The 72089-nt window shown below is 43.5% G+C and overlaps 3 protein-coding genes across 6 annotated transcripts; all 3 read left to right on the top strand.

Moving 5' to 3' along the window:
- Nucleotides 1–1017: 1017 nt before the first annotated feature.
- LOC120042690 (protein transport protein Sec16A-like) lies at nt 1018–6324 on the top strand. Of its 3 annotated transcripts, XR_005476219.1 has the most exons (6): nt 1018–1557; nt 2635–2691; nt 2792–2891; nt 2992–3165; nt 5669–5806; nt 5973–6324. XR_005476219.1 is itself a non-coding variant. In XM_038987487.1 (5 exons), the coding sequence occupies exons 1-4, from the start codon at nt 2343–2345 to the stop codon at nt 3162–3164; spliced, it is 516 nt and encodes a 171-aa protein (XP_038843415.1). In that variant the 5' UTR covers nt 2267–2342; the 3' UTR covers nt 3165; nt 3286–3351. The 3 variants fall into 3 exon arrangements, 1 of the variants encoding a protein (XP_038843415.1); XR_005476218.1 differs by lacking the exons at nt 5669–5806; nt 5973–6324 and adding an exon at nt 3286–3351 and having other exon boundaries at nt 1030–1557; XM_038987487.1 differs by lacking the exons at nt 1018–1557; nt 5669–5806; nt 5973–6324 and adding exons at nt 2267–2528; nt 3286–3351.
- Nucleotides 6325–21326: 15002 nt separating this feature from the next.
- On the top strand, nt 21327–22242 carry LOC120042687 (protein transport protein Sec16A-like). Its single transcript, XM_038987485.1, has 4 exons — nt 21327–21606; nt 21713–21769; nt 21870–21969; nt 22070–22242. Exons 1-4 carry the CDS (start codon nt 21421–21423, stop codon nt 22240–22242), a joined length of 516 nt encoding a protein of 171 aa, XP_038843413.1. The 5' UTR covers nt 21327–21420.
- Nucleotides 22243–39251: 17009 nt separating this feature from the next.
- On the top strand, nt 39252–55723 carry LOC120042688 (protein transport protein Sec16A-like). Of its 2 annotated transcripts, XR_005476217.1 has the most exons (6): nt 39252–39791; nt 40869–40925; nt 41026–41125; nt 41226–41399; nt 55085–55222; nt 55400–55723. XR_005476217.1 is itself a non-coding variant. In XM_038987486.1 (5 exons), the coding sequence occupies exons 1-4, from the start codon at nt 40577–40579 to the stop codon at nt 41396–41398; spliced, it is 516 nt and encodes a 171-aa protein (XP_038843414.1). In that variant the 5' UTR covers nt 40484–40576; the 3' UTR covers nt 41399; nt 41520–41550. The 2 variants fall into 2 exon arrangements, 1 of the variants encoding a protein (XP_038843414.1); XM_038987486.1 differs by lacking the exons at nt 39252–39791; nt 55085–55222; nt 55400–55723 and adding exons at nt 40484–40762; nt 41520–41550.
- Nucleotides 55724–72089: the final 16366 nt, after the last annotated feature.

Raw genomic sequence — 72089 nt, 5'->3', positions numbered from 1 at the left:
ATGCTCTATATTATACCTGCAGATCATCATAGCAGCCGAAGTTGCTGTGCAGAGGGAGGAGATCGTCCGAGCATCAGGCCTCATCCCGTCACATAGTGAGGGTATCCTTCAAACAGCCAGTGTCCCTGCACAGAGGGAGGGGATTCTCTCAGCAGCTAGCATCAATGCACAGAGGGAGGAGATCCTCATTTCGTCAGGCCTCATCACTGCACAGAGGGAGGGGATCCTCCAAACAGCCAGTGTCCCTGCACAGAGGGAGGGGATCCTCCAAACAGCCAGTGTCCCTGCACAGAGTGAGGAGATCCTCCAAATAGCCAGTGTCCCTGCACAGAGTGAGGGGATCCTCCAAACAGCCAGTGTCCCTGCACAGTGAGGGGAACCTCCAAACAGCCAGTGTCCCTGCACAGAGGGAGGGGATCCTCCAAACAGCCACTGTCCCTGCACATAGTGAGGGGATCCTCCAAACAGCCAGTGTCCCTGCACATAGTGAGGGGATCCTCCAAACAGCCAGTGTCCCTGCACAGAGTGAGGAGATCCTCCAAACAGCCAGTGTCCCTGCACAGAGTGAGGGGATCCTCCAAACAGCCAGTGTCCCTGCACAGAGGGAGGGGATTCTCTCAGCAGCCAGCTTCAATGCACAGAGGGAGGAGATCCTCATTTCGTCAGGCCTCATCACTGCACAGAGGGATTGGATCCTCCAAACAGCCAGTGTCCCTGCACAGAGGGAGGGGATTCTCTCAGCAGCTAGCATCACTGCACAGAGGGAGGAGATACTCCGATCATCAGGCCTCATCCCTGCACGGAGGGAGGGGATCCTCCAAACAGCCAGTGTCACTGCGCAGAGGGAGGGAATCGTCCCAATGGCCAGCGTCCCTGCGCACAGGGAGGGGATTGTCCCAAAGGCTAGTGTTCCTGCTGAGAGGGAGGAGATCCTCCGATCATCAGGCCTCATCCCTGCACAGAGGAAGGGGATCCTCCAAACAGCCAGTGTCCCTGCACAGAGGGAGGGGATTCTCCAAACATCAAGTGTCCCTGCACCGAGGGAGGAGATTCACCAGTCAGCCATTGTCCCTGCACAGAGGGAGGGGGTTCTCCGAGCAGCTAGCATCACTGCGCAGAGGGAGGAGATCCTCAGAGCATCAGGCCTTATCCCTGCACATAGGAAGGGGCTCCTCCGAGCATCAGGCCTCATCCCTGCACAGAGGGAGGGGATTCTTCCAGCAGCTTCTTCCATCAGCTACTATCAGAATAATAAGCTCCTCAGAGCATCACAACTCACCCCTGCACAAAGGAAGTTGAGATTCCTGATAGCCAGTGTCACTGCGCAGAGGAAGGGAATCTTCCCAAAGGCCAGCGTCCCTGCGCACAGGGAGTGGATCGTCCCAAAGGCTAGTGTCCCTGCAGAGAGGGAGGAGATCCTCCTCACAGCCAGTGTCCCTGTGAAGAATGAAAACAATCATCCACAACCACCTCCCATCATCCCCATGGTGGCACCACTGTGGAAATGGGATGGTGGAGCGTGTCCTCCACCTGTGGATTTCTATTCCAAGAGAAGAGGTCACTTAACCTTACCTAATTAGTAAAGAAATTACCATTGTGATAGCTTGATAATAAGTTGTGATAGGTTAAATGTATGGCTCATGTGAGTGTATATCTGTAATACTTTCATGCATTTTCTACATAACACAGGTTTAGCTACATTTTACTTTTACATTTTAGTCATTTAGCAGACGCTCTTATCCAGAGCTACTTACAGTAGTGAGTGTATACATTTTCATACTTCCTTGAATCTCTCCAGGATTTCGCATGGATTTTTAAAATATTAAATATGCTAGATTTTGCAGCGACAATTACGACATTTTGCATAGTAATATGCAATTGTTTTGTCCAATTTGTTGCAAAAATGCGCTGACAAGGGAAAAAACTGTGTTGACATGTGGCTTGATTGAACCATATTATGCAGTAAATGTGCGGTGATTGGTTGAAATTGCGAGCCCTCTTTTTGTACTGTGGTAATGGGTCAGTTCTATGCGATAATATTGTGATGATGTGACTATTTTATGCAGAAATAGTTTGGTGATTGGTCAAATTTGTAAGCCCTCACATAATATGCAGGGAATTGTTGATTTTGCAACCAAAACAATGCGATTGCAGAGTCCTGGAGTAACCTCCCAGTAATCCCTGTGACTGCGTGTAGGTTAAGATTGGGTTGTAACAGAGTATCAGAGCCAGACGTTCCTACCTGTCAGCCAGTAATTGTTCTGTATGGTGACATGAGCAGAGTGGCCTGACTTCTCCCACTTATTACAGATGTCCGACTTAGATATGTTGAGCATCCTGCTATGATGTCCATCACCAAGCCGGAACACTCCGATGCCAACCCTCAGTTCCAGACTGGCAGCCGGCCGGTGGCTGAGCCCGAGACCCCTGCTGTTCACAATAACAGTGGAGGCTGGCTCAGCTGGGTCTTTGGGAGTGGAAGAGCTAATAAGAAGGAGGTTCATCTACCTGAGGACAAAGACAGATCTGTAAGGAACTGGTTCTTAACACTATATTCTATATAGAGACAATTGAGTGGATTTTGTTTTATTTTTTTTGTGGCTTGCTTCACATTGCTAATATCTTCTTCCTCAGATTGTCTGGGATCCAACTCTGCACAGATGGGTTAACAAAACTGAGCCCAAGGCTGAGGTACTTAAATTCAATTCAATTAAAAACAGTGAACAACCATTGTATTTCAACTGTGATAATATTACTAACAATTTGGAAAATGTGTTGATGTGTTTTACAGAACAAGTGTGTACCACCACCTCCACCGATGGGGACATATGGATATCAGGGGAACACTGGCAGTGTCCCCAAAGGAGTGAATCCTTACTCTATGAAAGCAGGTGAATATTGCTTTAGAATACATGTGGTTTAACCAAGACTGTGTCAGCCAATCATAGATGTCCCTGGTGATCTCCTGCTAACACCTTCCAAAACTACCAGCAGGTCTATGGGGCAGCAGATACCCTACAATGAATTACAATGATAGGACCAACTCAAAGCCTCCAAGCCATGGGCCTGGACTGCTTCCTAGACAGCTCTCTGGCTTGCTCCCTCCTTCACACTTTGACCTCATGGCACCAATGGTTGTGCCACCTGACACTCTACCCTACTGAGGTATGACTCTGAAAAATCCTTCCAAATTTTATTCATTCATCATTAACTGAGATTTTACTTTAACATAGCAAATGGCTGAAGTAGCAAGAATGTTAACTATTTTTTATTTTTGACCAACAGGCCATTTGCCCAGAGTGGATTTGCCATACATAGATTTTTTCAGCATTAAAAAACTTCAGCATTAAAAATCTATTAAAAGATGATCTTTTAATTAAATCTCTCCTTTGTGTCCTCATGTTCACATTAATTTGATGTGTTCTATCATCGTTTACAATGCTTATTGCTTCTGCTTTGTTTTACTTACTGATAAGTATATATTATACACATATATTTTATTTTAGACATTACAAAAACATATTTTTGTGCATTTTGGATTTCCTGCATTTACTTACTGTACAGACAAGTATATTTTATACACATATAAAAAAAATGTACATGTTTTTTTAATGTATTCCATAGACAGAACAAAATATATTTAGATGCATTTTGAATTCCTAAATGTCAATATTTTTATTTTCTATGTCATGTGTTTATTCCCATTTATGTACATCCTGTTTACACCTCACACACATGGTCAGTGGCTTAAATAAGAAGACAACAGTAACATGTCAGATATAGTTTAAATGTATTCATTGTTGAGTTTGCACCCCAATATGACACTTTAAATATTTCACAGAAGACTGAAATGTAACAAAACACCTATTGTGTTTATTGAGATGTACACTGAGATGCTCAGTTGGTCAATATTCCCCTCCAGTGATTCCCCAACATCTTGTCAACATGGGCCTCAATGATCTCAAATATATTGTCCATGTAAAAAACATGTCTGATTATAATTAATAATGTCCGACAATACCTTTTAATTCTATGCGCTATACATTTTGCTAGCATTTTTGCATCACAACACTGAAGTGTAAGGTGCCTCCAATTTTTTTATGGACTGGATCTTTATATTTACCACTTTGAATCCTGTTTCAGTAATAATGAAGGAGTGGTTAAAACATGCTAATAACGGTCCTCTGAGTATATCAAAAAAGGTTTATCAGAGTTATTGACCTCACAAGAAGTCAGATTCGAGTAACTTACATTGTGGTGCTGAAACTTGAAGCAGCAGCCACGGCACAATCAATCGGAAATGGACAGCTCATGGTGCTGAAAGTAAGCAAATTTGAGTAAACATTATTCATTTTAAACGTCTTCATTTTAATTAGGGATATGTGTTGCAGCCTATTTCTTCCTATTTAAGAAATAAGAGGTAGGTCTACCTGTTTGACAGATGAAAAGAGGCTATAGGCTGCTATATCCATAGATATGTTAGTCAATTCCTCCACCCGCCATGCACTCTTTAAATAGCCCACCTCTTTATCTGTTAAGACTTACAGCTATTATTGTCACGTTCCTGACCTTATTTCCCTTGTTTTGTCTTTATTTAGTATGGTCAGGGCGTGAGTTGGGGTGGGCTGTCTATGTGTGTTTTTCTATGTTGGGGTTTTGTGTTCGGCCTGGTATGATTCTCAATCAGAGGCAGCTGTCAATCGTTGTCCCTGATTGAGAATCATACTTAGGCAGCCTGGGTTTCACTTTTGGTTTGTGGGTGATTGTTGCCGTGTCTGTGTTTGTTTCGCCACACGGTACTGTTTTCGTTCGTTTGTTCACGTCGTTTATTTGTTTTGTATTTTGTCCCGTGTTTTTCGTCTTCGTTTAAATTTATTAAAAGCATGTATTCAAACCACGCTGCGCTTTGGTCCGATGCTTGCTCCTCTTCAGACGAGGAGGAAGACGAGCGTTACAATTATGTATGAGAGGGTATGCCATAGGCCTACCTTTTCTTAAAGAAAAGGGCAAAAAGTACACTGTTTAAGATTTTGAAGAAAATTAAACGGATGTGATTATATACAGTTATCTATAACAGCGCTTTGGTCCGCGATACTTAATGCTAGAAACAAGCTGTAAAATAGGAATACCCGGTAAAGACGTGACTGCATATTGGGATTGTTGTTTAATTTGGAAATAATCTAATTCTGTCACTATCAATTGATTAAGCTATTCACGTTCTGAACAATAAAATCAATTTAAACAAAGACAGCTTTTTGGAAAACACTTTTGACCTCTCGTTGGGTTAAGCCAAGGAAGAAGATTAGCCAGCAGTTAAAGCTTACATTTTTCTGCGTCAGTAGGCCTACTCGGTCTGGGGTGGAAAGGTAGGCCTAACTTGAAAGTACCATGCTCAGATCCCTATTGACGTCTCAGAGTTAATTATTTGCAAACGGGTTCAGTTTCGTTGCAAATAATACACACTTTTGACATTGTAGAAATATAATAATATGAGGACTATCTGTCTATACTGTAATTTCAGTCATTTGTGATTTATTAAAAAAGTTTCTACTAATACTGTATGGTAACTCTATTGAAGTCCACTCTTGTACAGCACACTAAAGGTGAATCTCTTTCTCTACAATTTAGGAGATTTTAAGATATTTTGTTGTTTGTGATGGTACTCTAGGTGCGAGGGCCATCCTGTGCCACCAGTCAATTGATGGTGGATGACCTTCTGACCCCGTGCTCGCCAGGTGACCCGGCTGCCATAGAATTGACCTGGATGGATGTGCCTAGCGACAAGCTGCTGTAGCCCATCTGCATGGTGAGAAACGCACAGACATACTCACATTCACTGTTCACAAACATACTGGAACATGCTGTTTCAACATACACATCCAGGCATTGCAAACTGACTCTCACATTTGTGTAATTGCTGAACCATGCTCATGATTTTGTTTCTCTTCTGTGTGTGTCCCTCTGCCCTCCAGTCCGACATGCTGCCCTCACTATATACCACGCAACCCACAGTCAACATGGAGGTCTTGTTCAAGGTCAGGAAGTTCACAGAGGACTTAGAACAGGAGGGTTGAGAGCTCCTGGTTGGCAGCCTTTCGGTAACTGGCCCAATGATCTAACCTTGAGGCTACGTGCCGCCCCTTAGAATGTAGGGTGACTCCCCTAGTGGGTCCTGAACCCAGGTCAGCAGCACTACATTGCTGTGTGTCTGTATTGTTGAGGGTATATTGGTTTAGTAATACTCATTCCAGTTCTGGTCCCAGAGGGGATCTCAATACTGTTACACGTAGCCATGATCACCAAGCTACCCTTACTTAATTAAACCTGAATTCAAAAAGAACAAGATTTGCTTGTCATTATTTTATTTTAACTTGTATTATAGTATACCCACATTTCTGTCCACAACTTTTGAATCAGGTACCATTTAAATGTAAGGTGCTTAATACAGTTCCAGCCACTAGGGGGTACTCTGGTGAAGCCCATGGGAAATAAAATAAATATAGTTTAAGTGAATTGGGAAGAGTAAGAATGAAAACTAAAGAAAGACTGTAAACGGTTGTTACCTGTGCTGACATGATAAAAAGTGGAGTACACAGTACTTTTCGCGTTGTAGTTTATATGATAAGCTCATTGGAAGGGTAACAAATTTGGAGGCACCGCTGAGATGTATTTTCATGTGAGCACCGGCCCATATTCCTGGAACGGACAACGAGTGAGAGACATTGGGAGAGTAGCTAGCTAACGTTAGCAGGCTAACCACCTAACGGAGTGTAGCTATCTTGCCATTGCCTGCATTGTCGCCACGTGAGTAGGACAATATGAGTCGAGAGAGGGAAATGTTGTTGGATGAAATCGAACAGAGTTTATGGACTTTAACTGAGGACAATTTACGGCACTTGTGTGTAGTTGTGGAATAGGAGGTGTAGATGACTGAAGTAAAAGGAAAGAGCCATCGCGCTTTGCGGCGCAAATTGATGGAAGATTACTGTGAGAAGGAAGCTTTAATGGAATCAGAGGATGAGGGAATGTCTTACCTGCTTCAACTGAAAGACGAAATCAAAGGTATATCGGACTCTGAGGATACTGTGAAAGTCTGCCTTACAAATCCCAGCCAGTCGGCGCCAACGAGGCAAGTGGACAGCAATATGGAACGCCGTTTGGGTCTTTGCGTGTCAAAAAGATGCACGTCAAATAAGCTTCTTTAGCAATCAGGACCTGAATATGACTCCAGGTCACACAATAATTTAACACGTTCATTCATTCTGTACGTAGTTATTGCACATTGATTACACTCTCACTCGTATTTCATATGCCACAAAGATTCACCGATACATATGCTACGAGTCAAAGATTTCGTCACTGATGATCACATTTGCTTTAAGGTCGTTTGGACTCCGCCCAAGTCTCAGGTAGTGATGATAGACGTTCACTCAACTTCTGTTCTTCCGAGGTAAAATTAGGTAGCTAGTTAACAATAGCAGCCCAATTTCTCAAAAATTGTAAATCTACCATCTCTGATTGCACACCAGACTGCTGCTCACGGACAGAAGAGATGGACTTCAACCATCAATAGCCAGGTAACGTTAACTTAATGTTAGCTAACGTTAGCTATCTAACGTAGGTGTTGAGAGAGTGAGTGGTGTAACGGCTGCAAAAAAAGTAACTCAATAATATAACACTAACGTTACCGAACTACCAACGGCGTTAGCTAGCTAACGTTAAATACGTTAAATCTGCCTGCCATTGATATTTAACTACTCAAGATAGCTAGCTAAAGTTAATTGTTCATAATCTAACGTTAATTATGGAATCTATAAAACGTTAACTAATTACTGCTGCACAGTAACGTTAGCTAGCTAGCGATGTTGAATGAAGATACTTTTTTTGAGCTAGTTTGTAACTAAAGTACGTTAGTTAAAACTGCATCGCCTGTCAATGCACGGTTGTCTTCATAGGTCGGAGGCTCAGAGTTGGCACAGTTTAGACAAGAGAACACTTTAGGGGAACTACATGCAGATAAAATGTCACTGGACCCGTCGGGTCTGCGGTCTATTTTTCAGACTAGAGACCATGTTGCGGAGCCTTCGGTGGGCAAGTGGTCATTTGATTGATGAAGAGATGGCCAGCAATCTAATTGCTGTTGCAGAGGAGTTCCTACAAGAGGCAAATGACATCCAACAACGGGAACCTTACGAAAATGCCAAGTTGTTATATTTATATCATTTTTTTTTGGTATGGCATGTGTGGCAAAGGCTGAGATTGTATCATTTTACTTGTCCTGTGTTAAGTCTCCTGTGTCAAGTCAATCAATGAAAAAACATTTGGTTGGCCTATAATGTTGTTCCTATATTCTATATGGTGATCTTATAGTTTTTTAACCTAAAGTTTTTAGGAGTGTATTTTGTAATTATTTATTGTATTTTTTTATTTCATTGTCCTGTCAAGCGCCTTTGGAGGGGAGGCGGTATCACATCACCAAGGAGCAGCTTGAGTTCCTCATAGATTGTCATATGACCATCAGACAAATGGCAGATGTTCTCAATGTGTCGCACTCTGTGGTCAAGTTGCGCATGAGGTAAGTTACTGTAATCTAATAAAGCAATTGTAACACAAGAGGGAGATCTCTACATCCCCTCTAGATTTGATCACATTCCTGATTGATGTATCTTGTTGTGTTATTTTTGTATTTAGTCATTTTCAGCTTTTCAGGTCCTACTCACTGTTGTCAGATGCTCAGCTGGATGAGAGGATCAAAGAGCTGATATCAATAAAAACAGAATGGCGTCACTATAAGAGAAAAAATGGTTTTGTAAAACAAATGCATCTTGTTTTTTAGGTGTAGGATTGTTATCCATGGTGCTGTGGAGGGTTACAGCAGACTTGTTGTGTTTCTGAAGGCCTCTGACAACAACAGGACCGCCACAGTCATGGAGTCATTCGAAGCAGCCATCACCAGCTACGGAACACCATCCCAGGTGAGATGTGACCGGGTGGTGAAAACAACCGCATCTGTGCCTTCATGGAGCAGTTCAGGGGTGGTGAGAGGGGAAGTGCCCTCAGAGGAAGGAGCACTCACAACCAGAGGATAGAGCGGCTGTGGGGGGACGTCTGGCATGGAGTCTCCAACGTTTACCATGACCTGTTCACCTTCTTGGAGACGGAGCAGATCATCGATATCAACAATGAGGTGCACCTGTGGGCACTGCACTTTGTGTTCCTGTCACGGGTGAACAGAGATCTTGCTGTGTTTGCCAGTCAGTGGAACCACCATGGGCTGAGAACTGTTGTTCGTCTCGGGTTCCCTGGCAATGCAGAGGGCCAATCTGACAGCAGTAAGGGATTTGTTCGCCCCAAATTCAGCCACCATCAGCTCTCAAGCCACCACCTCAGTTCCTCCAACCACCACCTCAGCTCCTCCAACCACCACCTCAGCTCCTCCAACCACCACCTCAGCTCCTCCAACCACCACCTCAGCTCCCCCAACCACCACCTCAGTTCCTCCAACCACCACCTCAGTTCCTCCAACCACCACCTCAGTTCCTCCAACCACCACCTCAGTTCCTCCAACCACCACCTCAGCTCCCCCAACCACCACCTCAGCTCCCCCAACCACCACCTCAGCTCCCCCAACCACCACCTCAGTTCCTCCAACCACCACCTCAGTTCCTCCAACCACCACCTCAGTTCCTCCAACCACCACCTCAGTTCCTCCAACCACCACCTCAGTTCCTCCAACCACCACCTCAGTTCCTCCAACCACCACCTCAGCTCCCCCAACCACCACCTCAGCTCCCCCAACCACCACCTCAGCTCCTCCAACCACCACCTCAGTTCCTCCAACCACTGGCGCCGCAGCTCTTTATTGGTCGTAATGGGTGATTGTGCCACAAATCCAGTTCACCATCATCACACACAGATGGAACTGTTGCGGACAATAATTCCATTGGAAGGCCCCAGAGGCAGCCTGGGAGTTGACAATCTACAGAGGGTTATGGCAGTTATATCTTCAGCGCCACTCGTTCCTACTTCAACCTGACTTACTACATACACCCCTGATACTCCCCTACTGGGATGAGGGATTGGACGCTATATCTTCAGCGCCGCTCATTCCTTTTAATCAGTTCATTTTTATAATACTATTATACATTTTATAATACTAACATTCCCCCTCTTTCACACACTGTATGATTTGGTCTGTAGAAACGTACGATAGACATCTTCAACTCTAAACGGATGGGGACCAGAGTTTAGACACAGGTGGCCTTAACAAAAGTTAAGTACTTCCCCATTCCAGTACGATTCTGTCTGGTTATATTTGGAGAGAGTCAGATACTGTTAAGATATACGGCCGATGGTTATTGTATTTTGCTCTATTGCGCTTTAGCACAGCATTCCATCTGCTGAGACAATATTTGTCTTCCACTCAGTACAACACGACCCAGGAGAGGCCTACTGCAAGCACTGGTTTGGAACCTTCAGAGCGTGCCTGCTGTGGGAGGACAACAGAACATTCCGAATGGACATTATTAAAACAGAACTTACATTTTTGTAATGCCCAATCGGGACTTTTATAACTTGTTAAAATAAATAATTGTGTGGAGAACGCCCTATAGTTAAAAAAATAAACTATGAAGATAGTGGTTTGAACTCGTTACATTTTATATAATTGTGATTAACAGCAACCTATTACAGTTAGTAACATAACATTGTTGACACATTGTGACAGCTCAAATGATGTGGTTGAAGATGGACTAGTGCAGGGCTCCTAACCTTGTTCCTGGAGAGCTATTGTCTTGTTGGTTCACTTTGACCCTAATCTAGTGCACCTGATTTGAATAATTACCTGCTTAATAAGTTAATGAGGTTTGTTAAAACTGAGGTTGGATTGAAAACCTACAGGAGGGTAGCTCTCCAGGAACAGGGTTGGAGAGCCTTGGACTAATGAATCTAGTTCTTAGATCAATGCATTTGAAATTCGATAAGTCACTACGAAGGTGCAGTTCCCAGAAGTGGAGATGTCACTTAATGCAGTGGATGGGAAGCCTTATTTCATGTAGTTCTAATTAAATGGTAATGGTTGAACATCATTTGTTCTTAATGTAGGACATCAAATTATCAGATTTGTATGAGTTGGCTGCAATATGGCAGCAGTACTTCAGTCAATATCAGTAAAGGATATTGGTTATTAGTGAAGTGTCAGTAAAGTGTTTCTAAAAGAATGAAACCTTAAAAACACCAAAACCAACAATATGGAGTGTATAATTTAATATTAATGATCATTAAGTGAACAATAACAGCCAATATGGACTGTATAATGTAATGTTAATGACCAGCTCTGACACCAGATTGCATAGCGGAGAAGGTATGGTGGGATTCGAAATGGTCGGTAATCTGTTTGTTGACTTGGCTTTCAAAGACCTTAGAAAGGCAGGGTAGGATAGATATAGGTCTGTAGCAGTTTGGGTCAAGAGTGTGTCCCCCCCCCTTTGAAAAGGGGGATGACCGCAGCTGCTTTCCAATCTTTGGGAATCTCAGACAACACGAAAGAGAGGTTGAACAGGCTAGTAATAGGGGTGGCAACAATTTCAGCAGATCATTTTAGAAAGAAAGGGTCCAGATTATCTAGCCTGGCTGATTTGTAGGGGTCCAGATTTTGCAGCTCTTTCAGAACATCAGCTGGCTGGATTTGGGAGAAGGTGAAATATGGAAGGCTTGGGCGAGTAGCTGTGGGGGGTGCAGTGCTGTTGACCGGGGTAGGGGTAGCCAGGTGGAAAGCATGGCCAGCCGTAGAAAAATGCTTATTGAAATTCTCAATTATAGTGGATTTATCGGTGGTGACAGTGTTTCCTATCTTCAGTGCAGTGGGCAGCTGGGAGGAGGTGTTCTTATTCTCCATGGACTTTACAGTGTCCCAGAACTTTTTTGAGTTTGTGTTGCAGGAAGCAAATTTCTGCTTGAAAAAGCTAGCCTTGGCTTTTCTAACTGCCTGTGTATATTGGTTTCTTCCCTGAAAAGTTGCAAATCACGGGGGCTGTTCGATGCTAATGCAGAACGCCATAGGATGTTTTTCTGTTGGTTAAGGGCAGTCAGGTCTGGAGAGAACCAAGGGCTATATCTGTTCCTGGTTCTACATTTCTTGAATGGGGCATGCTTATTTAAGATGGTGAGGAAGGAATTTAAAAAAAAATAACCAGGCATCCTCTAATGACGGGATGAGATCAATATCCTTCCAGGATACCCCGGCCAGGTCGATTAGAAAGGCCTGCTCGCTGAAGTGTTTCAGGGAGCGTTTGACAGTGATGAGTGGAGGTCGTTTGACCGCTGACCCATTACAGATGCAGGCAATGAGGCAGTGATCGCTGAGATCTTGGTTGAAAACAGCAGAGGTGTATTTAGAGGGCAAGTTGGTTAGGATGATATCTATGAGGGTGCCCGTGTTTACGGCTTTGGGGTGGTACCTGGTAGGTTCATTGATAATTTGTGTGAGATTGAGGGCATCAAGCTTAGATTGTAGGATGGCCGGGGTGTTAAGCATGTTCCAGTTTAGGTCGCCTAGCAGCACGAGCTCTGAAGATAGATGGGGGGCAATCAGTTCACATATGGTGTCCAGAGCACAGCTGGGGGCAGAGGGTGGTCTATAGCAGGCGGCAACGGTGAGAGACTTGTTTTTAGAGAGGTGGATTTTTAAAAGTAGAAGTTCAAATTGTTTGGGTACAGACCTGGATAGTAGGACAGAACTCTGCAGGCTATCTATCTTGTCTGAAAATGTTGTAGTTAGGGATGAAAATGTCAGAATTTTTGGTGGTCTTCCTAAGCCAGGATTCAGACACGGCTAGAACATCCGGGTTGGCAGAGTGTGCTAAAGCAGTGAATATAACAAACTTAGGGAGGAGGCTTCTAATGTTAACATGCATGAAACCAAGGCTATTACGGTTACAGAAGTCATCAAAATAGAGCGCCTGGGGAATAGGAGTGGAGCTAGGCACTGCAGGGCCTGGATTCACCTCTACATCACCAGAGGAACAGAGGAGGAGTAGGATAAGGGTACGGCTAAAAGCTATGAGAATTGGTCGTCTAGAACGTCTGGAACAGAGTAAAAGGAGGTTTCTGGGGGCGATAAAATAGATTCAAGGTATAATGTAAAGACAAAGGTATGGTAGGATGTGAATACAGTGGAGGTAAACCTAGGTATTGAGTGATGATGAGAGAGATATTGTCTCTAGAAACATCATTGAAACCAGGTGATGTCATCGCATGTGTGGGTGGTGGAACTGAAAGGTTGGATAAGGTATAGGGAGCGGGGCTGGAGGCACTACAGTGAAATAAGCCAATAAACACTAACTAGAACAGCAATGGACAAGGCATATTGACATTAAGGAGAGGCATGCTTAGTCGAGTGATCATAAGGGTCCAGTGAGTAGAGGTTGGTTGGGGTCACGGCGATTCAGACAGCTAGCCGGGCCATCGGTAGCAAGCTAGCATAGGATGGAGGTCTGTTTTTAGCCACCTCGTGGCTAAACAGAGTTTGAGAATCAGTTATTCAGAGCCTTGCAGAACTGTACGGGAATAGCCAATTCCAGAACCTCCCCATATCATCCACAGGGGAATCCGGTGGAGAGATTTAACCGTACACTGTTGTCAATGTTGCGCACACTAGATGAAGAGGAAAAAGGCCAACTGGGGTGATTATCTGAACAAGGTCATTCATGCATATAATTGTACCACCAGTGATGCTACTGGGTTCTCACTGTATTTCCTGCTATTTGGAAGGGCTCCACTGCTACCTGTTGACCTTGTCTTTTGGTTACAGATAAAGGAACAGGAGAAATCATACCAGGATTATGCTAAGAAGTGGCAGCAACAGATGGCTGAAGCCTATGACATCGCCAGTAGAAACATGGAGAAATCAACAGCAAAGGGAAAAGCCTACTACGATCGGAAGAAAATGAGTTCGGTTCTGGTCTCAGGGGATCGTGAACTGGTGAGGAACATGTCAGAACGTGGGGGGCCGGGAAAGCTAAGATCACACTGGGAGGACCAAATACATGTGGTGGTAACCAGGAAAGGTGATGACAGCCCTGTCTATGAGGTCAAACCCGAGAGCGGTACAGGCAGGGTCCGGGTTCTGCACCGCAATATGCTCATGTCATGTAATTCCCTACCATTTGAGGAACCTATTGAAACTCCCAGTAGAGGTCTGTGGAGAAGGGATCCACCCCAGCAAAATCAGCAAAATGGGGAGAGCGCTGAGTCTGAGATCTCAGATGAGGATTCTTATCCAGTATTCATCAATAGGCCACGTAGGGATAAAGAGAGCAGACAGAGTAGCACACAACTAGTATCAGATAATAGTGAGGAACGGGGTCAGACTGATACAAACTTCACTGTGAAGGAGTGCCAGCCAGTCCTCAGAGAGAGCCCGGAAGGACAGGGGTAAATATGGAAACAGCTGAGGGCTCAGAGACTCAATCATCTCATGATGAAGTGGACACTGATTCATTGGGGTCACCCATGATCTTTCCCCGCCGTTCAGCCCGGCAGAGGAGGCCCAGAGACATTCGAACCTATAACACTTTAGGGCTGCCAAGCTCTTATCAGGATACCAACTAGAGATGTTCTGATGTGTATATATTTTCTTGTTTACCTTTACTAATCACAGTGTGATAATATTTAGTGGGGGTTGCGTCTGCCCATAAAGGCAGACTGGACATGTCTAGATAGTTATATGGCTGTTAGGCCAGTTTTTTCTGTTGTTCTCATGACCAGTACTTACATCTTCTGTTTGTTTTGAGGCTGGTGAAATGTTTGGGACAACATTTCGTTTTTGCAGGGGGGTGTTGTAAGGGGTCTTAGTACAGTTGTATTCCAGCCACTAGGGGGTACTCTGGTGAAGCCCATGGGAAATAAAGAAATATAGTTTAAGTGAATTGGGAAAAGTAAGAATGAAAAACTAAAGAAAGTCTGTAAACGGCTGTTACCTGTGCTGACATGATTAAAGGTGAATTAAACTGTACTTTTCGCATTGTAGTTTATATGATAAGCTCATTGGAAGGGTAACATAAACAGATACATGTGCTGCCTTTCCAACTGATGTGAAGTTGGAAATATTCATATTTCCAACAAATATTCATTTGAAAAAGCAATAGACTTTCACATTGTAGGCCTGTTGTATAAATAATGTAATCATAATATATGCCATTTAGCAGATGCTTTCATCCAAAGCGATTTACAGTCATTTGCACATACATTTTACGTATGGGTTGCCCCGGGAATCGAACCCACAACCCTGGTGGTGGGATCGGCATTCTCTACACAGGATCATCATTTATAATGTAATATGTGTTTATAACAGTGAATGACATTGATAATAAAAGTCTATAGCAGTGTAATAAGTGTTTATAACAATGTACAGCACATCTACCAACGCACCGATGCGTTTCAAGAGCCTAGACTATTTTGTTTCAGAATCCTCAGACCCCTGACAGGGAGTAGCATAGGGGATAGTGCCATCTAGTGGAATGGAAATTAAACTATTATTCCAGATATTATTTAATAAAGAATATTGAAAACCTAAATTACTTTTCAGAGATCAGAGAAACGAAACAGAACGCATCTTGAAACAGGGAAATATACTACAATTTGTGATGTGTTCAAGTAAACGATGGACTTATAATTTGAAGCTTTTTGCTCGATTTGGAATGTCGCTGATTTCATGTAGCTCTCCTGCGCATCATTTACTAAACAAAATCCCGCAAACGTAAAAGCGCCAGAATTAAACATCGCGAGATTGTAACTATGTGTGAGAGTCAGAGATTTGAAAGCTTTCATCCAAAACGCTTTCATCCAAAACGATTTACAGTAATGCGTACATACATTTTACGTATGGGCGGCCCAGGGAAATTAGACTTTTTCTAAAGTTTTTCGAAGCAATTTCTTTACCTCTTTCTTTGTAATACTGTATGTATTCAATCATTTCGAATTGATCTCTTCCCAATGGGCACATACATCAATTACATTTTTATTCCATGTTAGTTCAACGTAATTTCATCGAAATTACATGGAAAAAACATTGATGCAAAGTGGGTTTATTGTGTCACAGTGAATTTTATAATCTGCAATCAATTTCATTATGTTTTCATGTGCCATGATTCTGACATTTGACATATGATCCTCATAGGATTAGGCTAAATAGTTTCAGTGGTGCAGTAAATGTAATCTCAATTCAATACGATGTGCATATACTGTACATATAGCCAATATAGCTATTAAACCCATGTTCAGTGACTGTAATCTGTGACGCAAGTGGCCGAATATGTTTGTGACGTTCCATGGAAACCACGGTATTGTTTAAAACTCGATTCTGATTGGCTTGCAGGTCATTCTACACCGTAAATTATAAATGAAAACGTGCTTTTATATCAGTGTGACAGATTCACAATACCGAGCGTGTCTCAAACCGTACCGCGCTTTTATCTGCCTAAAGGTATCTTCACCCACGACTGGATAGGCTTTTTAGATACGCTTGTCCCAGGTAAGGATATGAGTCAAACTATAGCCTACTTTTAATCTTTTAGTTCCGAACTCAAGTTACTCCAGTCAAGTGATTAATCGTAAAAGTTAGTTGTTTTGACTGAGCAGTCCAATGGCCAATGCTGTTTTTGGACTATGACACCCTCTGCTATATACTATGATGAGCCAATAACATGCATAGATTATACATTAGGCATTGCACAAATCAGGTCAGAATATAAAGTTGCTATTTCCGTCAACTCAAGTTACTCAAGTCAAGTTACTCAAGTCAAGTGATTAATCTTAAGAGTTAGTTGTTTTGACTGTCAAAACAAATAACTGATGGATTATTCCAAATTAAATTGGCAATTATGCATCACAAATTCACAATATTACTTGTATTTCAATTATTCATCCAGGCCCAAGACATAAAGTCGCCTGAAAGCTGTGTAGCAATAATTCCAGCTCCTGATCCATAGGATGGTAATCACATACATGATTGGCTTAATCAAGAATCATGGATACCTTTCATGTGAGTACTCACACGCCACATTTTTTTACATACCTCAGAAGGAAGATACCTCCATATCTGGAAGCACTGTCTCATGTACAATTGTTAATGCTATCTCTGAAATGTCTAACAAAATGTTGACTTGATCGTTTCATCAAGACCTTCTCATCACAAGTTGGAACTAGTTGTCAACATTGGGACAGTGCTGCCCAAAATAACAGGGGCCAATATTTTCATGGAGGTAAGCACTACATTTCTGATGGGTTTAAAGACTGTATTACATTATCTAAATTTGAGAAAGTAAACCCCAGCTGTTGTTATTCTTTTCACAGTGCCATGAATGTTCTTTTCACAGTGCTCATTATGCCATGAATGTTTCATTGCTGAACAACCATAGATATTTTTCCTCTAATTTGGCTCCCGTTCCTCCAACAGTGAGCAAGACCTGCCAGCAGAGCTCACTGGAGCAGGGAGACAACCCGTCATCCTTTTGGCGCCTGACAAAGTACACTTTTTTTCTTCTAAATAACACTATAGTAATATCATATGCACAAAGTTACATTCCTAATAAGATTGGTGTTAAGTGAGAAAGAATCCTAAAGATGGTCCAATGGGCATGGTCTGAAGCCTCATTATCTCAGTATGTTGAACCACCTGATTTCTTGCAGGCTTGAGATTCAGATCCTGCTGAACGATGTTAAGCAGTCGATTAACCACATGCAGGGGACGCTGAACACCATGCAGGGGCAGTGTATTGAGTTGCAGACTGCCATATCTAAGGTAGTGTCAGATGAGTCTCAGATACAGAAGAATAGGTCTATGATGGTATGGTGATATGGATTGAGATGGTGATTATAATAATGATGACTAGCGGTACCCCACCCTACTGGCGGTAAATCATTGGATCTGATTAATTCAATTCAATGCAATTCAATCTTTGAGGACTGCAACCATAGAAATACAATTTCTTTACACTAATAATAAGCTATTGTCAACTTCCCGTCTATGGTTATCTTGCTCATTGCTCACTGTTACCCTATGTGTGCAACTATTATTGATTTATCACAGAAAAATAATTTGGTTGCAAATGTACCTGGTACCATGTAAATAATTGTTAGGCTACTCATTTTGAATCCACCGGTGGCAACTTGTGTGACCATAAAAGTCTGTGTGCGACCTGGCACAGTTAAATAATTTGGTTACTGACCTGCCCTACATCATAGAAGGCCCTTCAAGTCGGAACTAGGAAATTCTGACATTTCTGACTCTCTAACTCGTTATGGAATGATGATTTCAAGTTTCCCACTTGTGAAGTATCAGAATCAACCAGTAGGAAGATCTACGCTAATAACTTACATTCATTTAACTCTGAGGTTCCAAGTTTCCGATGGCATGTGAATGCGTCAATAATTGCCATGGTAATTTTGAATGTTCAGTCAGTGAGCATTATGGGTAATTGTCCTACATACTTACATCAAATGCTGTAGTAACAGTGTCATTCCAAACACAATAAATGTGAAAATTAACAAAGATACAAAATATTGCTAAAGTGAAGAAAATCAACTCAAAATTGTAGGAGGAAATGCCCCTGCAGCAGGGAGGCTTACGGTATTATAATATATTGTAGATAACATTAATATAATTTGTGTATTTACAGTATCAGCACACATACAAATGAAAGTATATGCTATGGATTGATCTACACTGAGTGAACAAAACATTAAGAACACCTTCCTATTGAGTTGCCCCCCCTTGGTGGTGGACCATTCTTGATACTCAGGGAAAACTGTTGATCGTGAAAAACACAACAGCATTGCAGTTCTTGACACAAACCGGTGCACCGGGCACCTACTACCATACTCTATTAAAAGGGACTTAAATCTTTTGTCTTGCTTATTCACCCTCTGAATGACACTCATACACAATTCATGTCTCAATTGTCTAAAAATCATTCTTTAACCTGTCTCCTCCCATTCATCTACACTGAGAAGAAGATTTAACAATTGATATCAATAAGGGATTATAGCTTTTACCTGATTAGTCTATGTCACAGAAAGAGAAGGTGTTCTTAATGTTTAACACACTCAGTGTATGTGTAATTTTTTTTACCTTTATTTACTTAGGCAAGTCAGTAAAGAACAAAAAAAACATTTCAATGAAGGTCTAGGAACTGCCTTGTTAAGGGGCAGAACGAAAGATTTGTATCTTGTCAGCTCAGGGATTTGATTTTGCAACCTTTCGGTTATTAGTCCAACGCTCTAACCACTAGGCTACGCTGCCGACCCAATGACGTTATAGATTCCAAGTGGTTGATTTTTTAGGGAATGACTATATGCTCTATATTATACCTGCAGATCATCATAGCAGCCGAAGTTGCTGTGCAGAGGGAGGAGATCGTCCGAGCATCAGGCCTCATCCCGTCACATAGTGAGGGTATCCTTCAAACAGCCAGTGTCCCTGCACAGAGGGAGGGGATTCTCTCAGCAGCCAGCTTCAATGCACAGAGGGAGGAGATCCTGATTTCGTCAGGCCTCATCACTGCACAGAGGGATTGGATCCTCCAAACAGCCAGTGTCCCTGCACAGAGGGAGGGGATCCTCCAAACAGCCACTGTCCCTGCACATAGTGAGGGGATCCTCCAAACAGCCAGTGTCCCTGCACATAGTGAGGGGATCCTCCAAACAGCCAGTGTCCCTGCACAGAGTGAGGAGATCCTCCAAACAGCCAGTGTCCCTGCACAGAGTGAGGGGATCCTCCAAACAGCCAGTGTCCCTGCACAGAGTGAGGGGAACCTCCAAACAGCCAGTGTCCCTGCACAGAGGGAGGGGATTCTCTCAGCAGCCAGCTTCAATGCACAGAGGGAGGAGATCCTCATTTCGTCAGGCCTCATCACTGCACAGAGGGATTGGATCCTCCAAACAGCCAGTGTCCCTGCACAGAGGGAGGGGATTCTCTCAGCAGCTAGCATCACTGCACAGAGGGAGGAGATACTCCGATCATCAGGCCTCATCCCTGCACAGAGGAAGGGGATCCTCCAAACAGCCAGTGTCCCTGCACAGAGGGAGGGGATTCTCCAAACATCAAGTGTCCCTGCACCGAGGGAGGAGATTCACCAGTCAGCCATTGTCCCTGCACAGAGGGAGGGGGTTCTCCGAGCAGCTAGCATCACTGCGCAGAGGGAGGAGATCCTCAGAGCATCAGGCCTTATCCCTGCACATAGGAAGGGGCTCCTCCGAGCATCAGGCCTCATCCCTGCACAGAGGGAGGGGATTCTTCCAGCAGCTTCTTCCATCAGCTACTATCAGAATAATAAGCTCCTCAGAGCATCACAACTCACCCCTGCACAAAGGAAGTTGAGATTCCTGATAGCCAGTGTCACTGCGCAGAGGAAGGGAATCTTCCCAAAGGCCAGCGTCCCTGCGCACAGGGAGTGGATCGTCCCAAAGGCTAGTGTCCCTGCAGAGAGGGAGGAGATCCTCCTCACAGCCAGTGTCCCTGTGAAGAATGAAAACAATCATCCACAACCACCTCCCATCATCCCCATGGTGGCACCACTGTGGAAATGGGATGGTGGAGCGTGTCCTCCACCTGTGGATTTCTATTCCAAGAGAAGAGGTCACTTAACCTTACCTAATTAGTAAAGAAATTACCATTGTGATAGCTTGATAATAAGTTGTGATAGGTTAAATGTATGGCTCATGTGAGTGTATATCTGTAATACTTTCATGCATTTTCTACATAACACAGGTTTAGCTACATTTTACTTTTACATTTTAGTCATTTAGCAGACGCTCTTATCCAGAGCTACTTACAGTAGTGAGTGTATACATTTTCATACTTCCTTGAATCTCTCCAGGATTTCGCATGGATTTTTAAAATATGAAATATGCTAGATTTTGCAGCGACAATTACGACATTTTGCATAGTAATATGCAATTGTTTTGTCCAATTTGTTGCAAAAATGCGCTGACAAGGGAAAAAACTGTGTTGACATGTGGCTTGATTGAACCATATTATGCAGTAAATGTGCGGTGATTGGTTGAAATTGCGAGCCCTCTTTTTGTACTGTGGTAATGGGTCAGTTCTATGCGATAATATTGTGATGATGTGACTATTTTATGCAGAAATAGTTTGGTGATTGGTCAAATTTGTAAGCCCTCACATAATATGCAGGGAATTGTTGATTTTGCAACCAAAACAATGCGATTGCAGAGTCCTGGAGTAACCTCCCAGTAATCCCTGTGACTGCGTGTAGGTTAAGATTGGGTTGTAACAGAGTATCAGAGCGAGACGTTCCTACCTGTCAGCCAGTAATTGTTCTGTATGGTGACATGAGCAGAGTGGCCTGACTTCTCCCACTTATTACAGATGTCCGACTTAGATATGTTGAGCATCCTGCTATGATGTCCATCACCAAGCCGGAACACTCCGATGCCAACCCTCAGTTCCAGACTGGCAGCCGGCCGGTGGCTGAGCCCGAGACCCCTGCTGTTCACAATAACAGTGGAGGCTGGCTCAGCTGGGTCTTTGGGAGTGGAAGAGCTAATAAGAAGGAGGTTCATCTACCTGAGGACAAAGACAGATCTGTAAGGAACTGGTTCTTAACACTATATTCTATATAGAGACAATTGAGTGGATTTTGTTTTATTTTTTTTGTGGCTTGCTTCACATTGCTAATATCTTCTTCCTCAGATTGTCTGGGATCCAACTCTGCACAGATGGGTTAACAAAACTGAGCCCAAGGCTGAGGTACTTAAATTCAATTCAATTAAAAACAGTGAACAACCATTGTATTTCAACTGTGATAATATTACTAACAATTTGGAAAATGTGTTGATGTGTTTTACAGAACAAGTGTGTACCACCACCTCCACCGATGGGGACATATGGATATCAGGGGAACACTGGCAGTGTCCCCAAAGGAGTGAATCCTTACTCTATGAAAGCAGGTGAATATTGCTTTAGAATACATGTGGTTTAACCAAGACTGTGTCAGCCAATCATAGATGTCCCTGGTGATCTCCTGCTAACACCTTCCAAAACTACCAGCAGGTCTATGGGGCAGCAGATACCCTACAATGAATTACAATGATAGGACCAACTCAAAGCCTCCAAGCCATGGGCCTGGACTGCTTCCTAGACAGCTCTCTGGCTTGCTCCCTCCTTCACACTTTGACCTCATGGCACCAATGGTTGTGCCACCTGACACTCTACCCTACTGAGGAATGACTCTGAAAAATCCTTCCAAATTTTATTCATTCATCATTAACTGAGATTTTACTTTAACATAGCAAATGGCTGAAGTAGCAAGAATGTTAACTATTTTTTATGTTTGACCAACAGGCCATTTGCCCAGAGTGGATTTGCCATACATAGATTTTTTCAGCATTAAAAAACTTCAGCATTAAAAATCTATTAAAAGATGATCTTTTAATTAAATCTCTCCTTTGTGTCCTCATGTTCACATTAATTTGATGTGTTCTATCATCGTTTACAATGCTTATTGCTTCTGCATTGTTTTACTTACTGACAAGTATATATTATACACATATATTTTATTTTAGACATTACAAAAACATATTTTTGTGCATTTTGGATTTCCTGCATTTACTTACTGTACAGACAAGTATATTTTATACACATATAAAAAAATGTACATGTTTTTTTAATGTATTCCATAGACAGAACAAAATATATTTAGATGCATTTTGAATTCCTAAATGTCAATATTTTTATTTTCTATGTCATGTGTTTATTCCCATTTATGTACATCCTGTTTACACCTCACACACATGGTCAGTGGCTTAAATAAGAAGACAACAGTAACATGTCAGATATAGTTTAAATGTATTCATTGTTGAGTTTGCACCCCAATATGACACTTTAAATATTTCACAGAAGACTGAAATGTAACAAAACACCTATTGTGTTTATTGAGATGTACACTGAGATGCTCAGTTGGTCAATATTCCCCTCCAGTGATTCCCCAACATCTTGTCAACATGGGCCTCAATGATCTCAAATATATTGTCCATGTAAAAAACATGTCTGATTATAATTAATAATGTCCGACAATACCTTTTAATTCTATGCGCTATACATTTTGCTAGCATTTTTGCATCACAACACTGAAGTGTAAGGGGCCTCCAATTTTTTTATGGACTGGATCTTTATATCTACCACTTTGAATCCTGTTTCAGTAATAATGAAGGAGTGGTTAAAACATGCTAATAACGGTCCTCTGAGTATATCAAAAAAGGTTTATCAGAGTTATTGACCTCACAAGAAGTCAGATTCGAGTAACTTACATTGTGGTGCTGAAACTTGAAGCAGCAGCCACGGCACAATCAATCGGAAATGGACAGCTCATGGTGCTGAAAGTATGCACATTTGAGTAAACATTATTCATTTTAAACGTCTTCATTTTAATTAGGGATATGTGTTGCAGCCTATTTCTTCCTATTTAAGAAATAAGAGGTAGGTCTACCTGTTTGACAGATGAAAAGAGGCTATAGGCTGCTATATCCATAGATATGTTAGTCAATTCCTCCACCCGCCATGCACTCTTTAAATAGCCCACCTCTTTATCTGTTAAGACTTACAGCTATTATTGTCACGTTCCTGACCTTATTTCCCTTGTTTTGTCTTTATTTAGTATGGTCAGGGCGTGAGTTGGGGTGGGCTGTCTATGTGTGTTTTTCTATGTTGGGGGTTTGTGTTCGGCCTGGTATGATTCTCAATCAGAGGCAGCTGTCAATCGTTGTCCCTGATTGAGAATCATACTTAGGCAGCCTGGGTTTCACTTTTGGTTTGTGGGTGATTGTTGCCTTGTCTGTGTTTGTTTCGCCACACGGTACTGTTTTCGTTCGTTTGTTCACGTCGTTTATTTGTTTTGTATTTTGTCCAGTGTTTTTCGTCTTCGTTTAAATTTATTAAAAGCATGTATTCAAACCACGCTGCGCTTTGGTCCGATCCTTGCTCCTCTTCAGACGAGGAGGAAGACGAGCGTTACAATTATGTATGAGAGGGTATGCCATAGGCCTACCTTTTCTTAAAGAAAAGTTTAAGATTTTGAAGAAAATTAAACGGATGTGATTATATACAGTTATCTATAACAGCGCTTTGGTCCGCGATACTTAATGCTAGAAACAAGCTGTAAAATAGGAATACCCGGGAAAGACGTGACTCTGCATATTGGGATTGTTTAATTTGGAAATAATCTAATTCTGTCACTATCAATTGATTAAGCTATTCACGTTCTGAACAATAAAATACATTTAAACAAAGACAGCTTTTTGGAAAACACTTTTGACCTCTCGTTGGGTTAAGCCAAGGAAGAAGATTAGCCAGCAGTTAAAGCTTACATTTTTCTGCGTCAGTAGGCCTACTCGGTCTGGGGGGGGAAAGGTAGGCCTAACTTGAAAGTACCATGCTCAGATCCCTATTGACGTCTCAGAGTTAATTATTTGCAAACGTGTTCAGTTTCGTTGCAAATAATACACACTTTTGACATTGTAGATATATAATAATATGAACTATCTGTCTATACTATAATTTCAGTCATTTGTGATTTATTAAAAAAGTTTCTACTAATACTGTATGGTAACTCTATTGAAGTCCACTCTTGTACAGCACACTAAAGGTGAATCTCTTTCTCTACAATTTAGGAGATTTTAAGATATTTTGTTGTTTGTGATGGTACTCTAGGTGCGAGGGCCATCCTGTGCCACCAGTCAATTGATGGTGGATGACCTTCTGACCCCGTGCTCGCCAGGTGACCCGGCTGCCATAGAATTGACCTGGATGGATGTGCCTAGCGACAAGCTGCTGTAGCCCATCTGCATGGTGAGAAACACACATTCACAGCACAGACATACTCACATTCACTGTTCACAAACATACTGGAACATGCTGTTTCAACATACACATCCAGGCATTGCAAACTGACTCTCACATTTGTGTAATTGCTGAACCATGCTCATGATTTTGTTTCTCTTCTGTGTGTGTTCCTCTGCCCTCCAGTCCGACATGCTGCCCTCACTATATACCACGCAACCCACAGTCAACATGGAGGTCTTGTTCAAGGTCAGGAAGTTCACAGAGGACTTAGAACAGGAGGGTTGAGAGCTCCTGGTTGGCAGGGGCTTTACTACTTCTTACTCAGTCTCTCCTATCAAGACCCAACTCCAGTCAAAGAGTAGCTACAGTATTACAACAGTATTACAACACTTCGAACCTGCATTAGCAAGAATGATGGAGCATTTTAATTTACACACAATTGTGCAATGGAAAAAAATGTTTTTTTGCATATCCCAACTCCCCCTGAGACACCCACAAGTGCCTTGCTCAAGGGCACAGCGACATCATTATTTATTTTCCCACTTTGTCAGCTCTGGAATTTGAGCCAGCAACCTTTCGGTAACTGGCCCAATGATCTAACCTTGAGGCTACGTGCTGCCCCTTAGAATGTAGGGTGACTCCCCTAGTGGGTCCTGAACCCAGGTCAGCAGCACTACATTGCTGTATGTCTGTATAGTTGAGGGTATATTGGTTTAGTAATACTCATTCCAGTTCTGGTCCCAGAGGGGATCTCAATACTGTTACACGTAGCTATGATCACCAAGCTACCCTTACTTAATAAAACCTGAATTCAAAAAGAACAAGATGTGCTTGTCATTATTTTATTTTAACTTGTATTATAGTATACCCACATTTCTGTCCACAACTTTTGAATCAGGTACCATTTAAATGTAAGGTGCTTAATACAGTTCCAGCCGCTAGGGGGTACTCTGGTGAAGCCCATGGGAAATAAAATAAATATAGTTTAAGTGAATTGGGAAGAGTAAGAATGAAAACTAAAGAAAGACTGTCAACGGTTGTTACCTGTGCTGACATGATAAAAAGTGGAGTAAACCGTACTTTTCGCGTTGTAGTTTATATGATAAGCTCATTGGAAGGGTAACAAATTTGGAGGCACCGCTGAGATGTATTTTCATGTGAGCACCGGCCCATATTCCTGGAACGGACAACGAGTGAGAGACATTGGGAGAGTAGCTAGCTAGCTAACGTTAGCAGGCTAACCACCTAACGGAGTGTAGCTATCTTGCCATTGCCTGCATTGTCGTTGTTGCCACGTGAGTAGGACAATATGAGTCGAGAGGGAAATGTTGTTGGATGAAATCGAACAGAGTTTATGGACTTTAACTGAGGACAATTTACGGCACCTGTGTGTAGTTGTGGAATAGGAGGTGTAGATGACTGAAGTAAAAGGAAAGAGCCATCGCTCTTTGCGGCGAAAATTGATGGAAGATTACTGTGAGAAGGAAGCTTTAATGGAATCAGAGGATGAGGGAATGTCTTGCCTGCTTCAACTGAAAGACGAAATCAAAGGAATATTGGACTCTGAGGATACTGTGAAAGTCTGCTTTACAAATCCCAGCCAGTCGGCGCCAACGAGGCAAGTGGACAGCAATATGGAACGCCGTTTGGGTCTTTGCGTGTCAAAAAGATACACGTCAAATAACACTATTTGACACGTGTTGATAATGAAGTTACTGGAGATCTGAGACCAAGTAGAGACTTTTCGGACAAGGTGGATAAGGTATGGAAAAAGGCAGTTTATTCAGAGTAAAGATATCTGGTTTAAGCGTGCACGGACTCGTTCATTCAGCTCATAGAGAACCTGCAGACAGAGCCCCGAAACATTGTGTGCAGACATTATATACAGTGAATAATGTAGGTTGAGTCTAGTAGATCTGGGCTTCTGATTGGTCCTGTTGAGCTGTGCGTCGTTCTTCTGGGCCTGGTAGCAGAGTTCTGTGTTTCGAAATGTTCAGCTAAAACAGGAGATTTGGTGTGTGCGTCTGTGTGTTCCTGTTTTGACATATCTGTGTGTCTCTGTAAAATGTTCAGCCTAAAGAGGAGATTGTGTGTGTGCGTAGATGTTCCTGTTTTTTGGCATGTCTGTGTGTCTCTGTAGTCATGAGATGTTGTTGTCGAAACTATCAGTGAGCGCCCTGTTGGTCAAGGCCTTTCCTGTTTTATCAGTGTTTATGAAAGGTTTGCGTCAGCCTTCTGTCTCTGGATGTGTGTGTGGTCAGCATCTTGTGCATCTTGTGAAATGCAGAACATGTTTGCTGCGAAATATGTGCCTTTGAGTTCTTGACAAACTTGTCTTGAAAAGGAGTTAGTTATAGCAATGTAATAGCAATATGCTGTTTATAAAAATAATATTTATTACAGTGTATTTTGTAATTATCTATTGTGTTTTTTATTTCAGTGTCCTGTCAAGCGCCTTTGGAGGGGAGGCGGTATCACATCACCAAGGAGCAGCTTGAGTTCCTCATAGATTGTCTTATGACCATCAGACAAATGGCAGATGTTCTCAATGTGTCGCACTCTGTGGTCAAGTTGCGCATGAGGTAAGTTACTGTAATCTAATAAAGCAATTGTAACACAAGAGGGAGATCTCTACATCCCCTCTAGATTTGATCACATTCCTGATTGATGTATCTTTTTGTGTTATTTTTGTATTTAGTCATTTTCAGCTTTTCAGGTCCTACTCACTGTTGTCAGACGCTCAGCTGGATGAGAGGATCAAAGAGCTGATATCAATAAAAACAGAATGGCGTCACTATAAGAGAAAAAATGGTTTTGTAAAACAAATGCATCTTGTTTTTTAGGTGTAGGATTGTTATCCATGGTGCTGTGGATGGTTACAGCAGACTTGTTGTGTTTCTGAAGGCCTCTGACAACAACAGGACCGCCACAGTCATGGAGTCATTCGAAGCAGCCATCACCAGCTACGGAGTACCATCCCAGGTGAGATGTGACCGGGTGGTGAAAACAACCGCATCTGTGCCTTCATGGAGCAGTTCAGGGGTGGTGAGAGGGGAAGTGCCCTCAGAGGAAGGAGCACTCACAACCAGAGGATAGAGCGGCTGTGGGGGGACGTCTGGCATGGAGTCTCCAACGTTTACCATGACCTGTTCACCTTCTTGGAGACGGAGCAGATCATCGACATCAACAATGAGGTGCACCTGTGGGCACTGCACTTTGTGTTCCTGCCACGGGTGAACAGAGATCTTGCTGTGTTTGCCAGTCAGTGGAACCACCATGGGCTGAGGTCTCGGGTTCCCTGGCAATGCAGAGGGCCAATCTGACAGCAGTAAGGGATTTGTTTGCCCCAAATTCAGCCACCATCAGCTCCTCCAACCACCACCTCAGCTCCTCCAACCACCACCTCAGCTCCTCCAACCACTGGCGCCACAGCTCTTTATTGGTCGTAATGGGTGATTGTGCCACAAATCCAGTTCACCATCATCACACACAGATGGAACTGTTGCGGACAATAATTCCATTGGAAGGCCCCAGAGGCAGCCTGGGAGTGTCACAATTCCAATGGTGAAATGAAGGAGTCAGGTGCAGAGAGCAGGGTAGTTCCGAGCAAGTGGAATTTATTATTTCAACCAGAAATAATCTATGAGACGGCTACGCCACACAACAAAGGGCGCGAAATACAGTCCAACATAAATTAGGACAGAATCCACTATATAAATCACCACCACAAAAAACAGAATAACAAGCCCGCACAAAAGTCGGCGGGCCAACTGGGTTTAAATAACACCCTAACCCTAAACACAAAACAGGTGTAACCAATTAGACAAACCTAAATGAAAACAGAAAAGGGGATCGGTGGCAGCTAGTAGGCCGGAGACGACGACCGCCGAGCGCCGCCCGAACGGGAAGAGGCACCATCCTCGGCGGGATTCGTAACAGGGAGTTGACAATCTACAGAGGGTTATGGCAGTTATATCTTCAGCGCCACTCGTTCCTACTTCAACCTGACTTACTACATACACCCCTGATACTCCCCTACTGGGATGAGGGATTGGACGCTATATCTTCAGCGCCACTCATTCCTTTTAATCAGTTCATTTTTATAATACTATTATACATTTTATAATACTAACATTCCCCCTCTTTCACACACTGTATGATTTGGTCTGTAGAAACGTACGATAGACATCTTCAACTCTAAACGGATGGGGACCAGAGTTTAGACACAGGTGGCCTTAACAAAAGTTAAGTACTTCCCCATTCCAGTACGATTCTGTTTGGTTATATTTGGAGAGAGTCAGATACTGTTAAGATATACGGCCGATGGTTATTGTATTTTGCTCTATTGCGCTTTAGCACAGCATTCCATCTGCTGACACATTATTTGTCTTCCACTCAGTACAACACGACCCAGGAGAGGCCTACTGCAAGCACTGGTTTGGAACCTTCAGAGCGTGCCTGCTGTGGGAGGACAACAGAACATTCCGAATGGACATTATTAAAACAGAACTTACATTTTTGTAATGCCCAATCGGGACTTTTATAACTTGTTAAAATAAATAATTGTGTGGAGAACGCCCTATAGTTAAAAAAAATAAACTATGAAGATAGTGGTTTGAACTCGTTACATTTTATATAATTGTGATTAACAGCAACCTATTACAGTTAGTAACATAACATTGTTGACACATTGTGACAGCTCAAATGATGTGGTTGAAGATGGACTAGTGCAGGGCTCCTAACCTTGTTCCTGGAGAGCTACTGTCTTGTTGGTTCACTTTGACCCTAATCTAGTGCACCTGATTTGAATAATTACCTGCTTAATAAGTTAATGAGGTTTGTTAAAACTGAGGTTGGATTGAAAACCTACAGGAGGGTAGCTCTCCAGGAACAGGGTTGGAGAGCCTTGGACTAATGAATCTAGTTCTTAGATCAATGCATTTGAAATTTGATAAGTCACTACGAAGGTGCAGTTCCCAGAAGTGGAGATGTCACTTAATGCAGTGGATGGGAAGCCTTATTTCATGTAGTTCTAATTAAATGATAATGGTTGAACTTCATTTGTTCTTAATGTAGGACATCAAATTATCAGATTTGTATGAGTTGGCTGCAATATGGCAGCAGTACTTCAGTCAATATCAGTAAAGGATATTGGTTATTAGTGAAGTGTCAGTAAAGTGTTTCTAAAAGAATGAAACCTTAAAAACACCAAAACCAACAATATGGAGTGTATAATTTAATATTAATGATCATTAAGTGAACAATAACAGCCAATATGGACTGTATAATGTAATGTTAATGACCAGCTCTGACACCAGATTGCATAGCGGAGAAGGTATGGTGGGATTCGAAATGGTCGGTAATCTGTTTGTTGACTTGGCTTTCGAAGACCTTAGAAAGGCAGGGTAGGATAGATATAGGTCTGTAGCAGTTTGGGTCAAGAGTGTCCCCCCCCCCTTTGAAGAGGGGGATGACCGCAGCTGCTTTCCAATCTTTGGGAATCTCAGACAACACGAAAGAGAGGTTGAACAGGCTAGTAATAGGGGTGGCAACAATTTCAGCAGATCATTTTAGAAAGAAAGGGTCCAGATTATCTAGCCCGGCTGATTTGTAGGGGTCCAGATTTTGCAGCTCTTTCAGAACATCAGCTGGCTGGATTTGGGAGAAGGTGAAATATGGAAGGCTTGGGCGAGTAGCTGTGGGGGGTGCAGTGCTGTTGACCAGGGTAGGGGTAGCCAGGTGGAAAGCATGGCCAGCCGTAGAAAAATGCTTATTGAAATTCTCAATTATAGTGGATTTATCGGTGGTGACAGTGTTTCCTATCTTCAGTGCAGTGGGCAGCTGGGAGGAGGTGTTCTTATTCTCCATGGACTTTACAGTGTCCCAGAACTTTTTTGAGTTTGTGTTGCAGGAAGCAAATTTCTGCTTGAAAAAGCTAGCCTTGGCTTTTCTAACTGCCTGTGTATATTGGTTTCTAGCTTCCCTGAAAAGTTGCAAATCACGGGGGCTGTTCGATGCTAATGCAGAACGCCATAGGATGTTTTTCTGTTGGTTAAGGGCAGTCAGGTCTGGAGAGAACCAAGGGCTATATCTGTTCCTGGTTCTACATTTCTTGAATGGGGCATGCTTATTTAAGATGGTGAGGAAGGAATTTAAAAAAAAAAATAACCAGGCATCCTCTAATGACGGGATGAGATCAATATCCTTCCAGGATACCCCGGCCAGGTCGATTAGAAAGGCCTGCTCGCTGAAGTGTTTCAGGGAGCGTTTGACAGTGATGAGTGGAGGTTGTTTGACCGCTGACCCATTACAGATGCAGGCAATGAGGCAGTGATCGCTGAGATCTTGGTTGAAAACAGCAGAGGTGTATTTAGAGGGCAAGTTGGTTAGGATGATATCTATGAGGGTGCCCGTGTTTACAGCTTTGGGGTGGTACCTGGTAGGTTCATTGATAATTTGTGTGAGATTGAGGGCATCAAGCTTAGATTGTAGGATGGCCGGGGTGTTAAGCATGTTCCAGTTTAGGTCGCCTAGCAGCACGAGCTCTGAAGATAGATGGGGGGCAATCAGTTCACATATGGTGTCCAGAGCACAGCTGGGGGCAGAGGGTGGTCTATAGCAGGCGGCAACGGTGAGAGACTTGTTTTTAGAGAGGTGGATTTTTAAAAGTAGAAGTTCAAATTGTTTGGGTACAGACCTGGATAGTAGGACAGAACTCTGCAGGCTATCTATCTTGTCTGAAAATGTTGTAGTTAGGGATGAAAATGTCAGAATTTTTGGTGGTCTTCCTAAGCCAGGATTCAGACACGGCTAGAACATCCGGGTTGGCAGAGTGTGCTAAAGCAGTGAATATAACAAACTTAGGGAGGAGGCTTCTAATGTTAACATGCATGAAACCAAGGCTATTACGGTTACAGAAGTCATCAAAATAGAGCGCCTGGGGAATAGGAGTGGAGCTAGGCACTGCAGGGCCCGGATTCACCTCTACATCACCAGAGGAACAGAGGAGGAGTAGGATAAGGGTACGGCTAAAAGCTATGAGAATTGGTCGTCTAGAACGTCTGGAACAGAGTAAAAGGAGGTTTCTGGGGGCGATAAAATAGATTCAAGGTATAATGTAAAGACAAAGGTATGGTAGGATGTGAATACAGTGGAGGTAAACCTAGGTATTGAGTGATGATGAGAGAGATATTGTCTCTAGAAACATCATTGAAACCAGGTGATGTCATCACATGTGTGGGTGGTGGAACTGAAAGGTTGGATAAGGTATAGTGAGCGGGGCTGGAGGCTCTACAGTGAAATAAGCCAATAAACACTAACTAGAACAGCAATGGACAAGGCATATTGACATTAAGGAGAGGCATGCTTAGTCGAGTGATCATAAGGGTCCAGTGAGTAGAGGTTGGTTGGGGTCACGGCGATTCAGACAGCTAGCCGGGCCATCGGTAGCAAGCTAGCATAGGATGGAGGTCTGTTTTTAGCCACCTCGTGGCTAAACATAGTTTGCAAATCAGTTATTCAGAGCCTTGCAGAACTGTACGGGAATAGCCAATTCCAGAACCTCCCCATATCATCCACAGGGGAATCCGGTGGAGAGATTTAACCGTACACTGTTGTCAATGTTGCGCACACTAGATGAAGAGGAAAAAGGCCAACTGGGGTGATTATCTGAACCACGTCATTCATGCATATAATTGTACCAGCAGTGATGCTACTGGGTTCTCACTGTATTTCTTGCTATTTGGAAGGGCTCCACTGCTACCTGTTGACCTTGTCTTTGGGTTACAGATAAAGGAACAGGAGAAATCATACCAGGATTATGCTAAGAAGTGGCAGCAACAGATGGCTGAAGCCTATGACATCGCCAGTAGAAACATGGAGAAATCAACAGCAAAGGGAAAAGCCTACTACGATCGGAAGAAAATGAGTTCGGTTCTGGTCTCAGGGGATCGTGAACTGGTGAGGAACATGTCAGAACGTGGGGGGCCGGGAAAGCTAAGATCACACTGGGAGGACCAAATACATGTGGTGGTAACCAGGAAAGGTGATGACAGCCCTGTCTATGAGGTCAAACCCGAGAGCGGTACAGGCAGGGCCCGGGTTCTGCACCGCAATATGCTCATGTCATGTAATTCCCTACCATTTGAGGAACCTATTGAAACTCCCAGTAGAGGTCTGTGGAGAAGGGATCCACCCCAGCAAAATCAGCAAAATGGGGAGAGCGCTGAGTCTGAGATCTCAGATGAGGATTCTTATCCAGTATTCATCAATAGGCCACGTAGGGATAAAGAGAGCAGACAGAGTAGCACACATCTAGTATCAGATAATAGTGAGGAACGGGGTCAGACTGATAAAAACTTCACTGTGAAGGAGTGCCAGCCAGTCCTCAGAGAGAGCCCGGAAGGACAGGGGTAAATATGGAAACAGCTGAGGGCTCAGAGACTCAATCATCTCATGATGAAGTGGGAACTGATTCATTGGGGTCACCCATGATCTTTCCCCGCCGTTCAGCCCGGCAGAGGAGGCCCAGAGACATTCGAACCTATAACACTTTAGGGCTGCCAAGCTCTTATCAGGATACCAACTAGAGATGTTCTGATGTGTATATATTTTCTTGTTTACCTTTACTAATCACAGTGTGATAATATTTAGTGGGGGTTGCGTCTGCCCATAAAGGCAGACTGGACATGTCTAGATAGTTATATGGCTGTTAGGCCAGTTTTTTCTGTTGTTCTCATGACCAGTACTTACATCTTCTGTTTGTTTTGAGGCTGGTGAAATGTTTGGGACAACATTTCGTTTTTGCAGGGGGGTGTTGTAAGGGGTCTTAGTACAGTTGTATTCCAGCCACTAGGGGGTACTCTGGTGAAGCCCATGGGAAATAAAGAAATATAGTTTAAGTGAATTGGGAAAAGTAAGAATGAAAAACTAAAGAAAGTCTGTAAACGGCTGTTACCTGTGCTGACATGATTAAAAGTGAATTAAACTGTACTTTTCGCATTGTAGTTTATATGATAAGCTCATTGGAAGGGTAACATAAACAGATACATGTGCTGCCTTTCCAACTGATGTGAAGTTGGAAATATTCATATTTCCAACAAATATTCATTTGAAAAAGCAATAGACTTTCACATTGTAGGCCTGTTGTATAAATAATGTAATCATAATATATGCCATTTAGCAGATGCTTTCATCCAAAGCGATTTACAGTCATTTGCACATACATTTTACGTATGGGTTGCACCGGGAATCGAACCCACAACCCTGGTGGTGGGATCGGCATTCTCTACACAGGATCATCATTTATAATGTAATATGTGTTTATAACAGTGAATGACATTGATAATAAAAGTCTATAGCAGTGTAATAAGTGTTTATAACAATGTACAGCACATCTACCAACGCACCGATGCGTTTCAAGAGCCTAGACTATTTTGTTTCAGAATCCTCAGACCCCTGACAGGGAGTAGCATAGGGGATAGTGCCATCTAGTGGAATGGAAATTAAACTATTATTCCAGATATTATTTAATAAAGAATATTGAAAACCTAAATTACTTTTCAGAGATCAGAGAAACGAAACAGAACGCATCTTGAAACAGGGAAATATACTACAATTTGTGATGTGTTCAAGTAAACGATGGACTTATAATTTGAAGCTTTTTGCTCGATTTGGAATGTCGCTGATTTCATGTAGCTCTCCTGCGCATCATTTACTAAACAAAATCCCGCAAACGTAAAAGCGCCAGAATTAAACATCGCGAGATTGTAACTATGTGTGAGAGTCAGAGATTTGAAAGCAGACGCTTTCATCCAAAACGATTTACAGTAATGCGTACATACATTTTACGTATGGGCGGCCCAGGGAAATTAGACTTTTTCTAAAGTTTTTCGAAGCAATTTCTTTACCTCTTTCTTTGTAATACTGTATGTATTCAATCATTTCGAATTGATCTCTTCCCAATGGGCACATACATCAATTACATTTTTATTCCATGTTAGTTCAACGTAATTTCATCGAAATTACATGGAAAAAACATTGATGCAAAGTGGGTTTATTGTGTCACAGTGAATTTTATAATCTGCAGTCAATTTCATTATGTTTTCATGTGCCATTATTCTGACATTTGACATATGATCCTCATAGGATTAGGCTAAATAGTTTCAGTGGTGCAGTAAATGTAATCTCAATTCAATACGATGTGCATATACGGTACATATAGCCAATATAGCTATTAAACCCATGTTCAGTGACTGTAATCTGTGACGCAAGTGGCCGAATATGTTTGTGACGTTCCATGGAAACCATGGTATTGTTTAAAACTCGATTCTGATTGGCTTGCAGGTCATTCTACAACGTAAATTATAAATGAAAACGTGCTTTTATCTCAGTGTGACAGATTCACAATACCGAGCGTGTCTCAAACCGTACCGCGCTTTTATCTGCCTAAAGGTATCTTCACCCACGACTGGATAGGCTTTTTAGATACGCTTGTCCCAGGTAAGGATTTGAGTCAAACTATAGCCTACTTTTAATCTTTTAGTTCCCGAACTCAAGTTACTCCAGTCAAGTGATTAATCGTAAAAGTTAGTTGTTTTGACTGAGCAGTCCAATGGCCAATGCTGTTTTTGGACTATTACACCCTCTGCTATATACTATGATGAGCCAATAACATGCATAGATTATACATTAGGCATTGCACAAATCAGGTCAGAATATAAAGTTGCTATTTCCGTCAACTCAAGTTACTCAAGTCAAGTTACTCAAGTCAAGTGATTAATCTTAAGAGTTAGTTGTTTTGACTGTCAAAACAAATAACTGATGGATTATTCCAAATTAAATTGGCAATTATGCATCACAAATTCACAATATTACTTGTATTTCAATTATTCATCCAGGTCCAAGACATAAAGTCGCCTGAAAGCTGTGTAGCAATAATTCCAGCTCCTGATCCATAGGATGGTAATCACATACATGATTGGCTTAATCAAGAATCATGGATACCTTTCATGTGAGTGAAGGAAGATACCTCAATATCTGGAAGCACTGTCTCATGTACAATTGTTAATGATTATCTCTGAAATGTCTAACAAAATGTTGACTTGATCGTTTCATCAAGACCTTCTCATCACAAGTTGGAACTAGTTGTCAACATTGGGACAGTGCTGCCCAAAATAACAGGGGACAATATTTTCATGGAGGTAAGCACTACATTTCTGATGGGTTTAAAGACTGTATTACATTATCTAAATTTGAGAAAGTAAACCCCAGCTGTTGTTATTCTTTTCACAGTGCCATGAATGTTATTTTCACAGTGCTCATTATGCCATGAATGTTTCATTGCTCAATAACCATAGATATTTTTCCTCTAATTTGGCTCCCGTTCCTCCAACAGTGAGCAAGACCTGCCAGCAGAGCTCACTGGAGCAGGGAGACAACCCGTCATCCTTTTGGCACCTGACAAAGTACACTTATTTTCTTCTAAATAACACTATAGTAATATCATATGCACAAAGTTACATTCCTAATAAGATTGGTGTTAAGTGAGAAAGAATCCTAAAGATGGTCCAATGGGCATGGTCTGAAGCCTCTCATCATCTCAGTATGTTGAACCACCTGATTTCTTGCAGGCTTGAGATTCAGATCCTGCTGAACGATGTTAAGCAGTCGATTAACCACATGCAGGGGACGCTGAACACCATGCAGGGGCAGTGTATTGAGTTGCAGACTGCCATATCTAAGGTAGTGTCAGATGAGTCTCAGATACAGAAGAATAGGTCTATGGTGGTATGGTGATATGGATTGAGATGGTGATTATAATAATGATGACTAGCGGTACCCCACCCTACTGGCGGTAAATCATTGGATCTGATTAATTCAATTCAATGCAATTCAATCTTTGAGGACTGCAACCATAGAAATACAATTTCTTTACACTAATAATAAGCTATTGTCAACTTCCCGTCTATGGTTATCTTGCTCATTGCTCACTGTTACCCTATGTGTGCAACTATTATTGATTTATCACAGAAAAATAATTTGGTTGCAAATGTACCTGGTACCATGTAAATAATTGTTAGGCTACTCATTTTGAATCCACCGGTGGCAACTTGTGTGACCATAAAAGTCTTGTGTGCGACTGGGCACAGTTAAATAATTTGGTTACTGACCTGCCCTACATCATAGAAGGCCCTTCAAGTCGGAACTAGGAAATTCTGACATTTCTGACTCGCTAACTCGTTATGGAATGATGATTTCAAGTTTCCCACTTGTGAAGTATCAGAATCAACCAGTAGGAAGATCTACGCTAATAACTTACATTCATTTAACTCTGAGGTTCCAAGTTTCCGATGGCATATGAATGCGTCAATAATTGCCATGGTAATTTTGAATGTTCAGTCAGTGAGCATTATGGGTAATTGTCCTACATACTTACATCAAATGCTGTAGTAACAGTGTCATTCCAAACACAATAAATGTGAAAATTAACAAAGATACAAAATATTGCTAAAGTGAAGAAAATCAACTCAAAATTGTAGGAGGAAATGCCCCTGCAGCAGGGAGGCTTACGGTATTATAATATATTGTAGATAACATTAATATAATTTGTGTATTTACAGTATCAGCACACATACAAATGAAAGTATATGCTATGGATTGATCTACACTGAGTGAACAAAACATTAAGAACACCTTCCTATTGAGTTGCCCCCCCTTGGTGGTGGACCATTCTTGATACTCAGGGAAAACTGTTGATCGTGAAAAACACAACAGCATTGCAGTTCTTGACACAAACCGGTGCACCGGGCACCTACTACCATACTCTGTTAAAAGGGACTTAAATCTTTTGTCTTGCTTATTCACCCTCTGAATGACACTCATACACAATTCATGTCTCAATTGTCTAAAAATCATTCTTTAACCTGTCTCCTCCCATTCATCTACACTGAGAAGAAGATTTAACAATTGATATCAATAAGGGATTATAGCTTTTACCTGATTAGTCTATGTCACAGAAAGAGAAGGTGTTCTTAATGTTTAACACACTCAGTGTATGTGTAATTTTTTTTACCTTTATTTACTTAGGCAAGTCAGTAAAGAACAAATATTTTTTTTCAATGAAGGTCTAGGAACTGCCTTGTTAAGGGGCAGAACGAAAGATTTGTATCTTGTCAGCTCAGGGATTTGATTTTGCAACCTTTCGGTTATTAGTCCAACGCTCTAACCACTAGGCTACGCTGCCGACCCAATGACGTTATAGATTCCAAGTGGTTGATTTTTTAGGGAATGACTATATGCTCTATATTATACCTGCAGATCATCATAGCAGCCGAAGTTGCTGTGCAGAGGGAGGAGATCGTCCGAGCATCAGGCCTCATCCCGTCACATAGTGAGGGTATCCTTCAAACAGCCAGTGTCCCTGCACAGAGGGAGGGGATTCTCTCAGCAGCCAGCTTCAATGCACAGAGGGAGGAGATCCTGATTTCGTCAGGCCTCATCACTGCACAGAGGGATTGGATCCTCCAAACAGCCAGTGTCCCTGCACAGAGGGAGGGGATCCTCCAAACAGCCACTGTCCCTGCACATAGTGAGGGGATCCTCCAAACAGCCAGTGTCCCTGCACATAGTGAGGGGATCCTCCAAACAGCCAGTGTCCCTGCACAGAGTGAGGAGATCCTCCAAACAGCCAGTGTCCCTGCACAGAGTGAGGGGATCCTCCAAACAGCCAGTGTCCCTGCACAGAGTGAGGGGAACCTCCAAACAGCCAGTGTCCCTGCACAGAGGGAGGGGATTCTCTCAGCAGCCAGCTTCAATGCACAGAGGGAGGAGATCCTGATTTCGTCAGGCCTCATCACTGCACAGAGGGATTGGATCCTCCAAACAGCCAGTGTCCCTGCACAGAGGGAGGGGATCCTCCAAACAGCCACTGTCCCTGCACATAGTGAGGGGATCCTCCAAACAGCCAGTGTCCCTGCACATAGTGAGGGGATCCTCCAAACAGCCAGTGTCCCTGCACAGAGTGAGGAGATCCTCCAAACAGCCAGTGTCCCTGCACAGAGTGAGGGGATCCTCCAAACAGCCAGTGTCCCTGCACAGAGTGAGGGGAACCTCCAAACAGCCAGTGTCCCTGCACAGAGGGAGGGGATTCTCTCAGCAGCCAGCTTCAATGCACAGAGGGAGGAGATCCTCATTTCGTCAGGCCTCATCACTGCACAGAGGGATTGGATCCTCCAAACAGCCAGTGTCCCTGCACAGAGGGAGGGGATTCTCTCAGCAGCTAGCATCACTGCACAGAGGGAGGAGATACTCCGATCATCAGGCCTCATCCCTGCACAGAGGAAGGGGATCCTCCAAACAGCCAGTGTCCCTGCACAGAGGGAGGGGATTCTCCAAACATCAAGTGTCCCTGCACCGAGGGAGGAGATTCACCAGTCAGCCATTGTCCCTGCACAGAGGGAGGGGGTTCTCCGAGCAGCTAGCATCACTGCGCAGAGGGAGGAGATCCTCAGAGCATCAGGCCTTATCCCTGCACATAGGAAGGGGCTCCTCCGAGCATCAGGCCTCATCCCTGCACAGAGGGAGGGGATTCTTCCAGCAGCTTCTTCCATCAGCTACTATCAGAATAATAAGCTCCTCAGAGCATCACAACTCACCCCTGCACAAAGGAAGTTGAGATTCCTGATAGCCAGTGTCACTGCGCAGAGGAAGGGAATCTTCCCAAAGGCCAGCGTCCCTGCGCACAGGGAGTGGATCGTCCCAAAGGCTAGTGTCCCTGCAGAGAGGGAGGAGATCCTCCTCACAGCCAGTGTCCCTGTGAAGAATGAAAACAATCATCCACAACCACCTCCCATCATCCCCATGGTGGCACCACTGTGGAAATGGGATGGTGGAGCGTGTCCTCCACCTGTGGATTTCTATTCCAAGAGAAGAGGTCACTTAACCTTACCTAATTAGTAAAGAAATTACCATTGTGATAGCTTGATAATAAGTTGTGATAGGTTAAATGTATGGCTCATGTGAGTGTATATCTGTAATACTTTCATGCATTTTCTACATAACACAGGTTTAGCTACATTTTACTTTTACATTTTAGTCATTTAGCAGACGCTCTTATCCAGAGCTACTTACAGTAGTGAGTGTATACATTTTCATACTTCCTTGAATCTCTCCAGGATTTCGCATGGATTTTTAAAATATGAAATATGCTAGATTTTGCAGCGACAATTACGACATTTTGCATAGTAATATGCAATTGTTTTGTCCAATTTGTTGCAAAAATGCGCTGACAAGGGAAAAAACTGTGTTGACATGTGGCTTGATTGAACCATATTATGCAGTAAATGTGCGGTGATTGGTTGAAATTGCGAGCCCTCTTTTTGTACTGTGGTAATGGGTCAGTTCTATGCGATAATATTGTGATGATGTGACTATTTTATGCAGAAATAGTTTGGTGATTGGTCAAATTTGTAAGCCCTCACATAATATGCAGGGAATTGTTGATTTTGCAACCAAAACAATGCGATTGCAGAGTCCTGGAGTAACCTCCCAGTAATCCCTGTGACTGCGTGTAGGTTAAGATTGGGTTGTAACAGAGTATCAGAGCGAGACGTTCCTACCTGTCAGCCAGTAATTGTTCTGTATGGTGACATGAGCAGAGTGGCCTGACTTCTCCCACTTATTACAGATGTCCGACTTAGATATGTTGAGCATCCTGCTATGATGTCCATCACCAAGCCGGAACACTCCGATGCCAACCCTCAGTTCCAGACTGGCAGCCGGCCGGTGGCTGAGCCCGAGACCCCTGCTGTTCACAATAACAGTGGAGGCTGGCTCAGCTGGGTCTTTGGGAGTGGAAGAGCTAATAAGAAGGAGGTTCATCTACCTGAGGACAAAGACAGATCTGTAAGGAACTGGTTCTTAACACTATATTCTATGTAGAGACAATTGAGTGGATTTTGTTTTATTTTTTTTGTGGCTTGCTTCACATTGCTAATATCTTCTTCCTCAGATTGTCTGGGATCCAACTCTGCACAGATGGGTTAACAAAACTGAGCCCAAGGCTGAGGTACTTAAATTCAATTCAATTAAAAACAGTGAACAACCATTGTATTTCAACTGTGATAATATTACTAACAATTTGGAAAATGTGTTGATGTGTTTTACAGAACAAGTGTGTACCACCACCTCCACCGATGGGGACATATGGATATCAGGGGAACACTGGCAGTGTCCCCAAAGGAGTGAATCCTTACTCTATGAAAGCAGGTGAATATTGCTTTAGAATACATGTGGTTTAACCAAGACTGTGTCAGCCAATCATAGATGTCCCTGGTGATCTCCTGCTAACACCTTCCAAAACTACCAGCAGGTCTATGGGGCAGCAGATACCCTACAATGAATTACAATGATAGGACCAACTCAAAGCCTCCAAGCCATGGGCCTGGACTGCTTCCTAGACAGCTCTCTGGCTTGCTCCCTCCTTCACACTTTGACCTCATGGCACCAATGGTTGTGCCACCTGACACTCTACCCTACTGAGGTATGACTCTGAAAAATCCTTCCAAATTTTATTCATTCATCATTAACTGAGATTTTACTTTAACATAGCAAATGGCTGAAGTAGCAAGAATGTTAACTATTTTTTATTTTTGACCAACAGGCCATTTGCCCAGAGTGGATTTGCCATACATAGATTCTTTCAGCATTAAAAAACTTCAGCATTAAAAATCTATTAAAAGATGATCTTTTAATTAAATCTCTCCTTTGTGTCCTCATGTTCACATTAATTTGATGTGTTCTATCATCGTTTACAATGCTTATTGCTTCTGCATTGTTTTACTTACTGACAAGTATATATTATACACATATATTTTATTTTAGACATTACAAAAACATATTTTTGTGCATTTTGGATTTCCTGCATTTACTTACTGTACAGACAAGTATATTTTATACACATATAAAAAAATGTACATGTTTTTTTAATGTATTCCATAGACAGAACAAAATATATTTAGATGCATTTTGAATTCCTAAATGTCAATATTTTTATTTTCTATGTCATGTGTTTATTCCCATTTATGTACATCCTGTTTACACCTCACACACATGGTCAGTGGCTTAAATAAGAAGACAACAGTAACATGTCAGATATAGTTTAAATGTATTCATTGTTGAGTTTGCACCCCAATATGACACTTTAAATATTTCACAGAAGACTGAAATGTAACAAAACACCTATTGTGTTTATTGAGATGTACACTGAGATGCTCAGTTGGTCAATATTCCCCTCCAGTGATTCCCCAACATCTTGTCAACATGGGCCTCAATGATCTCAAATATATTGTCCATGTAAAAAACATGTCTGATTATAATTAATAATGTCCGACAATACCTTTTAATTATATGCGCTATACATTTTGCTAGCATTTTTGCATCACAACACTGAAGTGTAAGGGGCCTCCAATTTTTTTATGGACTGGATCTTTATATTTACCACTTTGAATCCTGTTTCAGTAATAATGAAGGAGTGGTTAAAACATGCTAATAACGGTCCTCTGAGTATATCAAAAAAGGTTTATCAGAGTTATTGACCTCACAAGAAGTCAGATTCGAGTAACTTACATTGTGGTGCTGAAACTTGAAGCAGCAGCCACGGCACAATCAATCGGAAATGGACAGCTCATGATGCTGAAAGTATGCAAATTTGAGTAAACATTATTCATTTTAAACGTCTTCATTTTAATTAGGGATATGTGTTGCAGCCTATTTCTTCCTATTTAAGAAATAAGAGGTAGGTCTACCTGTTTGACAGATGAAAAGAGGCTATAGGCTGCTATATCCATAGATATGTTAGTCAATTCCTCCACCCGCCATGCACTCTTTAAATAGCCCACCTCTTTATCTGTTAAGACTTACAGCTATTATTGTCACGTTCCTGACCTTATTTCCCTTGTTTTGTCTTTATTTAGTATGGTCAGGGCGTGAGTTGGGGTGGGCTGTCTATGTGTGTTTTTCTATGTTGGGGTTTTGTGTTCGGCCTGGTATGATTCTCAATCAGAGGCAGCTGTCAATCGTTGTCCCTGATTGAGAATCATACTTAGGCAGCCTGGGTTTCACTTTTGGTTTGTGGGTGATTGTTGCCGTGTCTGTGTTTGTTTCGCCACACGGTACTGTTTTCGTTCATTTGTTCACGTCGTTTATTTGTTTTGTATTTGAGTTTGAGTTTATTTTATTTTTACAGGGACAGTGCACATTAATCAACGTTTCAGTAAAAGTGCCGGTTTTAGCCAGCCGGCTAATTTTCAACCGCAGTCCCTGGGCAGGTTATTAAAAACAATTACAATATAGACAATAGCAGCATGGAACAAGACGTAGCATACAGACAGAGCAACATAGAACAAAAAGCAGCAAGACAAAATTCATAAAAGCAACAAAGTGTTTCCACACCTCACAAGTTACAGACAACAGACATGGAAAGCGGCAACACACAGCTAGGGACCATGTTCACAAATCTGATTGACCTTTAGCCATGTCTTCAAGCATTTTGTGAAAGTGTGATATGTGGTGCAGTTATGTGTGTCTGATGGCAGTGTATTCCAGACATGGGAAGCTCTCACAGAGAAAGCGGATTTACTAAAGGTGCTTTTCCTTAGGGGAACTATACAGTCACCTCTCATGGCAGACCTTGTAGATCTGCTGCCATATGTTTGGGTTTTCTGTTTAACAAAAATACTGAGTGGAGGGGGAGCCAAGCCATTTAGGATCTTGAATACAAGACATGCGTCGGTGTATTGCACAAGATTTTCCCAACTCAGGAGCTCATGCTTTCTGAGGATGTGACAGTGATGATGGCTATTGGGCTTCCTATCAAGCACTTTGAGAGCCTGTTTGTAGACAGACTGAATAGGTCTTACTGTTGTACAGCAAGCTTGGGCCCAACTAGTCAAGCAGTATGTTAAGTGAGGGAGTATCATAGATTTGAAGTACAGTTTTGCTACCTCTGTAGTCAAACAATTTCGTATAAATCGGAAATTAGCTAGGTTGAATTTGGTTATTTGAATTACCTTTTTCACATGCTTTTTAAAAGAGAGGTTGGAATCAAGTATGATGCCAAGGTACTTAAAATCAGATACCACCTGGAGCTTCTCCCCTGACACATAGACATCTGGCTCAGTAGCATCTGTTGCCCTCTTTGTGAAGAACATGCAAACAGTTTTTTTCACATTGAGATGCAAACACGAGTCACTGAGCCACTTTGTAACCTGGACCATTACAGTAGTGAGTTCTTGTGCAGCTTGTTGTTTGCTCTTTGCATGCACATATATCACTGTATCATCTGCATACATTTGAACTTCAGACCCAGTACAGACAGAAGGCAGATCATTAATGTACAGGCTGAACAGGAGGGGCCCCAGTATTGACCCTTGGGGCACACCCACATCATAGCTAAGAGTGGGCGACAGCTCATTGCTCACTCTGACACACTGAGTTCTGCCTTCAAGGTATGATTTCATCCATCTCAAGGCATCGGGGGAAAAGTTGAACTTGGACAATTTTGTGATGAGAATCTCATGGTTAACAGTATCAAAAGCCTTCCTTAGGTCCAGAAACACAGCCCCAACAACGCCCCCTTTGTCCATCTTGGACTTCACATTTTCCAGAAGAAAGCAGTTGGCCGTTTCTGTGGAGTGTTTCGCTCTGAAGCCAAACTGCATGGAATGTAATGTGAAGGGGCTGTTGTTGAGGTGGGCAATCAGTTGTTCTGCTACACACTTTTCAACAACCTTTGACACCACAGGTAGTATACTAATGGGCCTGTAGTTACTCACGTCAGCAGAGTCGCCTGATTTAAAGATGGCCGTTATTATGGCCGACTTCCATACCCTTGGAAACACCCCGAGACCAATAGATGTGTTGGTGACCTTAGTAATGGGGCCAATGAGTGACTCTTTGTAGTTTTTAAGAAAGGTAGAGTCCATCCCAAACACATCTTTGGCTTTAGAGTTCTTTAGTGAGCTAATCACCTTGTCCACCTTTGACTCAGAAACCTCCCTTATGATGAAGACAGGTTGAGCATCATTTACTAGCACTGAGCCCAAGAAACCAGTGGAGGGGTTCTGTGTCAGTACCCTGACAGAGTCACTAAAGTAGGAATTGAAGGCTATTGCTATTTCGACTGCATCCTGTGTTAGATTGTTATTCACCATGATTTCTAGTCTTTTTGCAGTGTTACTATGGTCTTTCCCTGTTAACTTTTTTAGATTCTCCCAGATCAGTTTAGAATTTCCCTTTGCTTCACCAATTATGTTAATAAAAAAGTTTGCCTTGGCCTGTCTGATTTCTTTCATCACCTTATTTCTCAACATGGTAAACCTACGTCTGTCATGCTCTAATTTGGATCTTAGGGCTATTTTTAGATAATAATCTTGTTCTTTCATCAATTTCCAGATTTCTCCATTTAGCCAAGGAAGAGTGCTCTTTTGGCCAGGTTTGGATTTGATTTTCTTTAGGAAACCATTTAATGTAGTCTGGATTGTGGATAGAAAAACTTGACTATCAGCTTCCACGTCTGCATAGGACAAGAGATCATTCCAGTTAATTCCCTTAATTGCGTTTTCAAAATAGCTTAATTCACTCTTAGGTATTCTTAGTTGATCAGGCTTTCTAACAGTAGAGAGGTTAAACCTGCTCTTAGACAGCTTTCTGGCTATAAGTGTCAGATTATGATCAGATAGCCCAGTAACCATATTGAATGATTTAGTCACTCTCTCTGGTTTATTACTGAACACCAAATCAATCTGTGTTTTAGAGCAACAAGTCACCCTGGTTGGCCCTTTAACTAGCTGTGTAAGGTCAAAGGTATTAGTGATCCGTTTGAGAGTTTTCCTACAACACTTGTCTTCATAATTAATGTTAAAATCTCCCATTAAGATGACCTCTTTCCCAAAATCACATTCCCTAAGCATGTTATTAAACTGATCAAAAAACACACTTTTGGTGGAAGGTGGCCTATACATTCCAATGAGGGTAAAAGACATTTGGGGAGACAGTGTAATGTTCAGGCCAATACATTCTAGTTCATTATCACATGACCACTCAATTTGTTTACATCGGATATGTTCTTTAATGTAAATCATCACACCCCCTCCTCTTCCTTCAGTCCTGTCTCTCCTGAAAACATTGTAGCCAGGCACAATCAAAGCAGCAGATGGAGAGTTTTTATGGAGCCATGTCTCTGAGAGGCAGAGAAAGTCAAGGTTGGAGTCTGTGAGTAGATGTTGAATTTGATCACTTTTTGGAATGACACTACGAATGTTCAAGTGCCCCCCTAGTAGTCCCTTGGGCTTAGCTCGTGGGTCCCAGATGACTCGAGAGTGATTGACACATTGAAAAAAGTTAAATTTTCTGTGTTTTCTGACGGCTGGGTTTAGGCCGTTTTGTTTCGTTTTGATTAGGGGCAGTTCGGTAGCGCAATTAACAATCCCTCCCGCCTGCACTGGATGCGGGGAACTAATTAAAACAGCTTGCGTACCAGAAGCAGAGTCAGGGATCGCATATAGCGACTTTGGTATGTTTGAAGAGTCAAAATCTATCCTGGAGCCGGGTGAGTCGAGAGAAACCATAGGACCATAGCACTCACCCACTTCCACAGCGGCGACGATCAGTGGACGAGGCCATCCACCGCTTTCCACTCCGGTGCGTATCGCTGGCTCGGTGATGTTGGGCCCAGGATTGAGTTGCACATCCCCGGAGAGCAGGAGGGTAGTGAACAGGTAGTTTAACAGTTTCCGATAAATGTTGGACTTGTGTTTGTTGCGCCTAAGCGGTTCAGTAGAATAAGGAGCGAGGTAGACTTGGCCATTATTCAGAACATTATGGTATGCTGTGTACTGTCCGCTCCCGTGGAACGGTGAACCAATGTGTTTGGTGTTAATATTCTCCGGTAGTAGATTGATTGTGTCATCCCAGCAAGGACGCACTGAGATTATCAGTAGAGCAGCTACATAACTGACAATCATGGCAGAGTACTGTTGATAATTGGATATGGAGAAGGGTGAGCCGGTCAAGGATCGATTCAGACAAGGTGATAAATTGTATGACAAGCGACAGTTTAATTATGAGTAAAGATATCTGGTACAAGCGTATACGGTCTCGTTCCTTCGGCTCATAGAGAACCTCCAGAAAAAGCCCAGATAACAGAAATGCATAGACATTTTATACAACACAGAAAGTAGGTTGAGTCTGGAAGTTCTGGTCCTTTGGTTGGTTCTGGACAGGTTGTTGTCTTCTCAGATTGGTCCTGATGAGCTGGGCGTCATCCTTCTGAGTCTTATAGCAAAAGTTCTTTGTTATCAAATGTTCAGCTAAGCAGGAGATTTTGTGTGTGCGCAGATGTTCCTATTTAATCAGTGTTTATGAAAGGTTTATGTCAGCCCTCTGTCCTTGGTTATGTGTGTGTCTCATTATTTCGTGAAATGCAGACCCAAGCACTCTTTTCTTATCAGTGTTTATGGAAGGTCTGTGCCAGCCCTCTGTCCTTGGGTGTGTGTGGGTCTCAGGTTCTGCTCATGAGTTTGTAAGAAACCCTGCTTAGAAAGAAGTTAGTTATAACAATGTAATAGCAATAAGCTTGTGTTATTTTAAATGGTATTTATTACAAATCCCCCTCTTCACGTCTCATAAGAGACGTGACAAAAGCTAGGACAAAAGCTATAAATGGCAAAATTAGAGTAAACTTTATCAGAAGATAAAGTTTTGATTCCCTCTCTTCACGTCTCACAAGAGACGTGACATAAACTAGGTAAGAGTAAGAAAAGCAAAAGTAAACAACCAGGGAAACTTTCTCAGAGAGAAAGTTTTAATTCCCTCTCTTCACGTCTCAAAAGAGACGTGACAAAAAATAGCTAAGACAAGCAGAGATAGGGAACTTTTTCAGAAGGAAAAAGTTTTGATTCCCTCTCTTCACGTCTCAAAAGAGACGTGACATAAAAAGCTAGATCATATTAAACCCTCAGGTCCATCCCTCTATACAACCTGTACCAGGTGGGCTCGTCGCCACCCGGGAACTTAAAACCTTCACAACAGGGAGGACAAACATCACTTTTTATTCATTCGACAACATCAACTACAACGAACCAAGGGTCCCCCTCTGTCAGGCCCACTCTCCTGCGAAAGCTTGATTTCGTATCAGCCTCTCCAACTGGAGCATCAAGCAGCGGCATCATACCATAGGCCCTTTCCACATCTGTAACAGACTTCTTCAAACAAGGTATGATACAGGCATTACGGAACATGAGCATATTAAAAACAACAACTTAGGGTCAGAAATCCAGTAATCATCACTGTAGTGTACTTACCAAACCAACCACCCAGCCAGGGGAACAGTCCACTCTCCTCCACACCTGCAAGACCCCCCATCTCCACCGATAACCTTGCCAACCCACTCAGAGCTTTTGAAATGCTCCCATCCGGACTAGTATTGTTAGGGACAAACGTCTAACACTGTTCTCCAAACATTTTACATACACCTCCCTGGTCGGCCAGAATCATGTCCAGTGCTAGTCTACTTGGTCTACTGGTTTGAGAGGTAGCATCCAATTGTTCAGCCATCCCCGTAAGTACTGTGTGGGTGTATTTAACAAATCATCATTAATTATAGTAGATATAATTGATCCAGGCATTATGCTTAGCATCAACAATAGCTGGGCCAATGATGGGCATCAGATGCCACAGGCCATCATTCCTGTTTAATGTCTGGAATTCGTGGGGGACCCCTATTGGGACCCCCAACAGGTTGGTGTGGATGTTATCTGTACTCTTGGACCAAGGAGCGTCACGTTTCTGCCGTCTCCTGGGTTGGTCCCAAGCCTCCGTCATGTGCAGCTCCCAAAAGTTGGTTAGCTGTAACCTCAATAATAGGCAATGGTGTTTATCAGACTGGCCAAAACACATGTTCCCTGATAATCTCCTTTCAAAATGGGGTCAACCGCCTGGCAGGTCCACACATCCACCATACATCAGCAACACCTCTAGTTAATAGTGACATTAGTGATGCAGGCAGCAGTAGGGAACCTCCCATAGTCTATACCTCTACCTGTACCAGTGTTACAGCTGTAATATCCCCCATATGCCTTAACCCCCCATGGTGTCTTCTGGGGACGGACTTCTGGGAACACAAGACTCAGAGTTTTACACAGGGTTGAATTTGGCTTAAACTTTCCAATATGCACATCCAACCTTCCCCCTTACTTAGGGCAAATGGGTGAGCAGCCAGAATAGGTCTGGCATGTCCACATACGACACAGTCCTTTCTATTAAGTGTTTTGTAGGCCAACCACATATTCTCCCTTCCCTCATAACCAGTTTCAGTCCCCAATTGGTCACTATCTGAGATGTCTTTTACATTTATTACCTATACCAGATTGTAGAGTTCAGGTGATGGCGTGGGACTTGGTCTTGAAGTGGTGGAGGAGGCCGGCTGAACCTGGTCTGTTGGAACTGGTGGTGGTTCTGGCAGCACTGCGATGGTAACATCCCCATCGTATCCTAAACAGACAACTCAGGACTACAAGCAATCCTGTAAAGCCCCCTCCTCTCCCAGAGAACACATCATCAGCCAGAGATCAAGCAACACTTTCACTTCTATGAACAAACACAGTGAGGAAAGGTCGGGGGCAGGGAATTCTTCATTAAGGAGTTGATCCCCGAACTCTATTAGTAACGGTTCTTCTCCTTAACTCTGTGATCATTCGGCAGTGTCAGTGTGTCTCACCCTCCAAGTGCGATATGCCCCCAGGTCGGGTGAATCACCTTCTCCTTTAATTCACCTGTAATGCATAAAATCTTGGACATACAGGTTTGGTTAATAAACAGTTTGTCATTTGTTCTATCTGATTATATATTTAACTTCTATGCCTATTTTTTAGCTAGAATTTTTAATTTTAAATTAGTTTATTATCCAATAGGCCCCATCCTATCCTAGACCACAATGTACCCCTCCCCCGTTTGATACCTGGCTCTGCCCAGGTATCAACCTTACCTATTCTAAATAATGACTTAGTAAAATATTCTTATGTTCTACATTATTATGTAGGAGCGCCCCTTTCATTTTCCACATGTCCAATTCTCCCTTTTGTCTCCATTCAGTAACTGTTATCTACCCATTCTGTTATCTCTGTCCTGGCGCCCCCTTCCAAAACTCCCTTCTCTGCTCTCAAACCTTCAAGGTCTCAGCAGTGCGGGGAGGGCCACTCTGTCTGCCCTTTCCCTTATCTGTCTGTAGCTTGGTCCCAAACATTAACTAAGTGTCTCACTGTTTTGACTTTATCTAAAATCATGGATTTAAAATTAACAACATGTCTTATAGTGTCAATCTCTAAAGTCCTTACATAACCTTAATAAACCTATCTCTATCTTCTAATGGCCAAAACAAATGCTAACCATATAAATTCCTTTCTTTACTAATAAGCTCTCTATCACTTTTATTTCCATGCCCTATAGGCTTAAAATATCTCCTGTTCAAACCAATTCAATAACAGCCCATTCAAAACCGTCATAGCCAATGTTTAAAAACAGAATCCTGACTCCTCTGTGGTTAAAACTACCTTGTCTCTCGGAACACGGAAAACCCCTTAACCCAAAACGTTTACCACAAAAACAAAACCTAATAATTATGATAATACCCTTAAATCATTCGTTTTAAATTTCCCCGATGTTTCATGTACTAACCATACAACTGTGATAAACGTACACTGTCCCTTTAAAAACTCTCATGCCAGCCATACCAGGTTGCGAGTCATTCTTTGTTCCCCATAATGAAAACAGATCACGTTTAGAATACGTTTACTTATTGTTCGAATTCTCTGGTGTTACCTAAACCAAAAACCAATAACTTTCAGCAACTTTTGAAAAGTATCTCAAAGCTATAATGTACACATTTTCCCTCTAAATGACACAACCAATTTTCTCTAGCATAATTTAATACGGCCACACCCGGTGGGGAAAGTACAAATTTTATCCCGTTCCTTTTATAATACTCAATGCTAAATTCAAAGTTGTGGTTAAATATATGGATTTGCCAATCATTATCAAATGTTAAATATACAGGTTTAGTACTTTTATCAAATAGATTAGTATAGTTCAAATAAAGATATGCGTTTACTAGCGCTCAACCTGTGTTCAGAACGCAGCAACTAGCCAATATAATACCAAAAATGACTGTCTTATTCATGCCTCTAGGCAAAACATCTAGTTACTCCAACTAAGTTTAGCAGCAAAACTATCGTATAAGTAAAATCAACTTCTCAACTCTTTCCATTCCAAAGTGTAAACTTACCATATACTTCGCTAAATTTATATCGCATGTCAGCCAATCCATAACAATAATATCATTAGTCTGTAAATTTAACCTAAATAAGTTATTAAATGTATTCTCTCTACTCCGAATTGGTTCTAAGTTTTTTCTGTCACCAGCATTCAAACAGGCTCCCGTTTGCTGGGAGACCGTTGAGTGCTGCAATACTGCCATCTTCTGTCCATTCTCTGTACAGCTCTCCACCCCCAACTATTCTAAGAGTTATGAGTGTGTGGAGGAATATCACAAATAAGGGGCCAGATATCCCTAATCTCGCCCAGGGAGGGAGATATCCCTCTAACTGGGAGAGGTTCCTTTTTCAGGGGAGGCGAAGTTTGATGCCGCATCACCTGAGTCAGGAGTGTCTTAATTTGGAATCGAATTTAGGCCGCTCAAATCGGCTCTGACTTCTGTAAGGAATTGGAGCTAGAGTGCAATGTGTGAGGTGGTGCCAAGGTGCGCCTGATTTACCTTTGACCTGAACTGAGTGTGAAGTAACCTCCTTCACTTCGTACAGTTCAGTCCACCTGGGTTCCAGCCACTTTCTCTTGTGGACTTTAATCCCCACCCAGTCACCATTTTACATTCAGTGGTGGCGTGCCTCCTGGCAGCTCCCCCTCTCGGACCTTGTGAATCTGTTTGGAGAGAGCTGCAGAAAGTTCCGTCAGTTTTTTCACATAATCAGTCATACCTATCTGGTGTACATCAAGAGCGGGCATATGACCTCCCTCTCTTGGTGGTCCTTTCCTTCTTAAACAAATGACTTTTATTCTTTTCTACCTCCCTGTCTCTAGCTTCCTGCACTGCCTCTCTCAGTCCGCCTTCCATCGTACTCAGTTGGACCCTGCTTGGCGGCCCCCCTCCTAGATAACCTGCCTGTGTCTATCTCAACTTCAATCCCTCCCAAACCTTCTTTATAGTCTTCCACTGTTCCTTTCCCCCTTACCTGTCCTGTATTTTCTGATCTAGAAAATCATTGAATTTTAGCTTTGGAGTATTTGGGGTCGTCATTTTGTCATATATTGTATACTTTTATGCTTATTTATTTTTATTTTTTACCAGTTTTAAGTTTTAACTCGACAAATTAGACTATCTGAATGTACTTAGCCCGTTACTGGTGAATACCAGTAATGAATTCTCGGAGACACGTACTCTGCCTTATCTCAGAGCTCCTCCCTCGCACACTCAGAATTGTATAGATGTTATTAATTTTACAGACGTTGTGGAATGCGCAATCAACATTTACACATGTTTTAAGTTATAATTCTCTTCTCTATTTTTAACTAGCAATGTACATCATTAAACAATACACATTAATCAGTTGACATTTACACATCCGACCCTGTTGGTACATGGAGCGTTTGTCATTAAACAATACACATTAATCAGTTGACATTTACACATCCGACCCTATTGGTACATGGAGCGTTTGTCATTAAACAATACACATTAATCAGTTGACATTTACACATCCGACCCTATTGGTACATGGAGCGTTTGTCATTAACACAATATTATTGGCGTATCTAACCCCACGGCGTATCTAACCCCGATTTCAACACAGGCGTATCTAACACCACGGCGTATCTAACCCCGATTTCAACACAGGCGTATCTAACACCACGGCGTATCTAACCCCGATTTCAACACAGGCGTATCTAACACCACGGCGTATCTAACCCCGATTTCAACACAGGCGTATCTAACACCACGGCGTATCTAACCCCGATTTCAACACAGGCGTATCTAACACCACGGCGTATCTAACCCCGATTTCAACACAGGCGTATCTAACACCACGGCGTATCTAACCCCGATTTCAACACAGGCGTATCTAACACCACGGCGTATCTAACCCCGATTTCCCCTTACCGGACTCAGCCGGACCGGTCTCTGCCGGACTATCGGAGCAAAATTATGGCCACATATATTTACTTCACTGTCATTCACATGTCATCTATGCACATAAATTTAAACAAGAATTCTTACCCACACTCGGTAATACTGATCGAAATTTGGATAGACTATACGACAATATGCAAAGTTTGTTTTAACAGGTCTTGCTTACCTTGTTTATGGTCGACCAGGAGATCAGTTTCCCGAGCTGAGCAGAACTGTTGTCCTCCCCCCAAAGATTTCACCTGTCCTCCGCGAACCGTCCTTCCACCAACTCGCCCCCTCACATCCACATCAACCACTCTGGACCGGGTATCTAGACAACCATCCTCTGCTTACCAAGTTTCTGTTGATAATTGGATATGGAGAAGGGTGAGCCGGTCAAGGATCGATTCAGACAAGGTGATAAATTGTATGACAAGCGACAGTTTAATTATGAGTAAAGATATCTGGTACAAGCGTATACGGTCTCGTTCCTTCGGCTCATAGAGAACCTCCAGAAAAAGCCCAGATAACAGAAATGCATAGACATTTTATACAACACAGAAAGTAGGTTGAGTCTGGAAGTTCTGGTCCTTTGGTTGGTTCTGGACAGGTTGTTGTCTTCTCAGATTGGTCCTGATGAGCTGGGCGTCATCCTTCTGAGTCTTATAGCAAAAGTTCTTTGTTATCAAATGTTCAGCTAAGCAGGAGATTTTGTGTGTGCGCAGATGTTCCTATTTAATCAGTGTTTATGAAAGGTTTATGTCAGCCCTCTGTCCTTGGTTATGTGTGTGTCTCATTATTTCGTGAAATGCAGACCCAAGCACTCTTTTCTTATCAGTGTTTATGGAAGGTCTGTGCCAGCCCTCTGTCCTTGGGTGTGTGTGGGTCTCAGGTTCTGCTCATGAGTTTGTAAGAAACCCTGCTTAGAAAGAAGTTAGTTATAACAATGTAATAGCAATAAGCTTGTGTTATTTTAAATGGTATTTATTACAGTACTGGAGATAAAACACATAATTGCGCTTTAAGTCTTTGCATGAGTTACTTAGCTGGGGTCGGCGTACACCTGATGGTTTAGATAAAATTACAGCATTCGAATGAGAAGCGGCACCTGCCGCACCACCCTGTCTTCCGTCCGCCATTTTGCCTGGTTCCTTCATCATCTCTGTCCCGTGTTTTTCGTCTTCGTTTAAATTTATTAAAAGCATGTATTCAAACCACGCTGCGCTTTGGTCCGATCCTTGCTCCTCTTCAGACGAGGAGGAAGACGAGCGTTACAATTATGTATGAGAGGGTATGCCATAGGCCTACCTTTTCTTAAAGAAAAGGGCAAAAAGTACACTGTTTAAGATTTTGAAGAAAATTAAACGGATGTGATTATATACAGTTATCTATAACAGCGCTTTGGTCCGCGATACTTAATGCTAGAAACAAGCTGTAAAATAGGAATACCCGGGAAAGACGTGACTGCATATTGGGATTGTTGTTTAATTTGGAAATAATCTAATTCTGTCACTATCAATTGATTAAGCTATTCACGTTCTGAACAATAAAATAAATTTAAACAAAGACAGCTTTTTGGAAAACACTTTTGACCTCTCGTTGGGTTAAGCCAAGGAAGAAGATTAGCCAGCAGTTAAAGCTTACATTTTTCTGCGTCAGTAGGCCTACTCGGTCTGGGGTGGAAAGGTAGGCCTAACTTGAAAGTACCATGCTCAGATCCCTATTGACGTCTCAGAGTTAATTATTTGCAAACGGGTTCAGTTTCGTTGCAAATAATACACACTTTTGACATTGTAGAAATATAATAATATGAGGACTATCTGTCTATACTGTAATTTCAGTCATTTGTGATTTATTAAAAAAGTTTCTACTAATACTGTATGGTAACTCTATTGAAGTCCACTCTTGTACAGCACACTAAAGGTGAATCTCTTTCTCTACAATTTAGGAGATTTTAAGATATTTTGTTGTTTGTGATGGTACTCTAGGTGCGAGGGCCATCCTGTGCCACCAGTCAATTGATGGTGGATGACCTTCTGACCCCGTGCTCGCCAGGTGACCCGGCTGCCATAGAATTGACCTGGATGGATGTGCCTAGCGACAAGCTGCTGTAGCCCATCTGCATGGTGAGAAACACACATTCACAGCACAGACATACTCACATTCACTGTTCACAAACATACTGGAACATGCTGTTTCAACATACACATCCAGGCATTGCAAACTGACTCTCACATTTGTGTAATTGCTGAACCATGCTCATGATTTTGTTTCTCTTCTGTGTGTGTTCCTCTGCCCTCCAGTCCGACATGCTGCCCTCACTATATACCACGCAACCCACAGTCAACATGGAGGTCTTGTTCAAGGTCAGGAAGTTCACAGAGGACTTAGAACAGGAGGGTTGAGAGCTCCTGGGTGGCAGGGGCTTTACTACTTCTTACTCAGTCTCTCCTATCAAGACCCAACTCCAGTCAAAGAGTAGCTACAGTATTACAGCAGTATTACAACACTACGAACCTGCATTGGCAAGAATGATGGAGCATTTTAATTTACACACAATTGTGCAATGGAAATGTTTTTTTTTTTGCATATCCCAACTCCCCCTGAGACACCCACAAGTGCCTTGCTCAAGGGCACAGCGACATTATTATTTATTTTCCCACTTTGTCGGCTACGGAATTTGAGCCAGCAACCTTTCGGTAACTGGCCCAATGATCTAATCTTGAGGCTCTTGTGTCCCTCTGCCCTCCAGTCCGACATGCTGCCCTCACTATATACCACGCAACCCACAGTCAACATGGAGGTCTTGTTCAAGGTCAGGAAGTTCACAGAGGACTTAGAACAGGAGGGTTGAGAGCTCCTGGTTGGCAGCCTTTCGGTAACTGGCCCAATGATCTAACCTTGAGGCTACGTGCCGCCCCTTAGAATGTAGGGTGACTCCCCTAGTGGGTCCTGAACCCAGGTCAGCAGCACTACATTGCTGTGTGTCTGTATAGTTGAGGGTATATTGGTTTAGTAATACTCATTCCAGTTCTGGTCCCAGAGGGGATCTCAATACTGTTACACATAGCCATGATCACCAAGCTACCCTTACTTAATTAAACCTGAATTCAAAAAGAACAAGATGTGCTTGTCATTATTTTATTTTAACTTGTATTATAGTATACCCACATTTCTGTCCACAACTTTTGAATCAGGTACCATTTAAATGTAAGGTGCTTAATACAGTTCCAGCCACTAGGGGGTACTCTGGTGAGGCCCATGGGAAATAAAATAAATATAGTTTAAGTGAATTGGGAAGAGTAAGAATGAAAACTAAAGAAAGACTGTAAACGGTTGTTACCTGTGCTGACATGATAAAAAGTGGAGTAAACCGTACTTTTCGCGTTGTAGTTTATATGATAAGCTCATTGGAAGGGTAACAAATTTGGAGGCACCGCTGAGATGTATTTTCATTTGAGCACCGGCCCATATTCCTGGAACGGACAACGAGTGAGAGACATTGGGAGAGTAGCTAGCTAGCTAACGTTAGCAGGCTAACCACCTAACGGAGTGTAGCTATCTTGCCATTGCCTGCATTGTCGTTGTTGCCACGTGAGTAGGACAATATGAGTCGAGAGAGGGAAATGTTGTTGGATGAAATCGAACAGAGTTTATGGACTTTAACTGAGGACAATTTACGGCACTTGTGTGTAGTTGTGGAATAGGAGGTGTAGATGACTGAAGTAAAAGGAAAGAGCCATCGCGCTTTGCGGCGCAAATTGATGGAAGATTACTGTGAGAAGGAAGATTTAATGGAATCAGAGGATGAGGGAATGTCTTGTCTGCTTCAACTGAAAGACGAAATCAAAGGAATATCGGACTCTGAGGATACTGTGAAAGTCTGCCTTACAAATCCCAGCCAATCGGCGCCAACGAGGCAAGTGGACAGCAATATGGAACGCCGTTTGGGTCTTTGCGTGTCAAAAAGATGCACGTCAAATAACACTATTTGACACGTCAAAATAAGCTTCTTTAGCAATCAGGACCTGAATATGACTCCAGGTCACACAATAATTTAACACGTTCATTAATTTTGTACGTAGTTATTGCACATTGATTACACTCTCACTCGTATTTCATATGCCACAAAGATACGTTAAATCTGCCTGCCATTGATATTTAACTGTACTCAAGATAGCTAGCTAAAGTTAATTGTTCATAATCTAACGTTAATTATGGAATCTATAAAACGTTAACTAGTTACTGCTGTATAGTAACGTTAGCTAGCTAGCGATGTTGAATGAAGATACTTTTTTTGAGCTAGTTTGTAACTAAAGTACGTTAGTTAAAACTGCATCGCCTGTCAATGTGTAACAGTATAACTTTAAACCGTCCCCTCGCCCCGACCCGGGCGCGAACCAGGGACCCTCTGCACACATCAACAACTGACACCCACGAAGCGTCGTTACCCATCGCTCCACAAAAGCCGCGGCCCTTGCAGAGCAAGGGGCAACACTATATCTAGGTTTTCAGAGCAAGTGACGTAACTGATTGAAATGCTACTTGCGCGTACCCGCTAACTAGCTAGCCATTTCACATCCGTTACAAATGCACGGTTGTCTTCATAGGTCGGAGGCTCAGAGTTGGCACAGTTTAGACAAGAGAACACTTTAGGGGAACTACATGCAGATAAAATGTCACTGGACCCGTCGGGTCTGCGGTCTATTTTTCAGGCTAGAGACCATGTTGCGGGGCCTTCGGTGGGCAAATGACATCCAACAACGGGAACCTTACGAAAATGCCAAGTTGTTATATTTATATCATTTTTTTTTGTACGGCATGTGTGGCAAAGGCTGAGATTGCATCATTTTACTTGTCCTGTGTTAAGTCTCCTGTGTCAAGTCAATCAATGAAAAAACATTTGGTTGGCCTATAATGTTGTTCCTATATTCTATATGGTGATCTTATAGTCTTTTAACCTAAAGTTTTTAGGAGTGTATTTTGTAATTATTTATTGTATTTTTTTATTTCAGTGTCCTGTCAAGCGCCTTTGGAGGGGAGGCGGTATCACATCACCAAGGAGCAGCTTGAGTTCCTCATAGATTGTCTTATGACCATCAGACAAATGGCAGATGTTCTCAATGTGTCGCACTCTGTGGTCAAGTTTCGCATGAGGTAAGTTACTGTAATCTAATAAAGCAATTGTAACACAAGAGGGAGATCTCTACATCCCCTCTAGATTTGATCACATTCCTGATTGATGTATCTTTTTGTGTTATTTTTGTATTTAGTCATTTTCAGCTTTTCAGGTCCTACTCACTGTTGTCAGACGCTCAGCTGGATGAGAGGATCAAAGAGCTGATATCAATAAAAACAGAATGGCATCACTATAAGAGAAAAAATGGTTTTGTAAAACAAATGCATCTTGTTTTTTAGGTGTAGGATTGTTATCCATGGTGCTGTGGATGGTTACAGCAGACTTGTTGTGTTTCTGAAGGCCTCTGACAACAACAGGACCGCCACAGTCATGGAGTCATTCGAAGCAGCCATCACCAGCTACGGAACACCATCCCAGGTGAGATGTGACCGGGTGGTGAAAACAACCGCATCTGTGCCTTCATGGAGCAGTTCAGGGGTGGTGAGAGGGGAAGTGCCCTCAGAGGAAGGAGCACTCACAACTAGAGGATAGAGCGGCTGTGGGGGGACGTCTGGCATGGAGTCTCCAACGTTTACCACGGGTGAACAGAGATCTTGCTGTGTTTGCCAGTCAGTGGAACCACCATGGGCTGAGAACTGAACAACGGCAGTTGTTCGTCTCGGGTTCCCTGGCAATGCAGAGGGCCAATCTGACAGCAGTAAGGGATTTGTTTGCCCCAAATTCAGCCACCATCAGCTCCTCCAACCACCACCTCAGCTCCTCCAACCACCACCTCAGCTCCTCCAACCACCACCTCAGCTCCTCCAACCACCACCTCAGCTCCTCCAACCACCACCTCAGCTCCTCCAACCACCACCTCAGCTCCTCCAACCACTGGCGCCACAGCTCTTTATTGGTCGTAATGGGTGATTGTGCCACAAATCCAGTTCACCATCATCACACACAGATGGAACTGTTGCGGACAATAATTCCATTGGAAGGCCCCAGAGGCAGCCTGGGAGTGTCACAATTCCAATGGTGAAATGAAGGAGTCAGGTGCAGAGAGCAGGGTAGTTCCGAGCAAGTGGAATTTATTATTTCAACCAGAAATAATCTATGAGACGGCTACGCCACACAACAAAAGGCGCGTCAAAAAATACAGTCCCAACATAAATTAGGACAGAATCCACTATATAAATCACCACCACAAAAAACAGAATAACAAGCCCGCACAAAAGTCGGCGGGCCAACTGGGTTTAAATAACACCCTAACCCTAAACACAAAACAGGTGTAACCAATTAGACAAACCTAAATGAAAACAGAAAAGGGGATCGGTGGCAGCTAGTAGGCCGGAGACGACGACCGCCGAGCGCCGCCCGAACGGGAAGAGGCACCATCCTCGGCGGTGAAAGTCCCTCAAGAGGGAAGGATCCAAATGTCCCCCACCGGTACCCAGCATCTCTCCTCCGGACTGTACCCCTCCCAGTCCACGAGGTACTGCAGGCCCCTCACCCGGCGTCTCGAGTCCAGAATAGTTCGTACCATGTACGCCGGGGACCCCTCGATGTCAAGAGGGGGCGGAGGGACCTCTGGCACCTCATTTTCCTGAAGGGGACCAGCTACCACCGGCCTGAGGAGAGACACATGAAACGAGGGGTTAATACGATAGTAAGAGGGAAGTTGTAACCTATAACACACCTCGTTTATCCTCCTCAGGACTTTAAATGGCCCCACACACTGCGGCCCCAGCTTCCGGCAGGGCAGGCGGAGGGGCAGGTTTCGGGCCGAGAGCCAGACCCTGTCCCCTGGTGCGAACACAGGGGCCTCACTGCGGTGGCGGTCAGCGCTCCTCTTCTGCCGTTCACTGGCCTGCCTGAGAGAGTCCTGGACTGCCCGCCAGGTCTCTCTAGAGCGCTGTACCCACTCCTCCACCGCAGGAGCGTCGGTCTGGCTCTGATGCCACGGAGCCAGGACCGGCTGGTACCCCAGTACGCATTCAAAGGGCGACATGTTCGTTGATGAGTGGCGGAGTGAGTTCTGGGCCAACTCTGCCCACGGGACGTACCTTGCCCACTCTCCTGGCCGGTCCTGGCAATACGACCTCAGAAACCTACCCACTTCCTGGTTCACTCTTTCCACCTGCCCATTACTTTCGGGGTGATACCCAGAGGTAAGGCTGACCGAGACCCCCAGACGCTCCATAAACGCCCTCCACACCCGGGACGTGAACTGGGGACCTCGATCAGATACGATGTCCTCCGGCACCCCGAAATGCCGGAAGACGTGGGTAAATAGAGCCTCCGCAGTCTGTAGGGCCGTAGGGAGACCAGGCAATGGGAGGAGACGACAGGACTTAGAGAACCGATCCACAACGACCAGAACGGTAGTGATCTCCTGAGATGGAGGAAGATCAGTCAGAAAATCTACCGATAGATGAGACCATGGCCGTTGTGGAACCGGGAGGGGTTGTAACTTCCCTCTCGATAGGTGCCTAGGAGCCTTACGCTTCGAACACACCGACTGCGTCATTGCGTTTCGATACACCAGAAGTACATTAATTTCCAATGGAACGCTGCATTTGCCTTGCAGCATTGCGTTGCAGAGGCAGTTGCAGTGCGTTCTGTGTGGTGCATACGTTCGATAAATCGAACGTATGCATCAAATTGTATGAGTGGACTTGACAGAAAGTAGCAAAATATGAATGTAGATTTTTTTTTTTTGCACACATTCAGTAAAAATTTGGGATTACATAAAAACAGTTTGATTGCATAATTTCTTTACATTTTTTATTTATTTATTTGCCAAGTATATTATTTATTCGATGACATCCTCAAATTAATTGTGAGAGCCTATAATATAATTTCCCTCCAAAATGCAGTTTTGGAGCGAAATGCAATAATAAATAGTCAAGATAGGCAGAGTAGGCTCTTTCAACAATGAGACCAACGTTGAGGAAGGTGGTATGACTATTTCTTTCACACACACCTCATTGGCTAGGTTAGCAAGCTAGGTTAGCTAGCTAGCTAACGCTAACTAGCCACATCTAGCACAAGCTCACTACTAAACTGACCTGGCAATCCTACTATCGTGGACACTTGTCTCCAAGCAGCATTTTTTGTGTTTATGTCCCTGTAGCTGTCAGCAGTTGTGTCAAAAAGACACGGTTTTGAGGATACTGCGAAAATGATTCTCTCCTCCATGTGTCCAACCGCATGCGACCATTTGCAAAAGGTACCTGCATCAGTATAGTTGCCTAGCTGCGCAAAATGTTATACAGCAGTGATGCAATGACGCAGGCGGTGTGTTCGAAGCGTTACTCTGTGCGCATACCGAACAGGAGGAGACATAGAGTCTCACGTCCTTAGCCAAGGTGGGCCACCAGTATTTCCCCCGAAGACCCCGCACTGTCCTCTCAATCCCAGATGACCCGAAGAAGGTAGTGTGTGAGCCCACCGAATCAATCGATCACGGACACCAAGCGGTACGTACGTAAGGCCAGTCGGACACTGAGAAGGCGCAGGTTCTACCCTCAACGCCCGCTCGATGTCCGCGTCCACCTCCCATACCACCGGGGCCACCAGCCAAGAGGCTGGAAGGATGGGAGTCGGATCGATGGGCCGGTCCTCGGTGTCATAGAGACGGGACAGCGCGTCGGCCCTAGTGTTGAGGGAACCTGGTCTATAAGAGATCGTAAATCTAAAGCGTGTAAAGAACATGGCCCACCTAGCCTGACGCGGATTCAGTCTCTTCGCCGCTCGGATATACTCCAGATTGCGGTGGTCAGTCCAGATGAGGAAAGGGTATTTAGCCCCCTCAAGCCAGTGTCTCCACACCTTCAGGGCTTTTACCATAGCTAGTAACTCCCGGTCCCCCACATCATAGTTCCGCTCCGCCGGACCCAGCTTCTTAGAAAAGAAAGCACAGGGACGGAGCTTCGGTGGCGTGCCCGAGCGCTGTGATAGCACGGCTCCAACACCAGCCTCGGACGCATCCACCTCCACTATGAACGCTAATGAAGGGTCCGGATGCGCCAACACGGGAGCCTCAGTAAACCGTGCCTTCAACTGGTTGAAGGCTCCCTCTGCCTCGGCCGACCACCGTAGACGCACCGGCCCCCCCTTCAGCAGTGAGGTAATGGGCGCCGCCACTTGGCCAAAACCCCGGATAAACCTCCGGTAGTAATTGGCAAACCCTAAAAACCGCTGCACCTCCTTTACCGTGGTCGGAGTCGGCCAATTACGCACGGCGTTAATGCGGTCACACTCCATCACCACCCCTGAGGTGGAAATGCGATAACCCAGGAAGGAAACGGCTTGTTTGGAGAACACACATTTCTCAGCCTTGACGTATAGGTCATGCTCCAGCAGCCGCCCAAGGACCCTGCGCACCAGGGAGACATGCGCGGCGCGTGTGGCAGAATAGATCAAGATGTCATCAATATATACTACCACACCCTGCCCGTGCAAGTCCCTGAGAATCTCATCTACAAAGGATTGGAAGACGGCTGGAGCATTCTTTAACCCATACGGCATGACGAGGTACTCATAGTGGCCTGATGTGGTACTAAACGCTGTTTTCCACTCGTCTCCTCCCCGAATACGCACCAGATTATACGCGCTCCTGAGGTCCAGTTTTGTGAAAAAACGCGCTCCGTGGAATGATTCCACCGCCGTAGCGATGAGAGGTAGCGGATAACTAAATCCCACTGTGATTGAATTGAGACCTCGATAATCAATGCACGGACGCAGTCCTCCCTCCTTTTTTCTCACAAAAAAGAAACTCGAGGAGGCGGGTGACATGGAGGGCCGAATGAACCCTTGTCTCAGAGCTTCCGTGACATATGTCTCCATAGCCAACGTCTCCTCCTGTGACAATGGGTACACGTGACTCCTGGGAAGTGCAGCGTTCTCCTGGAGGTTTATCACGCAATCCCACCGTCGATGAGGTGGTAATTTGGTCGCTTTTTTCTTACTAAAAGCGATAGCCAAATCGGCATATTCTGGGGGAATGCGCACAGTGGAAACCTGGTCTGGACTCTCCACCGACGTGGCACCGATGGAAACTCCCACACACCTACCTGAACACTCCTCTGACCACCCCTGAAGAGCTCCCTGTCTCCAGGAAATGAGGGGATTGTGAATGGCTAGCCAGGGAACCCCCAACACCACTGGAAACCCAGGTGAATCACTAAGGTAGAAACTAATCTGCTCGCCATTGATCCCCCTGCGTTACCATGTCCAGCGGAATCGTGTCCTCCCTGATCAGCCCTGACCCTAACGGTCGGCTATCTAAGGAGTGCACAGGGAAAGGTGGGTCTATCTGCACCAGCGGAATACCCAACTTACGGGCGAGTCCGCAATCCATAAAACTCCCAGCTGCGCCTGAGTCGACTAGCGCCTTATGCTGGTGAGAGGGGAAAAACGCAGGGAAAAAAATAACCAAAAACATGTGACCGACAGGAAGCTCTGGGTGAGTCTTGTGCCTACTCACCTGGGGTGGCCGAGAAGTATTCCGCCTGCCATCTCTACTCCCAGAGGCACTCCTCCAGCACCGGTCCGAAGTGTGTCCTCTTCGGCCACAATAGGTGCAAGAGAAGCCACCTCCTCTCCCATCGCTCCATCCTCTCCATCATCATGTCCATCGCCGACCCAATCCTATGGAGAACGGCGGTGTGATGGAGGACACGCTCCTCCATCGATGGAAGAGGGGTGGTTGCTGCTTCTGCTGACTCCATGGTTGGTGCGGGCTTCGGTCACAATTCCAATGGTGAAATGAAGGAGTCAGGTGCAGAGAGCAGGGTAGTTCCGAGCAAGTGGAATTTATTATTTCAACCAGAAATAATCTATGAGACGGCTACGCCACACAACAAAGGTAGTGTCAAAAAAAAAAGTCCAACATAAATTAGGACAGAATCCACTATATAAATCACCACCACAAAAAACAGAATAACAAGCCCGCACAAAAGTCGGCGGGCCAACTGGGTTTAAATAACACCCTAAACACAAAACAGGTGTAACCAATTAGACAAACCTAAATGAAAACAGAAAAGGGGATCGGTGGCAGCTAGTAGGCCGGAGACGACGACCGCCGAGCGCCGCCCGAACGGGAAGAGGCACCATCCTCGGCGGGATTCGTAACAGTACCCCCCTCCCGACGCGCGGCTCCTGCAGCGCGCCGACCCCGGCCTCGAGGACGACCCGGAGGGCGAGGAGCAGGGCGATCCGGGTGGAGGCGGTGAAAGTCCCTCAAGAGGGAAGGATCCAAAATGTCCCCCACCGGTACCCAGAATCTCTCCTCCGGACCGTACCCCTCCCAGTCCACGAGGTACTGCAGGCCCCTCACCCGGCGTCTCGAGTCCAGAATAGTTCGTACCATGTACGCCGGGGACCTCTCGATGTCAAGAGGGGGCGGAGGGACCTCTGGCACCTCATTTTCCTGAAGGGGACCAGCTACCACCGGCCTGAGGAGAGACACATGAAACGAGGGGTTAATACGATAGTAAGAGGGAAGTTGTAACCTATAACACACCTCGTTTATCCTCCTCAGGACTTTAAATGGCCCCACACACTGCGGCCCCAGCTTCCGGCAGGGCAGGCGGAGGGGCAGGTTTTGGGCCGAGAGCCAGACCCTGTCCCCTGGTGCGAACACAGGGGCCTCACTGCCGTGGCGGTCAGCGCTCCTCTTCTGCCGTTCACTGGCCTGCCTGAGAGAGTCCTGGACTGCCCGCCAGGTCTCTCTAGAGCGCTGTACCCACTCCTCCACCGCAGGAGCGTCGGTCTGGCTCTGATGCCACGGAGCCAGGACCGGCTGGTACCCCAGTACGCATTCGAAGGGCGACATGTTCGCTGATGAGTGGCGGAGTGAGTTCTGGGCCAACTCTGCCCACGGGACGTACCTTGCCCACTCTCCTGGCCGGTCCTGGCAATACGACCTCAGAAACCTACCCACTTCCTGGTTCACTCTTTCCACCTGCCCATTACTTTCGGGGTGATACCCAGAGGTAAGGCTGACCGAGACCCCCAGACGCTCCATAAACGCCCTCCACACCCGGGACGTGAAGCAGTGGTTGCTGCTTCTGCTGACTCCATGGTTGGTGCAGGCTTCGGTCACAATTCCAATGGTGAAATGAAGGAGTCAGGTGCAGAGAGCAGGGTAGTTCCGAGCAAGTGGAATTTATTATTTCAACCAGAAATAATCTATGAGACGGCTACGCCACACAACAAAGGGCGCGAAATACAGTCCAACATAAATTAGGACAGAATCCACTATATAAATCACCACCACAAAAAACAGAATAACAAGCCCGCACAAAAGTCGGCGGGCCAACTGGGTTTAAATAACACCCTAACCCTAAACACAAAACAGGTGTAACCAATTAGACAAACCTAAATGAAAACAGAAAAGGGGATCGGTGGCAGCTAGTAGGCCGGAGACGACGACCGCCGAGCGCCGCCCGAACGGGAAGAGGCACCATCCTCGGCGGGATTCGTAACAGGGAGTTGACAATCTACAGAGGGTTATGGCAGTTATATCTTCAGCGCCACTCGTTCCTACTTCAACCTGACTTACTACATACACCCCTGATACTCCCCTACTGGGATGAGGGATTGGACGCTATATCTTCAGCGCCACTCATTCCTTTTAATCAGTTCATTTTTATAATACTATTATACATTTTATAATACTAACATTCCCCCTCTTTCACACACTGTATGATTTGGTCTGTAGAAACGTACGATAGACATCTTCAACTCTAAACGGATGGGGACCAGAGTTTAGACACAGGTGGCCTTAACAAAAGTTAAGTACTTCCCCATTCCAGTACGATTCTGTTTGGTTATATTTGGAGAGAGTCAGATACTGTTAAGATATACGGCCGATGGTTATTGTATTTTGCTCTATTGCGCTTTAGCACAGCATTCCATCTGCTGACACATTATTTGTCTTCCACTCAGTACAACACGACCCAGGAGAGGCCTACTGCAAGCACTGGTTTGGAACCTTCAGAGCGTGCCTGCTGTGGGAGGACAACAGAACATTCCGAATGGACATTATTAAAACAGAACTTACATTTTTGTAATGCCCAATCGGGACTTTTATAACTTGTTAAAATAAATAATTGTGTGGAGAACGCCCTATAGTTAAAAAAATAAACTATGAAGATAGTGGTTTGAACTCGTTACATTTTATATAATTGTGATTAACAGCAACCTATTACAGTTAGTAACATAACATTGTTGACACATTGTGACAGCTCAAATGATGTGGTTGAAGATGGACTAGTGCAGGGCTCCTAACCTTGTTCCTGGAGAGCTACTGTCTTGTTGGTTCACTTTGACCCTAATCTAGTGCACCTGATTTGAATAATTACCTGCTTAATAAGTTAATGAGGTTTGTTAAAACTGAGGTTGGATTGAAAACCTACAGGAGGGTAGCTCTCCAGGAACAGGGTTGGAGAGCCTTGGACTAATGAATCTAGTTCTTAGATCAATGCATTTGAAATTTGATAAGTCACTACGAAGGTGCAGTTCCCAGAAGTGGAGATGTCACTTAATGCAGTGGATGGGAAGCCTTATTTCATGTAGTTCTAATTAAATGATAATGGTTGAACTTCATTTGTTCTTAATGTAGGACATCAAATTATCAGATTTGTATGAGTTGGCTGCAATATGGCAGCAGTACTTCAGTCAATATCAGTAAAGGATATTGGTTATTAGTGAAGTGTCAGTAAAGTGTTTCTAAAAGAATGAAACCTTAAAAACACCAAAACCAACAATATGGAGTGTATAATTTAATATTAATGATCATTAAGTGAACAATAACAGCCAATATGGACTGTATAATGTAATGTTAATGACCAGCTCTGACACCAGATTGCATAGCGGAGAAGGTATGGTGGGATTCGAAATGGTCGGTAATCTGTTTGTTGACTTGGCTTTCGAAGACCTTAGAAAGGCAGGGTAGGATAGATATAGGTCTGTAGCAGTTTGGGTCAAGAGTGTCCCCCCCCCTTTGAAGAGGGGGATGACCGCAGCTGCTTTCCAATCTTTGGGAATCTCAGACAACACGAAAGAGAGGTTGAACAGGCTAGTAATAGGGGTGGCAACAATTTCAGCAGATCATTTTAGAAAGAAAGGGTCCAGATTATCTAGCCCGGCTGATTTGTAGGGGTCCAGATTTTGCAGCTCTTTCAGAACATCAGCTGGCTGGATTTGGGAGAAGGTGAAATATGGAAGGCTTGGGCGAGTAGCTGTGGGGGGTGCAGTGCTGTTGACCAGGGTAGGGGTAGCCAGGTGGAAAGCATGGCCAGCCGTAGAAAAATGCTTATTGAAATTCTCAATTATAGTGGATTTATCGGTGGTGACAGTGTTTCCTATCTTCAGTGCAGTGGGCAGCTGGGAGGAGGTGTTCTTATTCTCCATGGACTTTACAGTGTCCCAGAACTTTTTTGAGTTTGTGTTGCAGGAAGCAAATTTCTGCTTGAAAAAGCTAGCCTTGGCTTTTCTAACTGCCTGTGTATATTGGTTTCTAGCTTCCCTGAAAAGTTGCAAATCACGGGGGCTGTTCGATGCTAATGCAGAACGCCATAGGATGTTTTTCTGTTGGTTAAGGGCAGTCAGGTCTGGAGAGAACCAAGGGCTATATCTGTTCCTGGTTCTACATTTCTTGAATGGGGCATGCTTATTTAAGATGGTGAGGAAGGAATTAAAAAAAAAAAATAACCAGGCATCCTCTAATGACGGGATGAGATCAATATCCTTCCAGGATACCCCGGCCAGGTCGATTAGAAAGGCCTGCTCGCTGAAGTGTTTCAGGGAGCGTTTGACAGTGATGAGTGGAGGTCGTTTGACCGCTGACCCATTACAGATGCAGGCAATGAGGCAGTGATCGCTGAGATCTTGGTTGAAAACAGCAGAGGTGTATTTAGAGGGCAAGTTGGTTAGGATGATATCTATGAGGGTGCCCGTGTTTACAGCTTTGGGGTGGTACCTGGTAGGTTCATTGATAATTTGTGTGAGATTGAGGGCATCAAGCTTAGATTGTAGGATGGCCGGGGTGTTAAGCATGTTCCAGTTTAGGTCGCCTAGCAGCACGAGCTCTGAAGATAGATGGGGGGCAATCAGTTCACATATGGTGTCCAGAGCACAGCTGGGGGCAGAGGGTGGTCTATAGCAGGCGGCAACGGTGAGAGACTTGTTTTTAGAGAGGTGGATTTTTAAAAGTAGAAGTTCAAATTGTTTGGGTACAGACCTGGATAGTAGGACAGAACTCTGCAGGCTATCTATCTTGTCTGAAAATGTTGTAGTTAGGGATGAAAATGTCAGAATTTTTGGTGGTCTTCCTAAGCCAGGATTCAGACACGGCTAGAACATCCGGGTTGGCAGAGTGTGCTAAAGCAGTGAATATAACAAACTTAGGGAGGAGGCTTCTAATGTTAACATGCATGAAACCAAGGCTATTACGGTTACAGAAGTCATCAAAATAGAGCGCCTGGGGAATAGGAGTGGAGCTAGGCACTGCAGGGCCCGGATTCACCTCTACATCACCAGAGGAACAGAGGAGGAGTAGGATAAGGGTACGGCTAAAAGCTATGAGAATTGGTCGTCTAGAACGTCTGGAACAGAGTAAAAGGAGGTTTCTGGGGGCGATAAAATAGATTCAAGGTATAATGTAAAGACAAAGGTATGGTAGGATGTGAATACAGTGGAGGTAAACCTAGGTATTGAGTGATGATGAGAGAGATATTGTCTCTAGAAACATCATTGAAACCAGGTGATGTCATCGCATGTGTGGGTGGTGGAACTGAAAGGTTGGATAAGGTATAGTGAGCGGGGCTGGAGGCTCTACAGTGAAATAAGCCAATAAACACTAACTAGAACAGCAATGGACAAGGCATATTGACATTAAGGAGAGGCATGCTTAGTCGAGTGATCATAAGGGTCCAGTGAGTAGAGGTTGGTTGGGGTCACGGCGATTCAGACAGCTAGCCGGGCCATCGGTAGCAAGCTAGCATAGGATGGAGGTCTGTTTTTAGCCACCTCGTGGCTAAACATAGTTTGCAAATCAGTTATTCAGAGCCTTGCAGAACTGTACGGGAATAGCCAATTCCAGAACCTCCCCATATCATCCACAGGGGAATCCGGTGGAGAGATTTAACCGTACACTGTTGTCAATGTTGCGCACACTAGATGAAGAGGAAAAAGGCCAACTGGGGTGATTATCTGAACAAGGTCATTCATGCATATAATTGTACTAGCAGTGATGCTACTGGGTTCTCACTGTATTTCTTGCTATTTGGAAGGGCTCCACTGCTACCTGTTGACCTTGTCTTTGGGTTACAGATAAAGGAACAGGAGAAATCATACCAGGATTATGCTAAGAAGTGGCAGCAACAGATGGCTGAAGCCTATGACATCGCCAGTAGAAACATGGAGAAATCAACAGCAAAGGGAAAAGCCTACTACGATCGGAAGAAAATGAGTTCGGTTCTGGTCTCAGGGGATCGTGAACTGGTGAGGAACATGTCAGAACGTGGGGGGCCGGGAAAGCTAAGATCACACTGGGAGGACCAAATACATGTGGTGGTAACCAGGAAAGGTGATGACAGCCCTGTCTATGAGGTCAAACCCGAGAGCGGTACAGGCAGGGCCCGGGTTCTGCACCGCAATATGCTCATGTCATGTAATTCCCTACCATTTGAGGAACCTATTGAAACTCCCAGTAGAGGTCTGTGGAGAAGGGATCCACCCCAGCAAAATCAGCAAAATGGGGAGAGCGCTGAGTCTGAGATCTCAGATGAGGATTCTTATCCAGTATTCATCAATAGGCCACGTAGGGATAAAGAGAGCAGACAGAGTAGCACACAACTAGTATCAGATAATAGTGAGGAACGGGGTCAGACTGATACAAACTTCACTGTGAAGGAGTGCCAGCCAGTCCTCAGAGAGAGCCCGGAGGGACAGGGGTAAATATGGAAACAGCTGAGGGCTCAGAGACTCAATCATCTCATGATGAAGTGGACACTGATTCATTGGGGTCACCCATGATCTTTCCCCGCCGTTCAGCCCGGCAGAGGAGGCCCAGAGACATTCGAACCTATAACACTTTAGGGCTGCCAAGCTCTTATCAGGATACCAACTAGAGATGTTCTGATGTGTATATATTTTCTTGTTTACCTTTACTAATCACAGTGTGATAATATTTAGTGGGGGTTGCGTCTGCCCATAAAGGCAGACTGGACATGTCTAGATAGTTATATGGCTGTTAGGCCAGTTTTTTCTGTTGTTCTCATGACCAGTACTTACATCTTCTGTTTGTTTTGAGGCTGGTGAAATGTTTGGGACAACATTTCGTTTTTGCAGGGGGGTGTTGTAAGGGGTCTTAGTACAGTTGTATTCCAGCCACTAGGGGGTACTCTGGTGAAGCCCATGGGAAATAAAGAAATATAGTTTAAGTGAATTGGGAAAAGTAAGAATGAAAAACTAAAGAAAGTCTGTAAACGGCTGTTACCTGTGCTGACATGATTAAAAGTGAATTAAACTGTACTTTTCGCATTGTAGTTTATATGATAAGCTCATTGGAAGGGTAACATAAACAGATACATGTGCTGCCTTTCCAACTGATGTGAAGTTGGAAATATTCATATTTCCAACAAATATTCATTTGAAAAAGCAATAGACTTTCACATTGTAGGCCTGTTGTATAAATAATGTAATCATAATATATGCCATTTAGCAGATGCTTTCATCCAAAGCGATTTACAGTCATTTGCACATACATTTTACGTATGGGTTGCACCGGGAATCGAACCCACAACCCTGGTGGTGGGATCGGCATTCTCTACACAGGATCATCATTTATAATGTAATATGTGTTTATAACAGTGAATGACATTGATAATAAAAGTCTATAGCAGTGTAATAAGTGTTTATAACAATGTACAGCACATCTACCAACGCACCGATGCGTTTCAAGAGCCTAGACTATTTTGTTTCAGAATCCTCAGACCCCTGACAGGGAGTAGCATAGGGGATAGTGCCATCTAGTGGAATGGAAATTAAACTATTATTCCAGATATTATTTAATAAAGAATATTGAAAACCTAAATTACTTTTCAGAGATCAGAGAAACGAAACAGAACGCATCTTGAAACAGGGAAATATACTACAATTTGTGATGTGTTCAAGTAAACGATGGACTTATAATTTGAAGCTTTTTGCTCGATTTGGAATGTCGCTGATTTCATGTAGCTCTCCTGCGCATCATTTACTAAACAAAATCCCGCAAACGTAAAAGCGCCAGAATTAAACATCGCGAGATTGTAACTATGTGTGAGAGTCAGAGATTTGAAAGCTTTCATCCAAACGCTTTCATCCAAAACGATTTACAGTAATGCGTACATACATTTTACGTATGGGCGGCCCAGGGAAATTAGACTTTTTCTAAAGTTTTTCGAAGCAATTTCTTTACCTCTTTCTTTGTAATACTGTATGTATTCAATCATTTCGAATTGATCTCTTCCCAATGGGCACATACATCAATTACATTTTTATTCCATGTTAGTTCAACGTAATTTCATCGAAATTACATGGAAAAAACATTGATGCAAAGTGGGTTTATTGTGTCACAGTGAATTTTATAATCTGCAGTCAATTTCATTATGTTTTCATGTGCCATGATTCTGACATTTGACATATGATCCTCATAGGATTAGGCTAAATAGTTTCAGTGGTGCAGTAAATGTAATCTCAATTCAATACGATGTGCATATACTGTACATATAGCCAATATAGCTATTAAACCCATGTTCAGTGACTGTAATCTGTGACGCAAGTGGCCGAATATGTTTGTGACGTTCCATGGAAACCACTGG

Source organism: Salvelinus namaycush, unplaced genomic scaffold, assembly GCF_016432855.1.
Source record: "Salvelinus namaycush isolate Seneca unplaced genomic scaffold, SaNama_1.0 Scaffold743, whole genome shotgun sequence".
Taxonomy (NCBI): Eukaryota; Metazoa; Chordata; class Actinopteri; order Salmoniformes; family Salmonidae; genus Salvelinus; species Salvelinus namaycush.
Note: the sequence above shows the minus strand (reverse complement) of the source record. Positions and strands in the feature narration are given on the sequence as shown.

Coding starts and splice junctions, on each gene's coding strand:
- LOC120042688 (XM_038987486.1), top strand. CDS start 40,577: ATGATGTCCATCACCAAGCCGGAACACTCCGATGCCAACCCTCAGTTC. Junction 40,763..40,868: donor CTGAGGACAAAGACAGATCT/GTAAGGAACTGG, acceptor CTTCTTCCTCAG/ATTGTCTGGGATCCAACTCT. Junction 40,926..41,025: donor AAACTGAGCCCAAGGCTGAG/GTACTTAAATTC, acceptor TGTGTTTTACAG/AACAAGTGTGTACCACCACC.
- LOC120042687 (XM_038987485.1), top strand. CDS start 21,421: ATGATGTCCATCACCAAGCCGGAACACTCCGATGCCAACCCTCAGTTC. Junction 21,607..21,712: donor CTGAGGACAAAGACAGATCT/GTAAGGAACTGG, acceptor CTTCTTCCTCAG/ATTGTCTGGGATCCAACTCT. Junction 21,770..21,869: donor AAACTGAGCCCAAGGCTGAG/GTACTTAAATTC, acceptor TGTGTTTTACAG/AACAAGTGTGTACCACCACC.
- LOC120042690 (XM_038987487.1), top strand. CDS start 2,343: ATGATGTCCATCACCAAGCCGGAACACTCCGATGCCAACCCTCAGTTC. Junction 2,692..2,791: donor AAACTGAGCCCAAGGCTGAG/GTACTTAAATTC, acceptor TGTGTTTTACAG/AACAAGTGTGTACCACCACC. Junction 2,892..2,991: donor TCCTTACTCTATGAAAGCAG/GTGAATATTGCT, acceptor CAAAACTACCAG/CAGGTCTATGGGGCAGCAGA.